General features: G+C 36.2%; 4 protein-coding genes and 1 long non-coding RNA gene across 5 annotated transcripts; 1 reads left to right on the top strand and 4 right to left on the bottom strand.

Annotated features, from left to right (window-relative positions):
- Window positions 1-5,175: 5,175 nt before the first annotated feature.
- On the bottom strand, window positions 5,176-5,721 carry LOC120131691. Its single transcript, XR_005516943.1, has 2 exons — window positions 5,629-5,721; window positions 5,176-5,450 (listed from the first exon to the last, which is right to left on the bottom strand). It is a non-coding gene; the product is annotated as an uncharacterized LOC120131691 (long non-coding RNA).
- A 1,487-nt stretch (window positions 5,722-7,208) lies between these two features.
- On the top strand, window positions 7,209-11,393 carry LOC120131353 (O-fucosyltransferase 2-like). The gene is made up of 10 exons (XM_039148359.1): window positions 7,209-7,782; window positions 8,229-8,318; window positions 8,437-8,536; window positions 8,636-8,697; window positions 8,820-8,908; window positions 9,187-9,307; window positions 9,410-9,553; window positions 9,708-10,042; window positions 10,165-10,405; window positions 10,955-11,393. The coding sequence occupies exons 1-10, from the start codon at window positions 7,345-7,347 to the stop codon at window positions 11,261-11,263; spliced, it is 1,929 nt and encodes a 642-aa protein (XP_039004290.1). The 5' UTR covers window positions 7,209-7,344; the 3' UTR covers window positions 11,264-11,393.
- A 451-nt stretch (window positions 11,394-11,844) lies between these two features.
- On the bottom strand, window positions 11,845-14,030 carry LOC120131302 (chromatin remodeling protein EBS-like). The gene is made up of 5 exons (XM_039148309.1): window positions 13,747-14,030; window positions 13,021-13,363; window positions 12,841-12,909; window positions 12,604-12,739; window positions 11,845-12,143 (listed from the first exon to the last, which is right to left on the bottom strand). The coding sequence occupies exons 1-5, from the start codon at window positions 13,844-13,846 to the stop codon at window positions 12,117-12,119; spliced, it is 675 nt and encodes a 224-aa protein (XP_039004240.1). The 5' UTR covers window positions 13,847-14,030; the 3' UTR covers window positions 11,845-12,116.
- A 3,424-nt stretch (window positions 14,031-17,454) lies between these two features.
- Window positions 17,455-20,016, bottom strand: LOC120131301 (plant UBX domain-containing protein 4-like). Its single transcript, XM_039148308.1, has 4 exons — window positions 19,805-20,016; window positions 18,431-18,716; window positions 18,079-18,174; window positions 17,455-17,998 (listed from the first exon to the last, which is right to left on the bottom strand). Exons 1-4 carry the CDS (start codon window positions 19,951-19,953, stop codon window positions 17,615-17,617), a joined length of 915 nt encoding a protein of 304 aa, XP_039004239.1. The 5' UTR covers window positions 19,954-20,016; the 3' UTR covers window positions 17,455-17,614.
- A 1,251-nt stretch (window positions 20,017-21,267) lies between these two features.
- On the bottom strand, window positions 21,268-22,251 carry LOC120131774. Its single transcript, XM_039148691.1, has one exon. The coding sequence runs from the start codon at window positions 22,249-22,251 to the stop codon at window positions 21,268-21,270; it is 984 nt and encodes a 327-aa protein (XP_039004622.1).
- Between the last annotated feature and the right edge of the window lie 41,962 nt (window positions 22,252-64,213).

Genomic DNA, 64,213 nt, shown 5'->3' with positions numbered 1-64,213 from the left:
TGATATAACTCTTTATATATCATGGGAATAGGATCGAACTGCTCCCTTTCCCTCCTTGGTTCCCTTTGAGTTTGGGTAGAAGTACTAGATGGTACAGTTGTAGTGGTTTTTGAGCTTGAGACCGTAACACCCTTGTTGACGTTATAAGTGTTGACATTGTTGATCTCTCGGTCTTTGTTTTTCATGGGAGGTTTCTTACTGGAGTCTCATTCCTCAATTTTTCCTTGTTTAATGGCCAACTCAATCATTTCACCGGCCATAACTAAATCTGAGAAATTTCCATATGTAATTGCCACTAGGTGTCTGAAGTAAGGTGCCTTCAGGGTTTGTATAAACAACTTTCTAGTCTCTTTTTCATCCAAGGGTGGATGAACATGCACAGACAAATCCCTCCATCGCTGCGCATATTGTCGAAAACTCTCATTGTGCTTCTTTTTCAGGCTTTGCAGCATAACCCGGTCTTGATGTGAGTTTGGTTGAGCTGATTGTACCAACGGATAGCTGAACCAGATAGGCTCTCCTGAAAGCAGTGGACCAGGAGTTGATCATTCGCTCCATATCCTGTCATCTTCCGACAAAACATAGTGATATGGGCTGATGGGAAGATGTTCCCATCGAACTTCTCAAACTCAGGAACTTTAAACTTTGGTGGAAGTACCAAATCTGGAACCAGGCTCAGCTCCCTTACGTCCACTCCATAATAATCATGGTCCCCTTGGACCATCTTCATCGATCTTCTATCATCCTGATCTTCTCTTCCATCTTTTTTGCTTTGTCATCTTCATTGAAATCCGGGATACTGTAATCATCCGGATGATTATCATGATTAGTTTTGGAAGTTTGCACCGTTACAGCAGATGGTGCTTTTCCTTTGACAGCAGAAGAATTTTCTTATGGTCTGGGTAAGATCTCGGGTGACATAACCACCTGTGAGGTTGGTGATAAGGTTACCCCTTCGGAGGGACTTCCCCCTACTACACTAGCTTGCTGTAAACCTGATAACTTGGCCACTATTTGGTCGACCAAGGATTCCTGGTTTTTCTTGATGGACTCTAGAGTGCTCTGACTGTTTTGAGCCATCTTATCTTTCAGTTCTTTTTGTAGTCTTACCATGTTCTCCTCGAGTTTTTCATTCTGGCCTCCATTTGTCTTTTCTTTGCTCGGGTATTGTGCGGGTGATGCGTATTTAATATTTACGGTGGTAAGCTTGGTGTTTGCTCTTTCCCTTTCTAAGATATGTTCTATTAGTTAATATGAATGTAAAAATATGGAAAATATAAAAATAAACATGAAATATAAAATACAAAGTATGCAATGCATGATGTATGCGATTTAGAGGCACTGATCCAGAAAAGTGTTCATTATTATAAATAATCTTTATTTAGACAAAAATATTTTATCTTGTAAGAGACATAAAAACAATCAAAGGTATATTCGGACTAAATCCTCTAAACCCCGAACAACTTCTAGTAGGTTGACAAGTCTTCTGCCTTCATCTGATACTGGTTGAATGCCTTGTTGAACCACTCCGGCTTCCCTTGCCAGGTCGTGAAGATGACGGGCTGCCTTCTGTACTTGATCCAGGAAGTCTCGGATGACTGTGTCTCTAGCCTTCACCCTTCGTTGTGCTTGCTCCCAACAGAAACGCCACTGCAGACCTCCATCAAAGGGCACTATCTGAAGCTCGGCTGCTTGCTTCTTGAATCTATCTATGATAGCTTCTAACTCGACTATTGTTTTTCCATCTCTCTCATCTTGTTTTTCTAAGTCAACCATTCGGATTCTCAAGCATTGGTTTTGATGCTGACTATCTGCTAAGTGTCTCTGGGCGGTCTTCATCTGTTCCTTCCAGGCTCTCTCATCAGGTCCTTCAAACTTTCTTTTCAAGCTGTGAGCCTCATCTTTCCAGTACTCAGAGGACATTTTCAACTTGGAGTTATCCTTGACAGCATCTTGATACCCCTTTCTCAAGTCTTCAAGCTCAAAACAGACTCTTTTCTGTTCTCTTTCTAGTTTGTCTGCTCGATCTTTCTGAGAGTCGACATCTAACTTCCACTGATAGCGCTCAGCTTCAAGTTCTTTTATCTTCTGCTTTAGCTCATTATTCACAGCTTCAAACTCTGCCTTGGCTATCTCAAGTTCAGAAGGAACATGTTTGAGATGTTCTTCCATGGTCCGGGTGTCTTCACAATCTGGCACCGGAATGTTATCATTCTTTCTTAATCTTCACCACTCCATATAATCCGAGTAAGCATGTCTCTGGCAGCTACAACATCCATGCGGAATACCTTCTTCCATGAATCAGTTACATCCTTGATCATCTTCTTATAACTGTCACCATGGTACACAAACTCTGATCTAGCTAGTCTGCATGTTGCTGGGACAAACTGGCGTGCCCCATACTGTCTAAGTGCTAACAACGGAGTATACCCAACTGCACCCCAAAGTCCAAGTAAGGTCATAGTGTCAGAGTCCCCACATCGGAAAATAATTTCACTGAGGAACAACCAGGGGGCTCTCCAGGCAATATCTTGATCCTGAAGATGAATGAACACTTTCATCCACTTCTCTTTTGAAGCGCCTTCATGCCATTTCATGGTGATGAACTCTCCCAAAGGGGAATATGTAATGCTAAATCGGCGGTAGGCAACCCTGTTAGTCTTCCAAAAGTGGCTATGTATCCAGACCTGAAGGAGCTGAGTACACCCAATGAATCTTCCTCCGCCAGTTCTTCTGCAATGACTGAGAGATCGAAAGGTTTCGGCTAAGATTGCAGGTGTTGGGTTTACTCACTTCGGAAGTTGCTCAAATAGTTCTACCACGGCAGCATCAATGTATCCCAAAGTCTTCGGGAATATAATCAGACCATACAGACCCATTGCAAACAAGTCTATTGCCTTCCACTCATCAGGATGGTCCCTTATCAGTTGCTTGATATGAAGCCAAGCAATTCCTTCCCCACTGCCTTTACATCGAGCCCGGTCTGTTACCCATCTTTCATCAACCCCGGCAACCTTGGCTAGTGCAATCTTGAAAGGCTGACTCTTGATGTGTTTAATATAAGCTCGCTCCAGTCTGATATTTTCACAGTGCAACAGTGTAGTGTACTCTTCAATGGTGGGCACCATGTCCTCCTGATTAAAAGTGAAGCAATTGTATCCCAGGTTCCAGAACTGAACCAAGGCTCTGATCAAGGGCTCATCAGTCTTGATATGAAGCAATAATGCAATGTCACCGTACCGTTGGCTGAATTTCTGTTTCTGATCATTCTTCCAACTGCCCCAGATGTTCCGAAGCTCTTACACGTCGCTCTGCTTTAGGCTGATAGAGGCGTAGCTAACCAGTTCTGACACATAACTTCCTTGAAGGCTGTCTCCCTTTTCCTTCTGAGTCTTCTCGGACCATAGTCGTACCTCGGGGTTTTTAATCTCTTGTATTACAACACCTTTATCCATTAATTCAATTATTTTATGTAATAAACACTTTTTAGGGATCAATGACCTCTTGTTATGATGTAAATGCTAAAAAAATAAACACAAAGGAAAAAAGTTAGTAAAATAAGTATAAATAAATGGTAAGAAAAAAAACATAATGACCAAAAACATGGTAAGGAAAGAAATGTCCTAGGTTCTGGAATGTGGTCTTGGGGTAGGCTCTAATTCTTCAAAGTCTCCCGGTTTAGGTGCTAAAAAATGATACCCGAGTTCTCCTTGCTGGTGCCCTCTTGGGCTTGCCAGACCCTTAGTCCTAAACCCATCACAGGCTTGTGTAGATTAAGTTAAACTCGATAGGACACATTCCCTTATGTCTATGCGGAGAATAAATTCACACGAAGACATAAGGTATATGAATCCTGAAGGCTACTTGCTAGGCATATGCGATGAATAAATTCATACGAATGTGTCGCTTTCACCCCCACTTAAAATGGGTTCGGAGCTCGGGTTTAGAGCCTTAGATGAAAAAATACTTTAAGGGCTGAAGTCATTGAGAAAACGGTTAGTACAACTATTTACTCAAAAAAATATAATCAAAAGTAAGCAATAAGGATCGAAATGTTATCTTAAAACTTAAACTTACCCTTTTCGTTAAAAAGACGACAGAAAATTACCTTAGCCTGACTCACTTGAGAGTCCCCAGCGGAGTCGCCAAGTTATCGCAACCGTCTTTCGGTTGGGCCTCAGAATTGGGCTTCGACTTAGGAAAATGTATTGGAGTCGCCACCGATCATTTATTTTATGAAAAAATGGGTTGACCGGATACCTTATTTCTTACCTGATCTGCGTCTTACCAGTGATATGTCGGATTCGGGAGTCGGTTACGGTCAAGGAAGGATTAGCACCCTCGAACCGCCCTTTCGATATTATGTAATTTCCAGTTGTCTTTGATTAAGAAAATTATAAGTTTAAATTTAAAGTTTAAAAAAATAAGATCCCAGTTACTTACTTCTGATTGGTGAAAATTCCCTTAAGAGTTTAACGGTATTAGACTTATATTGAAATACAAGATCGAATTAGGAGAAAAAGACATGTAAATATGAGAGCAACAACAAAACAGAAAAGAGAACAATAATGTAAGTATAAATAAAACAGAATAAACAAAATGATAACATGAGTGAATAAAAAAAACAGAGAAAACAAAATAAATGATAAAAGGAAGAATAAAATAAACGATATGTATATAAATAAAATATGGTATCTTAAAATAGAAAAGGTAATAAGTATATTATGTATACATGGAAACATTATTCCAAAAAAAACAAATAGATACGTATATACACATAAATAAATATTAAAAAAAACAAAACAAATAAACGAAAACAATAAATAAAAAAAGAAACGTATAAATAAATAGTATATATATATATATATGAGTAAAAATGAAGATAATAATAATAGTAATAATTATATTAATATATATAAAAATAATATATATATAATAATTTGTAAACAAAATAAAAAGTAATAATATAAAAATAAAGTAAAATAAGAAATATGTATATATGTAAAGTAACAATATTAAAAATAATAATAACGATTATAATAAACAAATAAAAAGAAAAATAATAGTAACAGGACTAAATTGAAATAAAACCACGATTGAAGGTCGAATTCAAATTAAAATTGGGTTTAAAAATCGGATTTGGGGGTTATGATAACATACACTTAGAACAGGAGGGACTAAAATGGTGGTTTACCCTATAAATTAGTGATCAGAATATAAGTAGATGCTTAACATTTTAGGACCTATGGATAATTAACCCATGACTTGATGACTTAAATGCAAAACACGCTAAAGGTATGAGGATCTTTTGCGTGATTTTGCCCAAAATTAAAATAAGAAAACCCATCTCTTCCCCAATTTCAATCTGCTCGCAGCCTTACACCCATTCACTCTTCTCCTCCTTTGGCTCATCATCCCGCGACAGTTGGCTCCCCACGAACCGAAGCAGCCTTCATCACCTCAGTTGAGAACTCAAACAACGAAGCCACAATAAGGTAATTCCCAATATTTATTTATTTATTATTTCTTAAGCCTATAACTTACGTGAACTTAAGAACAAAATTTCCATTACACCAAGGATTTAACAAATATATAAAGAAAGTGAACGAAAAAAGAAAGCTGGAATACCTTTGGGTTTGGTTGAAACAATTTCAGTTCCTTCTTGTTTGTATTGCTGTTAAATGTGTTTCGATTGAAAGAAATTTCTCTCTTTTTCTTGCTTCCTCCCCCCTTTACATATTGATTTTACACTTATTTATAGCAAAAATAAAAGCCTATTCCGTGCGGTTTTAGAGTTCTAATGAGATTAAAACTCTTTGCTTTGTCTTTTATCTTCATGTAGTTTTCAAACACCGAGAAAAATGGAGGACGTTGCCACCGAAATCGGGACTCTTCCAGAATCGTGCAGGGTTGACTATGTTGAGGGCTTGCGGCGAACTAGGGTTCTGCACCTTTGGGTGGTTCGGGTCTTGAACCGGGTCGGGCCACGTGTAGTCTGGTTCTGGGCGAAATTTGGTATCTTCAGATATATTATGAGTGCAAACATAGATGATGAAGAAAGACTATGAAGGCTGTTGAAGCTTACAATTCCATTGCTTCAAAAAAATTTCTAACTTAACGTTACAATTAAAGTAAACCAGACAAAAAATAAAAGAGACTAATCTCATAGTTTTCCATGATTTATCTCAGAATTTCAGAAATTTTAACCAAACCCCTACACCCTCTGTTTTGAAAATCGGACCGGACCGGTCGGTTTAACCAAGAACCGTTACTTAGTCCGGTTCAATTTAAATCGGTTGAATTGCTATTAGTGAATCGGCCAGAACCGCTGAACCGTTCGAACCGGATCGGCTGAAAATCAGAAAAAAACCGAAAAAAACCGGGAAAAACCGGGATTTTTGTTTTTTTTAAAATTAAACCAAACAACGTCGTTTGTTAAACGAGCCAATTCGAACTCGAGTATTGCTGAGCTCGACTCGAACTTGAAAACTTTAAAAGTAAGCTCAACTCAACTCAAACTCACAAGCTAAAATTTATCAAGTTCAACTCAAACTCGAAAAATAATATTGAAACTTGAACTCAAAAAAAATTAGAAGCTCGATTGAAGCCTAAAATTCGAGCTTGATTGAAGTGAAAGAATAGTTCACTCAATGCTCATCAAAAGGCTCCATGATTTTGAATGCCAAATTACCTCTATTATTTATAGAAGTTAGTTGTGATGCGCTTCTATGTTTCTTAGCAATGTGAGATTGTTTTGTTATCATATTTTTACTCTTTAGACTTTTTGAATGTTATTCTATGTTTCTTAGCCATGTGGGATTGTTTTTTAAAAAATAAACTAAACAATATCATTTTGTTATGATTTTTTAACCCCAAATTTATTTTTTAATTATAGTTATATAATTATATTTATTATTTAATATGTTTTACCTTAAATATTATGTTGTAGTTAATTTGAATCATTTTATTTCACTTGATTTTATGGTTTTTAACTTATATATGTTATGACTTGCTTTGAATATGACTTGTGATATAAAAAATTATTTTTATTAAATATATTTTATATTTTTATTTAATTTTTTAAATAATTATGACATCGTCTGGTTATTCTGACCGATCAAACCGATTCAACCGGTTAAACCAATAAATCAATAATATAACTAATTCGCTAACCGATCCGGTTCTGAAAACAATGTCTACACCACCTCCAGCGTTCGGCAAAATCGCACTCTTAACTTCACACTGGATAAATCGGCGTTTGTATCGCTCGCTGTGATGTTCTGAGCAAAAATCACTCCTCTTAACTCATTTCCATTGGATCTAAGCCTTGAAACCCATCAATTAATGTCTTCAACTATCAACATAAACAATCCCCACGATCTTGTTCCTGAATCTAAACAAGACCAACCCAATTCCAGTCGGATCCCCGACCGGATTGACCTCCGGGCGAGTCCCAGGAGCCGTCAAGGTTCCCCCAGTCAGTCACCCCGACTCGGCCCCAGTCGGTTCTTGAACGGTGAAAAGAGCGGGGCGTCATTTGTTGTAGGTGAATTGTTGGGAAAATTATGGGGCGATCGAAAGAAGCAATCAAAGAAGGTGAGGAGAAGAGGATCTAAACTATGGTACCAAAAGAAAAGGGTGAAAGGATTCGTAGTGTTGGTTGCTTTGGTGGGTTTGTTTTTCTTGATCGATTGGTTTATGCTCTTGCGGTTACAAGCTCACCGGGTCGGACCCCGTGGCGGATCTTCTAGGAGTTCTGTTTCGATTCAGCCTCAGCCTCAGGTATATCAACTTTCATTTGCTTTGAGAGTTATGTCACATTTACGGTAATGGTGAAGAAAATAATGGATTTTTTTATAAAAAGAAAATAATGGATTTTAGTATGTAATTAGCTGCGTTGTTTCCTTATTAATGTAAGTAATTCCAGTGTAATGAAGTGCATGAACCATTTATCCCCAAGCTGCTAAGTGAAAGAGAGCTTGTATAACGTGGGTTTGGCTTCCCTCCATTACTTTGTTTCCTTTAGTATCTAATACAACTTTAATCACCATTCACAAGTGTGACTTCCATAATTCAAGGATTAGTCGCACACATTTGAATAGTGATGGTTAAAGCATTGGAAAGTATTGGACATGATCTCAACGATTACAATTTCTCTAGACAATTGTCATTACTCTCTGTAGGATATGAATTTATTCACCAAAGCATTACCTTTGTGCTTTTTGCAGGTAAAGGTGAAAAAGCCTAGTAAAGGGAAAAGGCATTACAGTGGTATTTATGGAAGATTGTTGGCTTTGGCCGCTCATGCTTTGGCCGAGGTATTTAAATATAAGCAATGATATCTTTTTCGTTCATTCTCTATGATGGTCTTCCTGTTTTGGTACAATTTCTATTCTCCTGTCTTCCATGTTTTCATTGAAAAAATTGTTATGCCAGGGACAAAATAAACGTGAACCAAAAGACTTATGGCAGGAACCTTCAGTTCCTGCCTCTTCTTGGAGACCCTGTGCTGATCAACGTAACTGGGAACCTGATGGTATCTCTCTTTGACTTCTATATGTTTACATCGCAATGTAAGTTACCAAAGTTTAGACTATCACTCAGTTCTCATGTTACGTATTTATTTATTTGGTAGAGGGTAAGAATGGATACATTATGGTCACTGCAAATGGTGGAATAAACCAGCAGCGTGTAGCTGTAAGTGATTCCAGTTACAGAAATTCTAGCATGTGTTCTGAGCTCATCTTTTTTCATCCTTCCTCTCCTTTTGAGTTTAGCAGATATGGTTTTTGATTGATAAATGTTACCGTCGGTGACAGGTCTGCAATGCTATTGTTGTTGCTCGCTTACTTAATGCAACTCTTGTTGTTCCCAAATTTATGTATAGTAGTGTTTGGAAAGATGTAAGGTGAGGCAGCTTTTTGTTCCTTTCTTTTCTTTTGCTGATAATTTTCATTTTTATTACATTTTTGTGTTTCTTCCCCTTGGAAGATGGATGTTTCATTGCATTAAAGCATTTCTTTTTTATTTTTTTTCAAGTGTACTGTTGTTTGAACACTAAATGAAAGGAATTTACTTTCAGATTACATTCATTGTCCTCCAGATTAAATTTATAAAAATATCTACCGAAATGTCTTCTATTTGGTCTTCATAGAAGAATAACTGCATTGTGTTTATATTTTGTAGTCAATTCAGTGATATCTATCAGGAGGAGCATTTTATTAACTACCTGGCTCCAGATATTCAAATAGTGAAACAACTTCCTGAAGAGCTAAAGTCTCTAGATTTGGAGGCAATTGGTAGCGTTGTGAGTTTCATCCTCAAAATCAAGTTCTGAATGGTTTTTGCTTGCAGCTTTTGTCCTGGGCTGTTTTGTCTTACAGTCATTGTTCATTATTTGATTTTCCAGGTGACAGACGTAGATGTTATGAAGGAATCTAAACCAAGCTTTTATCTGAAAAACATTCTCCCTATCCTACTTCAGAAAAGAGTTGTCCATTTCGTTGGATTTGGGAATCGTTTGGCATTTGACCCAATACCATTTCAGTTGCAGGTAAATTTCTAGTCTTGATATATGAGGCCATGTCATGTTCCTTTTAGTTCTAGCTTTTATCCATTGGTTATGTTATAATGAGTTCTTGTTAATAAAATTTATAGCTGTGCCCTTTTCTTTCTTATGTTTTTCCTAATTTGGGAACTTCATCTAGCGACTTCGATGCAGATGTAATTTTCATGCTCTTAAATTTCTTCCGAAGATACAAGAAACTGCTGCTTTACTCCTTGAAAGATTGCACAAGCATTCAGCTCAGCCAGGACTATTAGATCATTATCTTGTTGGTCCACATGCAGTGTCAGCTATAATTGAGAGGAATGATCGTGCCAAAAAACCATCCAGATATCTGGCTTTGCATTTGAGGTTTGAGATCGACATGGTAGCTCATTCATTATGTGAGTTTGGTGGAGGTGAAGAAGAGAGACAAGAATTGGAAGCATTTCGACAAATCCATTTTCCTGCATTAACAGAGCTAGAGAAGACTGAAAAGTACGGATAAATTTCTATATTTTCCCGTCTCTTGTCAAATTTATACCATTGCGTTCCTTCTGAATTTGAGAAGCATGCAAAATATTGTTTTATATCGAGACCAACTGTTTTACTTGTTTCAGGTTACCTTCCCCTGCTATGCTCAGATCTGAAGGGTTATGTCCTTTAACACCAGAAGAATCAGTACTTATGCTTGCTGCTCTAGGTTTCAACCGTAAGACTCAAATATATGTCGCAGGGGCGCAAATATATGGAGGGACATCAAGATTAGCTGCTTTGACAAGTTTGTATCCTAATCTAGTTACCAAAGAGAATTTGCTTTCACCTACGGAACTTGAACCATTCATGAACTTTTCATCTCAGGTAACAGTGTGGCACCTTCACCTCTTGTTTGATGAAAATTGTAGGATTTGCCTATGTTGCTGGACTCTTCGTTTTTCTTGAAGCATCCATGTCCAACAAATGGATATGGGGATATGACCTCCAAGAATCCTTTAAATACATGTAAAACATAAGAAAAGTCTAACTATACTCGCTCGTGTTTAGTACATGTATATGACACCCACACCCGAGTCCGAGTAACATAGGGTTTTGCTATTTTTGCATTGATGAGTTGTCGGCTCCTCTGGCTGCTGGTCTTTTCCGAAATTTGGGCTTTCATATTTGCTTCGGTATTTAGCTCTTTTCAATATGCACAAGCTGCTAATGCTTGTTTCCAGGTTGTTTTCATGAATTCACTGCATTAACGACCACTGATATAAATTACGGAATAACTAAGATTTCTGATAGAACTTTCCATACAGCATTTTAAGACATGTAAGATTAGGACAAATGGTTTTCTATGCTCTTAACAATGTTGTTTACTTTCATTCTTGTTGCTAGTGCAATGACATTATGGCCTTTCACCTGTAGCTTGCAGCACTGGACTTTATTGCCTGCACAGCAGCTGATGCATTTGCCATGACAGACTCTGGTAGCCAATTGTCATCTCTGGTGTCTGGTTATCGAGTATACTACGGTGGAGGGAAGATGCCTACAATACGCCCAAATAAAAGGAGATTAGCCGATATCTTTGTGAAGAACAATACTATAGAGTGGAAAGTGTTTGAGCAGAGAGTAAGGAAGGCAGTTAGGCAAACTAAGCATGTCCAGAGTAGACCCAAAGGTAGAAGCGTATACCGGTATCCACGGTGTAAAGAGTGTATGTGTCATACTGATTGACACATTTCCGTTTTATAACTTTTAAAGATGTTACAATTAAAACATGTAACATTCTTTGTTGTTTAATATTAGTCTCAAATCAAACTCTTATCAATTATACATTGTTTATTGTTGGGCAAACTTGTCCTTGTTGGATCCTCGTTTTGAGTTGAATGTCGAAGAAGACTTTGGGAATTGTATTTTTTGGTAGATGTTGAAATTCAATTATTGTTTAATAAACATCTTAGGGTCAACCCATGTTTGCAAGAAGAGCATAGCCATGAAATTCTGCTGTATGTCCTTACATTAGAATTAAATATATTGATCTCTCTTCTGCAGAAGATAAATTGAAGCTCATAGCCAGAAGAATGATTCCTTTATCTTTATTCGGCACTAATCCCATTTGCCAAGTTTTCACAATGAAAGAAAAGGACTACATAAGTTGTGCCTCTTCGTAAGGCTGGGTGTATTTCTTGAAACAAATATAGTTTCGGCACAACCTAAAGCCAAAGCAATCTTGGGTCATTCAACATTAGTTTTGCAGATGATTGAATTTTAGTGAGACAGCTTATGGTGAGACAAATGCATAAACCAAGAACATGTGCCACGAAAAGAAAGGCAAGATTCTAAATATTTTGTAGTGCAACTATGGGTTCAACATCAGGGAAACTACAAATGAATCCTCCCGTACAGACTTAATCTCCTTAACCTACCGCAGACACGGATGTCTCCATTCCAGCACGTAAGTTACTAACAGCCACAATTTGGACAAAACACAACTTCTACGCTATACAACTCACACAACAGCAGCCAACAAGCTAAATCAGCATAAGGAATCTCGCCCCTATGAAACAAAAATTTCCCCATCATTAACTTATCTCTTTTGCCGTTTAGCTTCCACCTGGAAAAGTTCATAAAAATGAGAAATCGAAGTACAACCTCAAAACACTAATAGTTATTTTTTTAGCAAAAAATCCAGATAAATGTACTTTTCACTATATCTGGTGACAATTTTATATGGCACTTCACAGAAATAAAAGAACTAGCATTGCAGGGTAATGCACGTTCCCTCACTAAATGAACGTTCTATCCATTTATAATCAATTGTAACACAGATAACCAACATTAACTTTAGGGTTTCCAGTGACTGTAGTGCATATATGCGTGCCATTATTATTTTTTGCGGAGAATGAAAATGTCACTTAATTGCCCTTAAATTCATAAAACAAACTACCTTGCAAGATACCAAAAAACAGGTTCCATAAATTGCATATGGGAGGATTAGAAATATAAAAGGTCTTAAAGAATAAAGTGAAACAACTGGTGAAGCATCATGTGGATTTGGTAAAAAGATCTCTTACCTTTACATCAGATACTGGTGATGGATGAAACCCGTTCTGCGCTCTTTTGACATCCTCCTCAGAACATTCAGAACAAACAAAGTGATCCAGCAGTTTTGCTTCCTCAATTGTCATGCTCACACAAGCAGGGTGATACCTATAGGAATTAGGAACCACAATGAAAACATTACAAATATCTAAAAAATTATCAGGCCATTGGCACCAGGAAATCATAAAAGGAAGCATAGAACACCATACCAGTCCTTGCATCCCTCACATTGCACCATGAGATCATCCGGGTTGTATGGCATCTCACATTTGCAGTACCTTCAAAAACATAAAAAAAAAAAAACCCAGGGGCACCAAATATTTGATACCATATTGCCAAAAAGTAAACTAAAAGCCATATTTCACAAACCAACAGATCACAGTACTCACACGGCAACTCGGTCAGGTGTAAAGGCTCCGGTAGCTGCCTTATACTCGAACCTACAATAGTAATCCTCAGCCCCAACATCCTCCAGCTTAGTGTAGTTCTTGAAAGAATGAACAATGCACTTCCCTTCAATGGTATAGGCACTCTGCACATCATAGTGGTCTGACAGAAACAGCTCCTTTGCTCCATGGAACTGCCTCCTTCCTCCAAGTGACTCCTCCGGACGATAATACCACCGTACTCTAACCTTCACATTGTTCCTGCTATCTGCTTCCATTTTCTCAATTCGTGCCACATATGGAGGCTTACCACTGTCGGAAGGACGCATCAGAACACAATCCCCAACTGCAAAAGAAAAAAAAAATCAAATTTCAACTATCAGCCATCACAAACTACAATTTCTTAACATCTATTTTACTCCCGTAAAAAACACCAATATGTATATACATTGGTGTTGATATGATAGATGCATATTCAACCCCTTCTGCAAACAAAATCACATGTTTCAACACGAACGTATACGCATCCATTAGCAAAAAGTAACCCGACTACAAAACAACCAAGGATTCACTTCTTAATCGTCATAACTAAATGCTACATGAAATGTTTGGAAATTTTAAAATCAATAAACACGAAATGTCGAGATCCGAAAATTCCCCCCACCAAAGCCGCATTTTTTTACTGCATACACGTATTCGTAGGCGTATATATCTACATGAACACGGTACCTCTGACAACTTTGTTGGTGCCTCTGATGGTGTAAGAGTCGAGGTCCTTCTTGCCTTGTTTGGCCTTGGTAGCAGAAACCCCTGGTCTTGTTTTTGCCATGGAAGCTAGGGTTTTGAGGTGGAAAGTTCAAATCTTTTTCTTTGAAAGGGAAAATGGAAAGCTTTCGAACAAATAAGGGGAGAATTGAAGAAAGATGGACAAAACCCTAAGATTTCCCAGTGGAAGAGGAAGAGTGGAGACAACTCATTCAAGAAGAAAGTACTATGGTGGTGGAGACAATACAGTCAAGTGCTGGAGTAACAACCATTTTATTTTATTTTATTTTAATTCTACTTATATAAATAATATCAGTATTGCGGGGGGAAATTGTTCAAAGGAGACATGTACGTTTTTTTAAATACATAATATAAGCGTATATATATTTAGTTTCCCAATTACAGTCATACAGATTTACACTGTTATAAATTTCTCAACAGAATGAAAAATAGTTGGAAAATTAAAAAAATGTTATTATTCAAGTCTTTTTTATATAATATCTCAGGTTTAATGAATTATTTATTTTCTATACTATATTTGTTTTATCAAGTTTTTTTTTTAATTTTTAATCGCACATGTTGTGTTTAATTAAATAAAAAATCTTAATCTAATGATAATTTAAAAAATATTTGTTTTATCAGCTTCATAACCGTTACCTACCAATGGGTCTGATTATTGGAAACACGTGTAGACCTTAGTGGTTTGATTTTGCAGTAAAAAGAAACTACAACTAATTTCGAATATATCACATGACTTTTAATGTATCATTATCTAACATACCGTTAAATAATAATCTAAATGCATTTTTAATACCAGCATCATCAAGGTTTTGTAATGATATTCTAAGAATTAAATTATAACGAATGGTCAGGCATGCTTAAGCCAGTGAAAATTTATTACTGCTAAATGGGAATATAGGAGAAGAGAATAACACTCTTGTTCTCTCTCGCCAGATTTGAACAACAAAACTCAAAGCTGAATATGTTTCTACAAACGAGCTTATACCTCCAGCCATCCATTAGGCAACACACTAATCATTTGGGGTTTCTCTTCTTTTTCTCTCAGCTGCTTCGAGTAAAAATAAAGGCTTCCTATTCCGGGAGAAAACTAAAAAACCAATAGCCGCAATTCTAGTTCAACGAGTTGATTGGAGTGTGTGCATTCGCTCAACAATCCTGTTAACAGCATCACGGGACATCACTAATGTGTCATGCTGCAAGATGCTGTAGACATTCAAGCCCTGCAAAAACACACACAACAGTGTCAGCATCAAAGGGGGGGGGAATATCATACTAGCCAACTTCGGCAATTGCGTATTTAAGCAATCCAAGAGCATGATGCATATGTTCATACCACTAGGCATAGCATTCAAATAGTTCTAAATCCAAATCTATCATAATGACAGCGATAACGAAAAGTTATTAATACAGTGTTACCATGTAATAATGACAAAGGCAAGCCAGTAGTTCAACTATGTTTTGCTAATAATTGGAGACACTGGAATATTACAGTTAACACCGACTTACAATTGATGGCAGTACATTGACATAGTGTAGATTTTGTGTAGCTAGCTTCAACTTCTCATTTATGGGGCCTCCATCCACCAGCAGAAGTTTCTTGGCAATCTCCATTTGGTTTACATAGTTCACAATGTTTTTGGTTTTGTGTGTAGGGACCTCCAAATCCTCAAAGACAAAAGGCTGTTCAATTGTGCAGTACTCATCAGCTAGGATTCAAAACTCAATTAGCGCTGAAAAATATTGTTCTGAGTTTAATAGTAAATCCACATTATGAAATGCAAAATAGTATGAAGAATACACATGCCAAATAATATTGACTTACCTTTCCTTCACCCCGAGACTCGAACCTTCTTATTCAATTTAAAAGCACGACTTCTTGGCTTAGGGCCTGCATAGTAGCACCACGTCGAAACTGTTATCAATCCATAAAATCAATTAAAAGGCTTAGAAAAATAGTTTTTTTCAACGAGAAAAATAATATTGACTATTCGAGTTATATATTACAACTCGATTTGAATTTGAAGTTTTTTCAAGTCGAGTATAGTTTATGAAATTACAACTCGAAATCAACTCGAGTTGAGTTTTTTTAAATCAAGTCGAGTAAAAAAAATCGAATTTTCGAGTCAAGTCGAGTTTTGCTCACCCTTACTACTAATTCTTTAAAATACAAAAATGTATGCCATGGTGAGATGAGAATTTAGGATAAATTATGTATAAATTAGAAAGGCTTAAATATGTAGCGCGTCTATTTTAATACAATTAAAAGAAAAAAATAAGAATAAATTTAATTTTTAAGAATGATTTGAGATTTTTAGTACAAACCAAACGATCTCGGTGGTAAAGGAATTGTTGTTATTCCTTGAGGTTTTGGGTTCGAGTATCAGGAATGTCGGGAGTGTAAGCTTTTAATATCAAATAGTTGAGAGTTATCTTTGAATAGATATTGTATTAAATTTACTTCAATTAATAAAAAAGGTGCATAGCGAAGAAAACAAAAAAAAATAGTTAAACCTATAGATACAATTGATGATTTATGAGTATTATTTCTCGATAATCAATCTTGTTTTTAGAATTCCTGTCCTTAAGAGTTTAAATGAAATGTATGAAATAATCTCACTCGATTGAGTTAGATAGATTTAAAATTATTTTGATCTTCTTAAAAGGTTTTATTGTAACCAAAGGCTAATTTTTTTGCCAATTGAACTCCAAGTCCACTGTCTAATGCTCCGCTTATGAGTTAAACTTATACTATAAAACATAGATTTTAATCTGGTGTGGCTGACTTGAATTGGCTTTACATGTACTGGGGGGAACGAGATTCTATCTCAAAATTTATAATTTATAATTTAAAATTCAAGAGCCCAGTACAACGGTTTTAACTAGATAATTTATGTACTTACAGTTTATGAATTAGACTTGTAATTTGAACCATAATATATGGCATTTATTGTTGTATAAAATACACATCTATATTCTACTACCCCTCCATCATTGGATGTTAAAGAAAAAACCTGTTGATGAAGTTCTCCAGCCTCGGCCGACCTTTTCCTTTGTTATTAATGGAACTTTGTGTGGAAATGATGAGCTTAAGAACGAAGTGCTTATGGTGACAACTTCAGCACCTCTATATATTATTTAGAACAAATTACTATATTAATCATTCAACTACAAATTATATCAATATGATCATCGCCTGTTATATTATCTAGAAAGAGAGGAAAGAGAATTTTATTTCTAATAAGTATTGAACCCACAATATAAGGAAAAAGGGAGGTGTGAGAGCTTTTAACACATGCTCTTGAAATTGCTGACGAGACTAACTTTATTAAATTTTCAGAAATAATATATATATATATATATATATATATATAAATATAACTAAATATGTTACTACATCCATTTAGGGGGGGAACAATGGCAACTTGATTTATAATTCAAAGAACAGTAGCCACATATAAATATGATTTTGTAACATTTATGACCAAATTTGCTAGATTTTTAACTAGTGATCAGAATAGAACTAATCCTATAGTTGGATGACTAATAAGGGAATTTACCCTATTATTTATAAGTTATCCTGTAACTTACCGCTTAGAAAAGTGATGATTATTAGATATAAACAATGAGGAGAGAGAGAGAGAGAGAGAGAGAGAGAGTTCAAACAATTCAATCCCATTCATTCGCAAACAACCATAAAAAACGAGTTTCCAGTGCACTGTAGTAGTTCATGATCACAAGCTAATGGAACTTTTCCCACTTGGTACAATAAGCAGTTGTAGAGATTAGATAGACAGTTTCGGAGCAACCAGTTCTAGAGCTTCTGGATTACCACGGAATTGGCAAGGCCTGCCTGCTCTATGGTTTGGGATGGATCAGTAAGAAGTTTAGGAGGGAAACCCATCATCTGCAGTTGATAGTTTGTTGTGCTCCCAGGTCTAGATGCATTGATGAAGGAACGGACGTCTTCAATCGTATGCTGGAGATTGAAGCGGGTTATCATGCGAGTCCCATCACCCAACCTGAGCTGAATAGAGGTTGATGGTAAACTTTCGTCCACAACTAAGCCAGAAGAAGGGCTTGGAGCTGAGTTGAAAGGATTGGAACTGAGAGTTGGCTCAGGAGATGCCGAACTACTGCTGCTACCAAGAGTTCTTCCAACACCCTGAAACGCTACTTGGCGTTTCTTCTCTGGTTCCTGCAAGGATAAAAATAGGAGTTATAGATGGGCTTCAACCTTTTGGGCTAAGGTAATGTCGACAAGAGCGAGAGACCCACGGGGAATTTCTCCTCCCTCTTTATCAGATTGACATGAACAGAAGACCTTCTATCAGCAGGCTCAAGCTCTTTAGGACACTCGGACTTTCTGATGCTCTGCATTGGCATGCAACCAAGAAGTGAATAAACAAGAAACAGCATTCCGAGACATATAAATTAATTCACTTACAAAAGAATTGAAAACATATAGAATGGAACGCCTGTTTGCAAGGTACACAAAATGGAAAAGAAAAGAATATGGAAGTCCAAACTCAGTAACTATGAAATCATCCCCTTCAGTAGCATCTGTCACTTTATTTATCTTTTTTAACTCTTACTTAGAAAAGAGGTGTTCAATCATACGTGTCATTACCTCTAAAAACAGTGCATTTTCAGGATCATCCAACCTTCTAAGAGGGCCATCATCTACAGTGAAACCATTGGACCAGAAAACTATGTTGTGAATAACAGAATCGGGTTGCTGAGGTGCAGAAGGCACACTTTCTCCTGAGAGTAATCTACCGGTTCCAGTAAAACTTGTTGAGCTTGATGAAGGATGAGGATGCTCGAGAGGACCTTCCACAGCTCCAAGTTGCCTAGCTTGATTGAAAATCTCATCTACATCATTTTTCTTAGAAGGATCTTGAACAAGCATGCCACTGCAAAAAGCAGAGTTGTTGGTCACCTTTAGCATGTCATCATAATAAACTGAATTGCAGGGTTGGATGAATTCTCTTAGAAAAATTGGCATAAAAAATGAAAACGGCTTCATCAATGTTAAAAAGAATGATGGTTTTGTGTTGATTAATAAAGTTGCTCCTGGACCGCACGCCAGACTCTCAGGTCAAAACCTAGCAGCTTGTAACTAAACAGAAACTACATCCAAAAATACTATAGAATAAGGCTTTCGAATTCTATCAAATGAGAAAATAATTATACATCACCTAATGTGAAGCAAGCAAGAAGGTTAAAATTTGCTAGCAGTAAGTTCTCATCACATGAGAAAGGAATACACATAGTATGCTTCTATGCGCCATTAGACAAGAAACAAGATAGCATGTTTTTGTTTGAACAGAACAAGAATTATACTGAAAACACTAAAATATCTAAAAACAAAACATATATGAATGCCTGTCCCAGAAATGATTCAACTTGCACTACATGCAAGTGAGATCAAAACTAACATCATCAAAGAGAGGACATTTCCTGGTTAGTAAGATCCCTTGAAATTCAAAATGCTTATATCCCCCAGCTGACACTAAAGCAAATCTGTCAACCTTAAATGATAAATTCAACATGATCTGCTATTTTGAGAAATGGCAGTTTTAGTTTACCATACCATCAAACCGAGAAAGGCTTACCAAGAACATAACTCAATTTCAATGTGAACAACAGTGTCAATACTTTGCAAGAATAGCTTTCAAATCCCAAGCAAATCTTAAAGTCTACTAACAAAATTTGCCCAAAGTACCAGGCGAAAACAAAATCCACTCTAGCAAATCCCCCCAGTAAGTTCTTAGTCATGTTTTCATCCTATATTAAGTTCTATTCATAAATTTTTTTTGTCACACTTCAAGCGCCATAGAAATCAACCAAGTTTGAAACATTAGCAACTCATCAACAAATCATACCTCAACCTTTAAATTTCCTCAACAATCAAGCAAAGGATCGGATGATTCTCGATAACAATAAATAAGGCGTCAATTAAATAAAAGAAAAAATTGAAATAATAAGAGCGAGAGAGAACCTTTTCTCGCCACCGGTGTAGTACTCCTGCGGATTATCGGAATCGCTGTCGGAATCGTGTCCAGATGGGCGGTTAAGATCCGAGAGCGTGCGTATACCACCGGCGCGGCTGCTCGACGGCTTAGCTGGTTTCTTGTCACGGGAGGCCATTGATTCGTCCGAACGAGAATAAAGTTCGTAGAGAGAGATAGAGAATAGGAAATTCTATTTTTCTGGAGCTCCCTGGGCTATATAGCTTGGCTTGGCTAGACTTTGGGGAGTGAACATACATAGGCTTTGATTTCTTGTTGGCTACACCATGTGCCCTTGAGCCGAAAATTATATGATTGTCGGCGGCTGGATTCTATTTTCCATCATCGAATTAAAGCCCAAGGTAGCTGACTCGGTCCATATCCCCTGGGGCCAGCTTTAGTTTCTGAAAATTTCGGACTGTAAGCGTGTTTGGCCCAAATCATTGTCTAGGGATGGGGACCTTATCACCTCATAATCGACATTTGGGTCGAAAAGCAGACCTGGATGTCCTTCAGTGCGCTTACAATTTGTCATACAACTGGTAATTCTTGATGAAACTGGCCCTTGCTTGATTCGGTCATATATATTATTGATTGAAAGCCACATTTTTATTTCAGCTCCAACCAAGTTTTTTTCAATGCGATCATGACAGGATGGTGCCTTTCATTAAGAACGAATGCCTTTATTTTCTTTTGAAACGACGTTGTGCTGGGGCTTTGCCCTTGTACGGTTTCCACAAGAATGAATGCACAAAAATCTTCTGTTTTCTATGGCTTTCATAACCCAGAAACTAGCAACAAGTAGTAAACATAATCAACCAAACTGCAAAGCTATTGGTTGATGTCTTAACACAATTATGATTCGAAGCCATTGATTTATTTTACTTGTCTAGCATCATATACGGTAGGAATACCAAATCCCTGTATACATCCATTCATTTTCATTTATAATTATTTAACCCATCTAATCTAATTAATTAGTTAACAATCTCTTTAACTTATAATAATTAAGTATTAAAACACTAAATACTAAAAGGTTAAGTGTTGAATATTAAAAAATTATGTCCTAAAATGGTGAATATTGAATATAAATTACAAATCCATTTGGTATTTTGCTTAGAAGAAATATTAGATATAATTAAATTATTTTATAAACATAAATGTTAAAAATATTCCCAATCAAATAATACACAAACCATTATTTTCTTAATATTTTTATTTAATAACTTTAATTGTAGATTTTCAAATAAATTTGTGCATTCAAAATAGCGCTCGTAATTTACAAACGGGAAAAAGATGTGCAGTAGCGTTTAGCGAATGTCAAGACTGAAAAAACGGATCTATGTTTACACAATATTGAAGGAAGAATAACAAAAGGATAAACAAGAAAATTTATATATTTATAAAAATTAGAATCCAATTAACAGCAAAAATAAATAAATAAAAAAGAGGGTTAATAAACCTTTTTAGTAAAGAGATTACGCAAATTAAAAAAGTTATTACCACTTCTAAGGTTAGATCCGCTGCTTCTACCATTAACATCGCTGCCGCCAACTGCGGCACTATTATCGTCGATTCTACAATTCAAATGACGCTTATACCCGATGCACATTGGCACGTTCACATTGGCACAATTATTGATGCTACCGTTACCGGTTTTATAGCGACGAGCTTCAGTTACTTCCTTTTTACCGCTACCCTTGTCAGCGGTCCGGGCCAAGGCATTGAAACTCTTAACATCGGAACCACTACGACGAACCTGCCAAACCGGGCTGCTTCTCCCCAAGTGAACCCCTGCCCTACTGGGACTGCTCGGCCATTTTCTCGACTTCGATTCACCGGCTGAGTTGCTACGGGTACATGGAGCGCTACTCACTTTACGGGCACCCGCCGTCGAGGCGGTCATTCTGGGTCGGGACGCGCTGGTACCTGCGGATCTACTCCTTGAAAAAGGCCAGATATTTATGTTCAACTCAGCTTGACTCTCTCCGCTTTGACTCTGACTCTTCTTTTCTTTGAATTCTTTCTTCTTATCTTTCTCCTTATCCTTGTCTTGTTGATTTTTGGCACCGCTCTTTCCTTTTTCTTTCTTGAAAATATCCCTCCACCGTTTCGAAGCTGATAAGGCAGGAGTCGGGTAGGATGTTACAAGAGGGCTAGGCTCAGGCTCTGACTCTGTGTCGGGTACCGAAGGTTCTGATGCGGGTGGGTTCTGCTCGGTTTGTGGGCTCTTTTCAGGTTGTTTGTTGTTTAGGAGATGGAGAGGACGGAGAACGCCATTTACGAAGAGTTCATCTGCGGAGATGAGATAAGGTTGAGGAATAGACGGATTTCGAACCATCCAGAACTCGAATTCGGGTGAACTTGCACTGCTTCTTCCACTGCTGCACGGTGATAGAATTTTGGATTCTTTGTTTTCATTTGTTTGGCTCTCCATTTTCCTTTGGTAGAAGAAAAACAAAGCTTTAGAGGAAAAAATAATTTATTATGGTTTTCTTTACAAGGAACGGTAAGCGTTTTGTGTTTTTAGTGAATGAACCCAGAAAAGAACAGAAAACAAATTATAAAGAAAACATAAGAATTTTTAGTTTTTGTTTCAGCTTTTTGTGGCTTTTCTGTGAAAAACGATAAAGTTATGGGACTCTTAGGAACGATGAAATTTGAGCCCATTTATGGGATGCATCAAAAGAGAGTAAAGAGCATGGGACTTGTTCTAATTACGAAACAAAATGCAGATTAGATTATCCAGCTTTAATAAGCAGAGTACCAATAAAATCTCGATAATTATAAATGGGTAAACTATACCAACCGCCACCCAACTATAGCTCTTTTATATTTTGGTCATTTTTTTTAATTCTTATCAATCAGACCACCCAACTATTTTAATGCATTCAACCATGCCACTAACAGTTAACGGAAGTATTGAATTGATCGTTAATAAAATTTTTATAATTACACATTTAATCCTTATTACTTACACATTCTATGAAATTAGTCATAATTTAAAATTCATAAAATAAATTTAATTCTCTAATTATATGTGAAGACACCAAATTTTGTCCCATGGATTAGCATTATTTTACGTTGCATAACATACATTTTTTCCTTTGTGCATGACATATATATGTTAATGTGATATTATTTATAGTATACATGATGTTGATATTATTTATATACAATGTATATGTATTATATTATAAATACATGATATGTTACATACTATAATTAAATAATACATATTACATGGAGCACACGTACTAATTCATGTTCTGTTTTTACAGGATTAGGACCGTTACACGTGGCCCAACAAGGCACAACCCAGCATCTAAGAACCCAAGCAGGTTAGGGTTTCTGAAACCCTAACCCTCATCACTCATACGCCGCCGCATACTCTTGACAAATCCAAGCCTCGCACGGCTATTGGAGAGCCCTTGTTTCGATGGCAACGTGCTCCGATTTTCTCGGCGTGTGGATTTCGTGGAGATAACAAACAAACAAAAAACAAGCATTATTCTTTTACTAGGATTTAACTCATAGAAATAGGTTTATTTCACATTATAAATAAGGGTAATCCACACTTGTAACTGATACGAATACACACACAAATACACGCAAGACATAGAGAGAGATTACGAGAGCACACACAAATATTGCGAGATTACTAACGAATAGAGAAGCAATCAAAAGCCATTGTATTTTTTTCGAGAAGCAGAGAAATAAAGGTAGTTCGTTTTACCTTCGTTGTGTTATTTCTGGCCTTGCATGTGTTGATTTTGCTCTTTGTTCTTTTTTTTATTCGAAACGTACGGCCGAGGATCAGAGGGAGGCCCCTTATTATTTTTTTCCCGAAACTTCTTCTCCATATCTACGCGACCTTAAGGCGTTTTTGAAAAAAACAAGTTGATTTTTTTAAAGATGAGATGAAGGGTTTTCGAAAAACAAAAAAAAAATCAAATTTTGTCGTCGATGAACGGCGGCCGGTGAGGCGGCTTGGGGCGGCGTATGGCTGTTTTCTGGAATTTAGGGTGGCCGTGTTCTTCAAATGAAGAACACGGTTGAACAGAAGTGAACATTTTGAGAGAAAGGGGAAGGGGTGCTTCAACGAGAATGGAAAAATGAAATCTAAAAATGGAAAAGTTGGCTTTATACTTGGCTCGATAACCCGTTAAGGGTCCGCGTGTTGACCCGTCTTTGCACCCGGATCCACGTGTTTCATAATTAAAAGGGGTTAATCCCCAATTCGATCCCTATTTATTTTAAATCCATCATTTTACCCCTTGGTTCAGTTTTTTTAAATTAAATTATCCTCTAATTTGGTCATCCAATTTTATTTTATTTCATTTTAACCCTTGTTATCATATATATATTTTATTATTTTTTCTTTTTTTATTTATTATTTATAGTATTTTAATATATGTATGTATATATTTTATACCATTATTATATCTTATCATTATATATATATATATATATATATATATATATATATAGGTACACGCATAGTATTTTATTTATATGCTTATCACTATATATTTTAATTATTTTTATTTGATTGTTTATCACATTACATTGTACATATGTATCTATTCTACCTTTTAATTATTTTTATTAGTATCATTTTTATGTTTTTACTTTATTCTTTTTATTTTCTTTTTTATTTATGTTTCTGTTTAGTTCCCTTTTTATGTTTGGTTTCATAATTTATTTTTTCATCTTTTATTATTTTGTGTTGTTTTCTGATCATTTTTTTTATTTACCTTATCTTTTTGTGCTTTGTTTATTATTTCTGTTTTACATTGATTGCATATTTCACTACAAGTCTAACCTATTTAATCTTTTAAGGGTACATTTTCAAACAATCAGATGTAAGTAATTTGGATCGATGTTTTACCTTTTAAGTTAAACTTACAATTTTCTTACTTAATGACAACTGGAAATTATATAATACCGAAAGGGCAGTTCAAGGGTGCTAACCCTTCCTTGATTGTAACCGACTCCCGAATCCGATACATCACTAGTAAGACACAGATCAGGTAAGAAATAAGGTATCCGATCAACCCATTTTTAATAAATAAATGATCGATGGCGACTCCTAATCCATTTTCCTAAGTCGAAGCCTAACTCCGGGGCCCACCCGAAAGACGATTCCAACAGCTTGGCGACTCCGCTGGGGACACAGGTAAGTGAGTCAGGCTAAGGTAATTTCCAGTTATCTTTCTAACGAAAAGGGTAAGTTTAAATTTTAAGGTAACATTTCAATCCTTATTGCTTACTTTTGATTATATTTTTTCGAGTAAATAGTTGTACTAACCGTTTTCTAATAATTTCAGCCCCTAAATATTTTTCATCTAAGGCTCTAAACTCGAGCTCCGAACCCGTTTTAAGTGGGGGTGAAAGCGACGCCTTCGTGTGAATTTATTCACCGCATGAGCCTAGAAAGTAGCCTTCGGGATTCATATACCTTATGCCTTCGTGTGAATTTATTCTCCGTATGGGCATAAGGGAATGTGTCATCTCGAGTTTAACCTGGTCCACACAAGCCTGTGATGGGTTTAGGACTAAGGGTCGGGCAAGCCCAAGGGGACACCGGCAAGGAGAACTCGGGTACCATTTTTTAGAACCTAAACCGGGAGACTATGGAGAAATAGAGCCTACCCCGAAACCACATGCCAAAATATTGGATATTTTTTTTACCCTAACCATGTTTTTTTTATTTTGTTTTTCCCCTTCCTTTTGTCACTCTTTTTATGTATTTTTATTTTACTAACTTTTTACCTTTGTGTTTGTTTTCTTAGCATTTGCATCATAACAAGAGGCCATTAATCCCTAAAAAGGTATTTATTATGCACAAAATAATCTGAACAAATGGACAAAGGTGTTGTAATGCAAGAGATTAAAAACCCCAAGGTACGACAATGGTCCGAGAAGACTAAGAAGGAAAAGGGAGACAGTCTTCAAGGAAGTTATGTGTCAGAGCTGGTTAGCTATGCCTCTATCAGCCTAAACAGAACAATGTTCAAGACTTCGAGACATCTGAGACAGTTGGAAGAATGATCGAAAACGAAAGTTCAGCCAACGGTACGGTGACATTGCACTTTTACTCCATGTTAGGACTGATGAGCCCTTAATCAGAGCCTTGGTTCAATTCTGGAACCCGGGATATAGTTGCTTCACTTTTAACCGGGAGGACATGGTGCCCACTATCGAGGAGTACACTACACTACTGCACTGTGAAAACATCAAACTGGAGCGAGCCTACATTAAACACATTAAAAGTCAACCTTTCAAGAATACACTGGCTAAAGTTGCAGGAGTAGACGAGAAATTGATAATTGACCGGGCTCAGCGCAGAGGCAACGGGGAAGGAATTGAATGGATCCACATAAAGCAACTAATGAAGGACCACCCTGATGAGTGGAAGACTATAGACCTGTTTGTACTAGGTATGTACAGCTTGATTATCTTTCCGAAAGCTTTGGGGTGCATTGACACAGCCGTGGTGGAACTTTTTGAACAACTTCTAAAAACGAGTCAACCCAACACCGACCATCTTGGCCGAGACCTTTTGATCTCTCAACCATTTTCGAAGAACTGGCAGAGGAAGGTTCATTGGATGCGCTCAGCTTCTTCAAGTCTGGATTCACAACCATTTCTGGAAGACTAACGGGGTTGCCCAAGGCCGATTCAACACTACATATTCACCTTTGGGAGAGTTCATCACTATGAAATGACATGAAGGTGCTTCAAGGGAAAAGTGGATGAGAGTCTTTACACATCTTCAGGATCAGGATATTACCTGGAGAGCCCCCTGGTTGTTCCTCGGTGACGTTCTTTTCCGGTGTGGGGATTCTAACACTATGACCTTACTTGGAATTTGGGGTGCAGTTGGGTATGCTCCGTTGTTAGCACTCAGACAGTATGGGTCACGTCAGTTCATCCCGGCTACATATGGATTATCTGCATCAGAGTTTGTGTACCATGGTGATAATTATAAGAAGATGATCAAAGAGGTAGATGACTCTTGGAAGAAAGTGTTCCAGATGGATATTGTGGCTGTTAGAGACATGCTTACTCCGGATTATGTGAAGTGGAGAAGATTGAGAAAGAATGATAACATCCCGGTGCCAGACTGTGAAGACACTCGGACCATGGATGAATATCTCAGGCATGTCCCTTCTGAATTTGAGATAGCCAAGGCAGAGTTTGAAGCTGTGAATAACGAGCTGAAGCAGAGGGTTAAGGAACTTGAAGCTGAACGTTATCAATGGAAGCTCGATGCCGACTCTCAGAAAGATAAAGTAGACAAACTGGAAAGGGAACAGAAAAGAGTCCTCAAAAATACTGGAAAAACGAAGCTCACAGTCTGAAAAGGAAGTTCGAAGGGATTGATGAAAGAGCTTGGAAGGAACAACTGAAGACTGCTCAAAGGAGCTTGGCAGACAGTATCAGAACCAACGCTTGAGAATCTGGGTGGCTGATAAAGAGAAACAACAAGAGAGAATTGACAAGATAATAGTTGAGTTAGAAGCTATTGTAGATGGGTTCAAGAAGCAAGCGAACAAGCTTCAGATAGTTCCCTTCGACGGAGGATTACAATGGTGTTTTCGTTGTGAGCAAGCACAGTGAAGGGTGAGGGCCAGAGACGTAACCATCCGAGATTTCCTAGATAAAGTACAGAAGGCAGTCCGTCATCTTCATGGCCTAGCAAGGGGAAGCTGGAATGGTTCGACAAGGCATTAAACCAGTGACAGACGAAGGCAGAAGACTTGTCAACCTACTAGAAGCTGTTCGGGGTATAGATGATATAGTCCGAATGTACCTTTGATTTGTTTTTATGTCTTTTAAAAGATAAAACATTTTTGTCTGAATAAGGATTATTTATAATAATGGACACTTTCTCTGGATCAATGCCTCCAAATTGCATACATCATGCATTGCATTTCTTTCATTTTATATTTCATGTTATTTTTATATTTTACATGTTTTTACATTCATATTAACCAACAGAATATGTCTTAGAAAGAAAAAGAGCAAACACCAAGTATACCGCCGTGAGCTCAAGACACACATCACCCTCACAATACTCGTGCAAAAAAGAAACAAATAGAAGCCAGAATGGAGAAGATCCAAGAAAACATGGCAAGGCTGCAGAAAGAATTGGAGGAAAAAATGGCTCAGAACAGTCAAAGTACCATGGAGTCCATCAAAAAAAGCCAGGAATCCTTAGTCGACCAAATCGTGGCTAAGTTGTCTGGCTTACTGCAACCAGCAAGTGCACCCGGAGCAGGTGTGTTTGAGGGGGTAACCATATCACCGACCCCACAGGTGGTTATTTCACCCTGGATCTTGCCCGGACTGCAAGAGAACTCGTCTGCGACGAAAGGAAAAGCATAATCTACTACGAAGGTGAAAATGTCCACAACCTGTCCTGACAACCATCCGGATGATTACAATATCCCAGATTTCGATAAAGAGGACAAAGAAAAAAAGATAAAAGAAAAGATCAGAATGCTTGAAAATCAGATGAAGATGGTCCAAGGAGACCATGATTATTATGGAGTGAATGCAATGGAGCTAACCCTAGTTCCAGATTTGGTATTTCCACCAAAGTTTAAAATTCCTGAGTTTATAAAGTTCGACGGGAATAGCTGCCCTTCAGCCCATATCACTATGTTCTGTCGGAAGATGATAGGATATGGGGGAAATGACCAACTCCTGAATTACTGCTTTCAGGAGAGCCTATCGGATTCAGCTATCCGGTGGTACAATCAGCTCAGCCGAACTCATACCAAGACGTAGAAAGACTTAGCTAAGTCTTTTTTAGAGCAGTACAAACATATCAATGATATGAGACCAGACCGAGTTATACTACAGAGCTTGGAAAAGAAACATAACGAAAGTTTCCGACAGTAAGCATAGAGATAGAGGGATTTATCTGTGCAAGTTCATCCACCATTTGATGAAAAAGAAACTAGAAAGCTGTTTGTGCAGACCCTGAAGAAACCTTACTTCGGGCACCTGGTGGCAATCATATCGGGAAGTTTCTTAGATCTGGTCATGGCCGGTGAAATGGTCGAGCTGGCCATAAAACAAGGAAAAATCGAAGGAGGGGACTCTAGTAAGAAGCCTCCCACGAAGAGCAAGGACCGCGATATCAACAATGTCAACACCTACAATGCTAACAAAGGTATTACGGTCTCAAGTTCAAAAACAACTGCAGCTGTACCATCCGGTACTTCTAACCAACCTCAGAGAGAACCAAGGAGAGAAAGGAAAAAGGAGCAGGTTGATCCTATTCCCATGACATATAAAGAGTTATATCAATAATTCTTCGACACACACGCATTATCACCCTACCCAATGGATCCGATAAAACCCCCATATCCGAAATAGTTTGACGAAAACGCTCACTGTGAATATCATGGCAGTGTGCATGGGTATTCAATCGAAAATTGTCTCGCATTCAAGAGGCTTGTACAACGAATGCGGAACAAGAACTGGATCCATTTTAACTCTGGAACACCGAACGTAGCCCAGAATCCCTTACCTAATCATCAGGAGACAGGAATCAACGCAATCACCACCGAGAATGGCAAGAGAATCAAAGCTTGTGTTTCGGAAGTTAAAGCTCCTTTGGCTTGGGTATGGAGCCAAATGGTAAAGGCGGGGCTTCTTACACCCCATTCACGTGCAACAAGGATTGAGGATGGTAACCATTGTTGTTACCACAACGAAGAGGGGGATAATGTGCAAGAGTATCCAAAATTCAGATTGATAGTCCAGCTCATGATGGACCAGAAAGAGCTGGAGTTTTATGAAGAAATTCAGGATTCCCCGAAAGCAGATGTTTGCACTACCAAAGAATCATCTGACAAGAAGTATAGCATGGATAGTCCTCTGATAATTACCCCTAAAGTGAAGACGACAACAACAACACCAACCAAGGTGGTGATCACAGCACCTCGGCCTTTTCAATACAAGGACAATCAACAAGTGTCATGGAAGTACGAATGCCAGGTGAGTACTTCCAAAGGATGTGATGGCAAAGTGGGGCAAAAACCATTGGAGCTATTCAAAGAAGATGTGTTAGCTGTCAAAGAACCTATAAAGGAAGAAGAAGCTAAAGAGTTCCTCAAGATCTTGAAGCACAACGAGTACAACATTGTAGAACAGCTCCACAGCTTACCTACACGTACTTCAATGCTAGCACTTTTTTAAACTCTGAGGCATACCGAAAAGCACTGTTGAAAGTCCTTAATCAAGCATTTGTGCCACAAGACATACCAGTCAGCAAGATGGATCGACTGGTGAACAATATTCAAGCTGATAATCTCATCTCGTTTTCAGATGATGAGATTCCATCCGGAGGAAGAGGTCGAACAAATGTACTTCATATCACTACGTATTGCAAAGGGCACGCTTTACCGAGTGTATTGATTGAGAATGGCTCGGCCCTGAACGTGATATCTTTGGTGTCATTGAAGAGGCTGTCAATAGATACCTCTTATATGAGAGCCTATCAGAACGTGGTCTGAGCATTTGACGGGACCAAAATAGAAGTAGTCGGTAAGATCGAAGTACCGTTGACCATCAGACCAGCCACTTATGATGTTGAGTTCCTTGTGATGGATATCATGCCATCCTATAGCTGTCTTTTGGGAAGGCCATGGATTCATCAAGCAGGTACAGTACCCTCCACGCTGCACCAAAAAGTTAAATTTGTTATTGAAGGGGCCTTAGTAATTATCAATACTGAGGAAGATATCATGACAAGTGTGACCACAGAGGCCCCATACATCGAAGTAGACGAGAAAGTGGTAGAATATTTATTCCGCTCCTTGGATTTTGTGAATGCCACATTCGTGACAGAAGAAAAGAAGATTCTTAGACCTCGACTCTCCAAGTGTACAAAGATGGAGATCAAGCAAACCCTGGGTCGAGGTACCAAGATCGGAAAGGGGTTTGGAAAGCAGTTGCAAGGAAGGATAAATCCAGTTCTTCCCATTTGAAAGCTAGATCAGTTTGGGCTCAGTTTTTAGCCCAGTTACTATGAAAAGAGGAAGGAAGTCTAGAAGAACCGAGAAAGAAGACTAGCTAGGTTGACTGGAAATGAACTCCAATGGAAGTCTATGACGTTCCCGCCTCTTTACAAAACATTCAAGTCAGGTGGTTACGTGTTTGAGACCACCTCATTCGATCTAGAAGTGTCTCTGGAGGATCTGAACATTAATGTCGTGACCACAGAAGATGTTGATGTCGAAGGTAGATATGGGATAAGCCCTCTGCCACATGGGTTCGTGCCTAGCAGTTGGTCGGTGGAAGAACTACCAGTAGTTTACAAGAGTCTTTCAGAGTAATATTCGAACTATCCCTATTTGCCTATACTCGGGGCAATAGGTGATCTTTTGTAAGAGTGAATAAACATTTTGTTTAAATTCAATAAAAGATGCATTTTTTCCTTTTATGGCAAACAAGTTTTCTTATTTTCATTTCTTTTTGAATTCATTGTTTATTTTCTTCATTCCAGTACTTCATTTTATTCTCTTTCAAATTTAATTCTTTGACTGTTTCGTGTGGGATATTTCCTCACACACACACATATCTTCTTTGTTCCTTCAGGGCCCCAGATAACGATAATGTAGGCACTGATGATCTTGATCCGAAAGTGGATTTTGAATCGGTCATTTGTCTTGGGGAATTTGATGAATGCGACACTGAAGAGGAGTGTAACTTGCATACCGAATTATTGAGAATGGTAGAAAGAGAGGAAAAACAAATACTACCGCATGAGAAGGCGATCAAAATCTTGAATCTGGGCACTGAAGATGACAGAAAGGAGGTTAAAATTGGTACACTCTCTCAACTGAAGCAAGACAAAACCTGATAGTCTTACTTCAGGAGTATAGAAATGTGTTCGTCTGGTCATATCAATACATGTCGGGACTAGACACAGATATGGTAGTTCATAAACTGCCAATTAAGCCAAAGTGTAAACCCGTGCAACAAAAACTTAGAAGGATGTAACCTGAGATGTTCCTTAAAATTAAAGAAGAAGTCAAGAAGCAATTTGATGTCGGTTTCCTTCAAGTGGTCAAGTATCTAGAGTGGGTGGCCAACATAGTGCCAGTTCCGATGAAAGATGGGAAGGTTCGCATGTGCGTCGATTACCGGGATCTTAACAATGTGAGCCCTAAAGACAACTTTCCTCTACCTCACATTGACACGTTGGTAGACAATACAGTCGGGAACATTTTCTTTTCATTCATGGATAGATTCTCGGGATATAACCAGATCAAGATGCATCCTGAAGACATGGAGAAGACCACGTTCGTTACGATGTGGGGAACTTTTTGTTATAAAGTGATGCCCTTCGGTCTGAAGAATGCTGGGGTAACATATCAAAGAGCTATGGTGACCATATTTCACGACATGATGCACAAAGAGATAGAAGTTTATATCGATGACATGATTGTCAAGAATTTGAGGAATCTCTTCCAGAGATTGAGAAAGTTCCAACTGAGATTGAACCCTAGAAAGTGCACCTTTGGGGTAATATCCGGAAAACTATTATGCTTCGTGGTCAGTAGAAAAGGCATCGAGAACTACATAGCACGGTTCATATCTCAGTTAACCGACAAATGTGACCCAATCTTCCGCCTTCTCCGAAAGAATAATACAAGAGCATGGGATGAAAACTGCCAGATTGCATTCGAGAAAGTAAAGAAGTATTTGTCTCACACTCCTATCTTGATGTCCCCTATCTCGGACAAATATCTGTTCTTATATCTTTCCATATTCGAGAACTCTATGGGGTGTATCCTAGGTCAACATGATGATTCCAGGAAGAATGAAAGAGCCATATACTATTTAAGCAAGAAGTTCACCGATTGCGAGGTCAGATATCCTCCTATCGAAAAGGTTTATTGTACTTTAGTCTGGGTTACAAAAAGACTCCGACAATACATGTTGTACCACACTACTTGGTTGATTTCCAAGTTAGATCCCTTAAGTACATGATGGGTGTACCTGCTCTATCTGGAAGGTTAGCCTGATGGCAGATGCTCTTGTCTGAATTTGACATCGAGTACGTGAGCCAGAAAGCAATCAAAGGAAGTGTCATACTGGAGTTGTTGGCTAGTAGAACCGATGAGAATTACGAGCCATTGGATTTTTATTTTCCAGATGAAGACTTGATGGCCATATCCTTAGAAGAAGCAAGTACTTCAACGGATAGTTCCTGGAGAATGCATTTCGATAGTGCATCAAATGTATTAGGACATGGCATCGGGGAAATCCTGATCTCTCCAGAAGGGAATCACTACCCATTTACCAGCAGACTGAACTTCGATTGCACCAATAACATGGCAGAGTATGAAGCCTGTGTATTGGGAATCCGAGCTGCACTGGGGCAAAGCATAAAGACCTTGCGGATATAAGGATATTCAACATTAGTAATCTATCAGCTCCGCGGAGAATGGAAAACCAAGGATACAAATCTGATGGAATACCGGAAGCTAATACTGGATCTCCTTGAAGAATTCGATGAAGTCGCCTTCCACTACGTGCCTAGAGAAGAAAATCAAATGGCTGACGCTTTAGCTACCTTGGAAGCTACATTCAAGGCTGGTGGGGAGTCTGAAATGATTCTAATTAATATGCAGTTGTATGAGTACCCAGCTCATTGTTACCAAATTAAAGAAGTGAAAGACACTAAGTCTTTGTAATACGACATTCTGGAGTATATCAAGCATTGGAGTTATCCAGAAGAAGCCACCGAAACCGATAAGAGAACCCTTAGAAGGATGGTAGCTAGATACGTCCTTGACGGAGAGGTTTTATACAAGAAAAGCCATAATCAAGCTATGTTAAGGTGCGTCGATGCTGAAGAGGCAAAAATGACAGTGGAAGAAGTACATGATGGAGCTTGTGGAGCACATGCAAATTGACATATAATGTCAAGACAAATAATGAAGTGCAGATAATTTTGGTCCACACTGGAAAGTGATTGCATCAACTATGCTAGAAGATGTCATAAATGTCAGATCTACGGAGATAAAATAAATGTTTCACCTCATCCACTTCATGTAATGACGTCACCCTGGCCTTTCTCTGTGTTGGGCATGGACGTTATCGGGCAAATCCATCCAAAGGCTTCGAATGGTCACCGTTTCATTCTCGTGGCAATTGATTACTTCACGAAATGGGTAAAGGTTGCGTCGTATGCCAGCGTTACTCAGTCCACTATTTGCAAGTTTTTGAAAAAAGAAATCATATGTCGGTATGGTCTACCTGAAAGGATCATTACCGATAATGCTACAAACTTGAACAACAAGATGATGAATGCTGCTTGTGAACAGTTCAACATAAAACATCACAATTCCACTGCTTACAGACCAAAGATGAATGGAGCAGTAGAAGCAGCAAACAAAAACATTAAGAAGATAGTGGAGAAAACGACTGAAACTTACAAAGACTGGTATGAGAAGTTGCATTTTGCTTTGTTCGCTTATCGAACCTCGGTATGAACCTCGACTTGGGCAAATCCATTTTCACTAGCTTATGGAATGGAAGCAGTGCTACCCATTGAAGTAGAGATTCCATCACTCCAGGTCTTAACAGAAGTCAAACTGGATCATGCAGAATGGGTACAATCCAGATATGATCAGCTTAATCTGATAGATGAAAAAAGACTGAAAGCCATTCATCATGGTCAAATCTATCAGAAACGAATGATCCGAGCATATGACAAAAAAGTGCGCCCGAGAATATTCCATGAAGGAGATCTGGTGCTAAAAAGAATTTGGCCAGTCCAGAAAGATTTCCGAGGAAAATAGACACCAAATTGGGAATAACCTTATGTCGTGAAAAAGACCTTCTCCGGAAGAGCCCTTATCCTGACTGAAATGGACAAACCTGAACTACCACATCCCATCAACTCAGATGCAGTTAAGAAATACTTCGCTTAGGATGAAAACCCGAGAGGGCATCCTAAGTTGGAAAAAACGTTTAGGGTGAAAACCTGAAAGGACGCCCTAAATTGAAAAAAAGAAAAAGAAAAAAGAGAAAAAGAGAAAAAAATAATAAAACAAAAAAGAAAAAAGAAAAATAAGGTGGGTTCAAGATGAAAACCCGCAAAGGGCATCTTGCAACCAAGGATGGGTCCAAGTTGAAAACTTGAAAGGGTAATTTGGACATCGATCAAGAAAATCCAGACAGTGGAAACATCCCGACATCTGAATCTTCTACAGACTCAATGAGTCGGAGAAAGGTTGCACTCTCCAGAATGTTGTCGTATTTTCAAAGATCCATTGGCAAAGGCTGCGCTCAAAGTCACCTAATGGCTTTTCAGCTCAGAAGTGCCCGCATTATCGAGATCTCATACTTCATCATGTATTCATTGTTCAAAAATGCTTGTCATGTATTATATTTTTATGAATAAAAATAATCTTTTTCTCTAAATCAATTCCTTTTGTGCATCTTGAATTGAATTTAAGCCTAATGATTTATTTATTTTTGCAAGAGATAATCGCATATTACTGTACAAAGATTCATTGAAAAGTAAAGGTACCCGGAAGTTGATCAAGGCTCATGCACATACTTAAGATGGTCAGGAAGCATTTCCCAAATCAGGAAGCAAATAGAATGTGCACATCATATTTAAACATTTGAAAAATTCAAGATCAGGGATCAAAACTTCAAGATTTCAAAATCAAGAGTCAACAACGACAGGCCACCGGAGATCGAGATTTCTCTCCAGAGCCTAGAATAACATATGTTGCATATGCATTTTAGGCATACCTAAGAGCATTGCATCTATAACATCGCATATATGCATGCATTTTCAGGTTTTATCTAGAGCCAATTTCAACTTCGCAACGAATGAGATTGGACTCGAAACGACACAATTTTCTCGAGAGTATATTTCAACTTCACGATGAAGGATATCTAGCTCGAAGCCAAACTTCACAATAAAGGGGTCATCCACGGTTTTAACTTCACGGCGAAGGGAATCATGTTCACCCATAATATACAATACTTGGATTTCAACTTCACGATGAAGGATATTCAAGTCAAGGCTCAACTTCATGACGAAGGGGCCATCCGCGATTTCAACTCCACGATGGAGGATATCGTGCCATTCGGGGCTCAACTTCATGACGAAGGGGCCATCCGCGATTTCAACTCCACGATGGAGGATATCGTGCCATTCGGAGCTCAACTTCATGACGAAGGGGCTTCCCAATTTCAGAGCCAATTTCAACTTCACAGCGAAGGATATTGGACCCAAGACAACAATAGCTCAACTTCACGACGAATGGGCAACTAATTGTCAACAAACAACTTTTCAATTTCATTCAGAGTCAATTTCAACTTCACAACGAAGGATATTGGACTCAAGACAACACAAGCTCAACTTCACAACGAATGGGCAGCTGACTGTCAACAAACAATTTCTCAGTTCCAGAGCTAATTTCAACTTCACGGCGGAGGATATTAGACTCGGAACAACGCAACTTTCTTGGATTTAAACTTCACAACGAAGGATATCCAATTACCAGACTCAACTTCACGACGAAGGGACTACCCACGGTTTCAACTTCACAACGAAGGGAATCGTGCACGCAAGCAGCATCCATCTCTAGATTGGATTTCAACTTCACGACGAAGGATATCCAACTTAAAGAATGAGTGTCTGCCAATAAACTTTCCAGTTTTAGAGTCAATTTCAACTTCACAGCGAAGGATATTGGCCTCGAAACAGCGCAATTTACATTGGATTTCAACTTCACGGCGAAGGATATTCAATTCCCAAGCTCAACTTCACAACAAAGGGTATTGTACCTTATTAGATAGACCCAACTTCACGACGAAGGAGTCGTCTGTAACACAGCAATACCAAAGTATTCAGATCATGTTTCACCTTTACGACGAAGTATCTTGAACCAGAAGACGATTCAGAGGCCACTCGCCAAGAGCTTTGAGTTCGATTTCAAACTTTACGGCGAAAGATATCGTGCTCAGAAGCTTCCAACTCAACTCAACCTCACGATGAGGGAGTTATTTCGTGGTTCAATCCAAATGAACAGATTTATCTTCACAAACGAAATTTGTGTCTTTTATCTTTGCTCTATTTTCGTTACACGATAATGAGCAAAGAGGGGCAGCTGAAGACACCAAATTTTGTTCCATGGATTAGCATTATTTTACGTTGCATAACATACATTTTTTCCTTTGTGCATGACATATATATGTTAATGTGATATTATTTATAGTATACAATATATATGTATTATATTATAAATACATTATATGTTACATACTATAATTAAATAATACATATTACATGGTGCACATGTACTAATTCATGTTCTGTTTTTACATGATTACGACCGTTACACGTGGTCCAGCAAGGCCCAACCCAGCTTTCAAGAACCCAAGTAGGTTAGGGTTTCTGAAACCCTAAACCTCATCACTCATACGATGTCACATACCCTTGACAAATCTGAGCCTCGCACGGCTGTTGGAGAGCCCTTGTTCCGGTGGCAACGTGCTCCGGTTTTCTCGGTGTGTGGATTTCGTGGAGATAACAAACAAGTATTAGTCTTTTACTAGGATTTAACTCCTAAAAATAGGGTTTTTTTCACATTATAAATAAGGGTAATCCACACTTGTAACTGATACGAATACACACACAAATACACGCAATACATAGAGAGAGATTACGAGAGCACACATGAATATTGCGAGATTACTAGCGAATAGAGAAGCAATCAAAAGCCATTTTATTTTTTTTAGAGAAGCTGAGAAATAAAGGTAGTTCGTTTTACCTTCGTTGTGTTATTTCTGGCCTTGTATGTGTTGATTTTGCTTTTTGTTCTTTTTTTTATTCGAAAAGTACGGTCGAGGATCAGAGAGATGCCCTTTATTATATTTTTCCCGAAACTTCTTCTCCAGATCTACGCGACCCTAAGGCGTTTTTGAAAAAAAACAAGTTGATTTTTTAAATAGGAGATCAACGGCGGCTGCGAGGCAGCTTGGGGCGACGTATGGCCGTTTTTTGGAATTTAGGGTGGTTGTGTTCTTCAAATGAAGAACACGGTTGAACACAAGGGAGCATTTTGAGAGAAAGGGGAAGGGGTGCTTCAGCGAGAATGGAAAAATGAAATCTAAAAATGGAAAAGTTGGCTTTATACTTGGCCCGATAACCCGTTAAGAGTCCGCGTGTTGACCCGTCTTTGCACCCAGATCCGCGTGTTTCATAATTAAAAGGGGTTAATCCCTAATTCGGTCCCTATTTGATTTAAATCCATCATTTTACCCCCATGATTCGTTTTTTTAAATTAAATTCTCCTCTAATTTGGCCATCCAGTTTTATTTTATTTCATTTTAACCCTTGTTATCATATATATTTATTATTTTATTATTTTTTATTTATAGTATTTTAATCTATGTATGTATATATTTTATACCATTATTATATCTTATCATTATATATATATATATATAGAGAAAATAACCTCAGTGACCAAAAATGCCTTATAATAAACGATTTTAACCAACTTTTTTTGGATTTACCAAAATGACCAACAAAATCACAATGCGAAATAAAAATCGCAACGCGATCTCCAAAATCGCAAATCAGTTCCTAGAATCGCAACGCGATTATGAAGAATCGCAACGCGATTATGAAGAATCGCAATGCGATAGTACAAATTCGCATTGCGATTTTCCATAATCGCAACGCGAATATGAAAATCGCAACGCGAACATATAAATCGCAATGCGATTCTGACTATCGCAACGAGTATCCGTAAAATCGCAACGCGTATCCGTAAATCGCAACGAGTATCCGTAAAATCGCAACGCGTATCCGTAAAATCGCAACGCGTATCCGTAAATCGCAACGAGTATCCGTAAAATCGCAACGTGTATCCGTAAATCGTAACGAGAATACGTAAATCGCAACGTGTATCCGTAAATCGCAACGAGAATACGTAAATCGCAATGCGTATCCGTAAATCGCAACGACAATACGTAAAATCGTAACGTGTATCCGTAAATCGCAACGCTATTTTTAAAGCGCCATTATAATCACTACGCATATTTTATTTTCAAATTCCAAACACGAATATTAATTATCGGAACACTGAACCGTCCACAGTATATCCCGTAATCGCAACTCATAACCTAAAACCTAAAAAAAATCACAACTCAGTCCCATCTCCATCTCTCACTCTCTACGGCGAAATCCGTCCCCATCTCCGAAGATTTCCGTCCCCATCTCCGACGAAATCCCTCACAACCATTCACGGTCATAAATCCCACACAATCATTCAGAAATGGAAAATCAACCTCCGAGGGTTAGTTTTTTTAATTATTTTTATTTTGAAATTTTTGCATTATTTTAGGTTTTTCATATTGAAATTGATGATAAGTTTACTGGTAATTTCAATAATAGATTAAGCATTTCACTTAGATTTCTTATTAAATTCATTCGATTGCTGCCAATACTGCTAAACTGTTTAGTCTTTAACCCTGTGAAGTTAGTATTTGTCTTTGTTTTGTCTTTTGGTTGAAGTAATGCAATCCATTAAAGTTTCAATTTGCAGAAGAATAATAGTTTCTAAACTTAAAATTGCAACATGAAAATGAAAATCGCAACACGAAAATGACTATCGCAACGAGAGAAATGAAAATCGCAACGAGAGAATCGCAACACGAAATGAAAATCGCAACGAGAAACCAAAATCGCATTGCGATTCTCTCGTTGCGATTTTAATTTTGCGTTGCGATTCTCTCGTTGCGATTTTCATTTCGCGTTGCGATAGTCATTTCCGTGTTGCGATTTTCATTCTCTCGTTGCGATTTTCATTTCAACCAAAAGACAAAACAGTGTTGCAAATTTTAGTTTCAAGAATAAACTACTACTCTTTATGTTTATTGTTTTTGGTATATCTTCACAGTGTAGTTTTTGGTATATCTAACTTGGTATGTTTATTGCTTTTGTAGAATTTTTTTTCGGCTTCATTGACATTAAGGAATAAAGTTAGTCTAGCCACTACAATTGCTTCGAAGCTTTCACCTGCACAAAGAAAATTGTTTGAGGAAACCTGCTTCGGGCCATGGCTGAGAGTACAGCATCCGGGTGGAGATGCTAATTTGACCCATTTGTGGCTTCAGACCATGACTAGCGATCTACCCGACAGTATACAACGTGGTGAGGAAGAGATATGGTTTCATTTTCTACCGGCGTATACTTGTTTTGGGCGGAAAGAGTTCTGCTTAATCACTGATCTACAATTCGGACACGATGATATAGGCCGGTATACTCATCATATCACCCGCCCATCATGGTTATCCTGGGTTTTTCCTGATGAGTCAATAGAGAAGCCGAACTTACACGTCGAAGACCTGAAGAAATTGTTTAATAAGAAAGATGGTTTTACTCGGATGAATGACGTCAATGTTGTCCGAGTATGCCTTCTAGTACTTTTGTATGCCGGCTTTTTAGGCAGAGAGGCCAGACAACCTATTCCTCAGGAGCTAATATTATTGGTAGAGGACCTAAATGCATGGAATCTGTTTCCGTGGGGTTCGTATATATGGAAAGCTACCTGGACTAAGTTGTCGTCTGCCTTTGATGACCGCAAAAGTTTGCGTGGCGATGGGTCGAAATACACTTTGTCAGGCTTTGTTTGGGCCTTTAAGGTAAGATTTTCTATATAATGTTTTCAAAATTATAATTAATTATTTAACAATTACTAATGTTTGTTATTATATTGTTTGTAGATTTGGATATTCGAGGCTTTCCCCAGCATGCGGACATATGCATTAAAAACTTCAAATGATATTCCTAGGGCTATTTCCTGGAAGAGGAAACGTCTGTTAGATTGGGAAGACTTAATACCATATGCGACAATAAATAATGTAAGTTAACACAATACTATCATATATAAAAAGTTATTAATAGTAGACGTTTAACTTTGTTTGAGTTTTTATATTTTTAGGAGGCCAACACTCCATTACAGAGACTGACACCCACGGAGGCTGAGCTTGCCACTGATTGGTGGCAAGCTAGTCAGCTTTTTTTGATGGCACGAATGATGAGCAACCTCCACTTCCTCCACTTCGAGAGCCATCACCTCACCCAGAGCCATCACCTGATCGACCCGACTATACACCTCTACAACGAGATCCATCACCTATCCCGTCACATCATCGAGCCTCTTCTCCACCATCACCTCATGATAGGCGACCGAAAAAGATACCACGACTTCTATCTCCATGTTCTCCACCTCCACCTCCACGGGATGAGTCAAGGGAGTTACGTGATGAGGTCAATGCCTTGCGTGAGGAGATCGGTACTCTACGCGATAACGATGGTGCATGGCGTGTGGAGGTGTCTACTTTACGTGGTGAGGTTGTTGCTCTACGTGAGATGGTAGTATCGTTGCAGAATGAGGTTCATACTCTACGCAACGAGGTAAGTTTAAGGTTTTCCATATTTAACTTGATGATAAATTTACTCGTAATTTCACTTAGATTAAACCATTTCACTTAGATTGCTTAGTAAATTTATTCAGTTGCTGCCAATACTGCTAAACTATTTATTCTTTAACACTGTGGAGTTAGTATTTGTCTTTGTTTTCACTGTTTTAATATCATGTCTGTTTATTTACTGATTTTTGTATTTAATTATTTAGCGGCCCGATAAGGTGGATGCTTTACGTCGGGTTTTTCTTGCACGACAGAGTTCACGCATCAGACGGCGTGCACGTACTATTAAGTCTCCGTACACCCCAATAGTGCAAAGACACCGCAAGAAGAAGGCCGACTCGCCTGTCATCCCTCAAGAGTCCACTCCTATCGTTGAAGAGGCCCCTATCATTCCTCGAGAGTCCCCTCCCACCGTTCAAGAGGCCACTGTCATCATTGAAGAGGTCCCTCCCACCATTCAAGAGCCCGATTCACATGGCATCATATGTAAGATTCTTGAGAAACCCTCTGACGTGCCGGACATGATGGATAAGAGTTTGCTCTCGTATGAGTTACCGGCCAGTACCATTCCGGTATCTGAAGTGGAGAGGAGACAACTACTGGACACAATTCTGGATAACACCCTTTGGGCTAAGACCGCAGTTGATTTTTATCTACATGAGCGGAGCCAGGGGTGTTTCACTGACATATGCAAGCTCAACGATGATATCTATTTGTTACTTGATCGGTCTTGGTGGGGTGTATTATTAGGGGTCGAAGACAATGGCTATTTCGATGGAGGGGTAAGTCTTATATTTTTCTTATATTTCAATTTGATTATTTTTTTAAATTTATGTAAGTCACTGATATATGTCTTTTTTTTATAAAACAGCATATCGATGCGTGGGTGTCATGTCTTCTAATAATTAGGAAACTTAAGAAAAATAAAAGAAATACACGATATACAATTATGCCGACGTCTTTTAACGTCATTCACTTGAAGAATCAACGAGATGAATCATTTGCGTTGGACAATGGACAAGCTAAACTTTATCATGCATGGTGGGAGGTCGATAAGGTTAGTATTTATTTTAGATTGAGTTTAAAGCTATTCATAAATAAGTGCGCAAATGAATGAATTATTACTTATGATTGCAGGTGTTTATCCCTGTTTTGGAAAGTAAACATTGGCTTCTCGTCGAGCTTCAGCTCCCATCCCTTAATGCAATAGTATATGACAGCATGATAAATTACATATCATTGGTTGATTTAAGAGATATTATTAAGGGATGGAGCTCTCATTTGGCTAAATTCTTGGATGCGATAAATTATTGGACTCGTTTTGGAAACAAGAAGCCAAAGAAGCTCAATATTACAGTTAGCATAGACGAGACCGCACCACAACGAAGGAAGCCAGAGGGGATTGTGGTCCTCGTATGCATGTGCTTGGAGCGTTTGACGACAGGAAGTACACATTTTTTACCTCCCACCGATAGAGATAGAGGTACAGTAGGCTTGTGGTTTCGGTATTTTATGGCTAGAGCGATATATGCGAGACGATGCCTACTTGCATCGCGTTATGAAAGTGTCCATAAACAATTGGTAAGTTTATAGGCTTTTGGTTTGAAAATGTTTGGTTAAGTACCTATAATTCAATAATTTGTTGTTTGTAGGTTTTAGATGTGTAGAAAGTGTTGTTTGAGCAAATGTTTGGTTTCTGCAGGTTAATCTCAGAAGTGAGCTGCGTGAAAATGATGTATGGCTGCAAAAGTTGATTCAATAGTAGATGAGGAAATAAGAATTATTGCTTATTTTTTGATTGTTTAATTGATTTGTAAAAGTTGATTTGTTTAATTGATGTGAACATAATTCTTATTTGTTCTTGTTTAATTGATTGAAATGTAATGGTTGATTTTGTTGATTTCAATCTGCATTATGTTGAAGGCAAAAATGACTATCGCAATGCGAAATGAAAATCGCAACGAGAGAATCGCAATGCGAAATTAAAATCGCAACGACAAAATCGCAACGCGAAACTAAAATCGCAACGCGAAACTAAATTCGCGTTGCGATTTTCATTTCGCATTGTGATTCCCTCATTGCGATTTTCATTTCGAATTGCGATTCTCTCGTTGCGATTTTCATTTCGCATTGCGATAGTCATTTTCGCGTTGCGATCTTCACGTTAAGATTTTCATTTCGCATTACGATTCTCTCGTTGCGATAGTAATTTCCGCGTTGCGATAGACATTAAGATGATTGCGAACGTCATTTCCTTGTTGCGATAGTTAAATGAATGCCTAATAAGTGATAACAACTGAACAGATCATAGCAATTTTCAAACTCAAGTTACTATACATGCCTAACTGAAAATGTTAAAAGTTCACACATAAAATCCACATAATACAACGTTTGCATTGAAAAATCACCTAAGTTAACAGTCCCAAAAGGTGAAGCCGGTTGTGATTGGGATTTTAAAGATGATTGCGATTTTGATTGCCTTTTGCTTGACACCATATGAGCTTTGGATTTTGATGACGATCCATATTTTGGTAGAGGAAAAGATGATTGTGATGGCACTGGTGATCCACATGTCAACCTTGTATGACCACTTTCCTTGCACCGACTACATGTCGATCTCTTCTTCTCTTCACCCTTAGACGGTATACGATCGTGACTTTTTGGTCGGCCAGGTAGGCTTCTATCCATGGTTGGTGGTAAAACTGTTTGTAAGTCATCTGGTATGTCCCACTCAGGAGGATGTGGAATAGGGTAGACAATCTCGCCATAAGTCTGTCAATATACTTCTGTAGTGTAGCAATCCATAGCGTATGCGCTTGAATCATCTTGGTTTAGATGAAGAGAAACTTTTATAACATGGCCACACGAATAACCAGATGTTTTCCATTTCATACAACTACACGTCTTTGCATTTAGATCGACAAACCCATTTAAGTTATTATCCAGTACTTCAAACAAAGTGTTTGAACATGGTTCAACTCTCCATGACGTTGACTTCACAACACGTTTCGTTATCTTTTTTTCTGTCCATGGTGTAACACGATGTTCCAATATTCCTGTAAATTTAAAAAAAATAATACTTAGTAAAATATATGATAAGTTACGAATTTAAAGAAATAATATCTGCATGGTTTCTTTTCTTGTAGTACCACTGTTGAATATAGGCTCGAAAAAACTCCATTAACATAGTAATGGGTAATTTCCGGGAATGATGACTTAGAGCGTTGATTGATTCTGCACTATTAGACATCATGAAACCATATATTGCTCCAAGTTGATGTACTCTTGACCATCTTTCAAATCCGACATCTTCTAGTGTTTGAGAACACTGAGGCAAAACACGTCTTAAATAGTTTATATGCTTATTAAAATCCACTTCCCGATAAGCTTTTACAGCCTTCCAGTATGTCCATTTGTGATTTTTTATACCAGCAGACCTTGATTTTAGATTTCTATACAAATGAACACCACAAAGTCCATGAAAAGCATCTGGGAAACACCTTCTAACAGCGTTGTCAATTGAGTTTGCCCTATCGGATATGATTTTCAGATTGCTAATAGGACCTATGCAATCCCTAAGATGCCCCATAAACTATATCCATGAATCAGAGGTTTCAGATTTGCCAACCCCGTAAGCTATTAGCAGTATCCCATTATTAGCATCCATGGCTACTGCTAATAAGTTTACTCCAAGGTATCGACCTTTTAAATGTGCTCCGTCAACTATAATAAATGGGCGCATGCAATTAATAAACGAACGAATCTACAAAATCATATACACAAGAAATATAATCATTTAAATGTGAAATGCATGTAACTAAAAAAAATGAGTCAAGAAAATTATATTGATTTACTAACCGCAGCACCAATGGCGATAAGCAGCAACTCAAAGCGTCCATCTCTATCTGTTTTGATATGAGTTACCGACCCAGGATTTTTCAGCTTTAAATTATGACAATAAGTCGGCAGTTGGGCAAACGATGCTTCTGGCGACCCCCTCAACAATTCCAAGGCATAACATTTGGCTCTCCAAGCTTGAGAATATGAGATACTAATCTTGAACCGAGCATTCATGTCAGTCATAATTTCATGTCCCCGATATACCCTACCATTCAAAAACATTAACTCAGCCAGAAAACCACCCAACACCTTTTTGTTTGCCTGTCTATGGTGAGGAAAAACTTGGGTTCTTGAACATGTATGTTTATCAATAAAAGTCCTAACTTGAAACATTTCGCAATATTTTATCCTCTTTGCAATCATACGCCACATACAGTTTTTATCAATCATACACCTTGTTTCGAAACGATCTTTGCTTGATTTGTTAACTTTTAGTTGATAGCCATCTTCCACACATTTCGTATACAAAGCTATCTTCAAGTCTTCCTTTGTATCAAAACAATCATCTTTCTTGATACGAATAATTTTTGTGTAACAATCAACTGCTATCTTTACCAACTCTTCTTCCGGTATCTGAAGTATTCTGGCATATTCTAGTTATACTCCCGTGGCATTTTCTTCGAGGACTTTTCTTTGGGGATTTCTTCTTCTTCTTCTTTTTCTTCTTCAGTGTTATATGAATTACAGAATGGATGTTCAACATGTTCATTTACAGTCGCAACTTCCTCCTCATTATCATCAACAACATCTTCCTCGACAACGGTTGTTTCATCATCAAAATTCGGGTATTGACCAATATCAAAATCATTACACGCAGGGTCTATTTCTTCTTCTGAAAAATCATCAAAATCCGAGTATTGACCAAGATCAAAGTCCGGGTATTGACCAAGATCAAATTTCGAATACTGACTAGTACTCACAATTTTTTCTGTTGGCTCATCATCGTCTAACTGGTCAATACAAAAACCGGAATTTGGTGCTGAAAGTTGATTGGGATTTGGATTAGGGAAAGGTTGTAGTTTTTGAGATTGTGTTTGGTATTGGAAATGTGGTGAAACAATATTTGCTTGGTGATGAAATTGTGGTGGAACCATTAAATTTTGAGCACCATAAACTGGGGTTGAAAAACTTAGTTGATTATTACCCGCTACTGACCCAACTTCACTACTTCTAGGTTCAACAACATACAATGTAACATCATCACTTGAAACACTAATGTAAGCAATGAATCGTTCAACATCTTCATTGTCGGTTAACAAATAAATTTTTTACCATTTCTCTGATAAGATAGCCTAAATCCACTTAGGGGATCTAAATTCAATTTATTTGCAACACGTAACATTAGAGTTTCATAAGTTAACTTTTTTAATGACAGTTTTAGTTGAAGATTCATGGGTAAAAGCATATATTGTAAAACACCATGAACATTCTCCCATGACCCTCCAAAACACAAATCTATCCAAACATGATCAACATTAGATGATTTCATTATTGTAAATTAATTTACTAAACAAACGAGCTGCGAAACTAAAACCTGTTGCCGGATGGGGAAAGATGTCGTTGGATATAGGAACGGATATCGTCGGAGAGAGTGATAGATGGAGATGAAATGAGTTGCGATTTAGGGATTTAGGTTATGAGTTGCTGCTGCTGCGTAGTTATATACCCAAAACATTTGTGTTGCGAAATTAAAACCTGTTGTGAATTCAGAAATCGAGTTGCGAATTTGAAATTCAGTATTGCGATAGTCAGAATCTCGTTGCGATTTACAGATTCGCATTGCGATTTACGTATTCGCATTGCGATTTATGGATACGCATTGCGATTTACGTATTCTCGTTGCGATTTTCGCGTTGCAATTTACGTATTCTCGTTGCGATTTACGGATACGCGTTGCGATTTTACGTATTGTCGTTGCGATTTTTACGGATACGCGTTGCGATTTTACGGATACTCGTTGCGATAGTCAGAATCGCGTTGCGATTTATATGTTCGCGTTGCGATTTTCATATTCGCGTTGCGATTCTGGAAAATCGCAATGCAAATTTGTACTATCGCATTGCGATTCTTCATAATCGCATTGCGATTCTGGGAACTGATTTGCGATTCTGGAGATCGCGTTGCGATTTTTATTTCGCATTGCGATTTTGTTGGTCATTTTGGCAAATTCAAAAAATGTTGGTTAAAATCGTATATTATAAGGCATTTTTTGTCACTGAGGTTATTTTCTCATATATATATATATATATGTACACGCATAGTATTTTATTTATATGCTTATCTCTATATATATTTTGATTATTTTTATTTGATTGTTTATCACATTACATTGTACATATGTATCTATTCTACCTTTTAATTATTTTTATTAGTATCATTTTTATGTTTTTACTTTATTCTTTTTATTTTCTTTTTTATATATGTTTCTGTTTAGTTCCCTTTTTTATGTTTGGTTTCATATTTTATTTTTTTCATCTTTTATTATTTTGTGTTGTTTTCTGATCATTTTGTTTATTTTTTTTTATTTACCTTATCTTTTTGTGCTTTGTTTATTATTTCTGTTTTTACATTGATTGCATATTTCACTACAAATCTAACCTATTTAATCTTTTAAGGGTATATTTTCAATCAATCAGAGGTAAGTAACTTGGATCGATGTTTTACCTTTTAAGTTAAACTTACAATTTTCTTACTTAATGACAACTGGAAATTACATAGTACTGAAAGGGTAGTTCAAGGGTGCTAACCCTTCCTTGATTGTAACCAACTCCCGAATCCGACACATCACTGGTAGGACGCAGATCAGATAAGAAATAAGGTATTCGATCAATCCATTTTTAATAAATAAATGATCGGTGACGACTCCTAAACCATTTTCGTAAATTGAAGCCCAACTCCGGGATCACCCGAAAGACGGTTCCGACAATATGAAGACACATATTAATTCAATTTAGTTTTCTTTCATCAGATGGTGCAATATGTCACCATCTAATTAAAGAAATGAAATCTTTAAATTAAATATTTCACAATAAGGCAAAAAAAAAAGGAAATCGAAAGTAGCTGTAAAAAAAATCAAACCTTAGCCTATTACGAAATATGAAAAAACTTACTCGTATAATTCAATATAAATATTATTAACTAATTAAAAATATTAAATTTAATTTAAAATATTAATAAATTAGTTTTTTTATTTTAAATCTTATTTTAACTACGTTTTTAAATATATATAAAATGTATTTAATTATTAACTAATAATTACACCTGTTTTGTTGGCTATTTTTTTATATTTCGTAATATGCCAAGTTTTGAGTTGATAAACACTAGTTTATACAAGATTAAAAAATAAATTTAAGATTTGTATAAGATTAAAATCAATTTCTAAATACACACTTTAACTGTATAATCCAATAAAAATTAATTAAAATATAAATGATTTGTATACTTTATTTTTTTAATGTAAAGTTAATAATTAATAATTAAATACATGTTAATAATTAAATACATATTAAATACATAGAGGGTGTTTGACAAACAACTTTTTGAAGAGTTTTTAACTTATTTGAGCATAAATAGTTGATTAGTAGTCAAATTCTCTGTTTATAGTGTTTGATAAACACCTTTTTGAAAGAGTTTATTATGCAAAATAAGCTGAAAATGAAAACGCAAGAAAATCCAGCGATTTGAAATAGTTGATTGCAAAATAAGATGTTAAACAACATAATTGACCCTATTTTTTTTCATAATTACATCTTACCATAAAACCTAATATAATGAAATATCCTTCATCCTAATATATTTAAGTTGAATTTTATTTTATTATTCTATTTTTTAGTTGTAGATTCTCAAATATATTTTAGTTAAGAAAATATAGCAAAACATGAAAGTAAAAAATATGGTGTTGATATTTTAAACAAAATTAATAGTATGTATCAATCTCATAAGGTTAATATTTGTAAATATTAAATTTAAAAAATATGTTCAAAATTTTTAAAAATATTAACTACTTTTCTTAAGGAATTTTTAATTCCTTATCAAAAGCATTTTATCTGAATAATTTCACCCAATAAAGACTAAAATATTATAAAAATATATGTATTTAATAACTAAATGTATCATACCATTATTTGTCATTTTACCCATATCAACTATCAGCTAAATTTTACCAAACACTTCTATATAAACAATTAATCAAATCAACTATCAATTATTTGTCAAGCATCCCATAGTTAAATAACTAATGTGGTGGAAAACTTATCATGTAAGTTAAATACATAGTTAAATAATTAATAAGTAAAATATAAATGATCTGAATGCTTTTGTTTTTCGTTATTTTTTTTTGGCATTCCTAAGATTTTAAGTTAAATAATAATATGGTGGAAAATTTATCAAGCATAGTTGTTGGCGTAGTGGATGAGCGGGATTTTTAACTCCTCGGAGAGCTTGGATCGATTACCCTCAGGTGCGTTTGGTTCTCGGAATGTAAGATTATTAGTGGGAATAAAAGATTACCAGGGAATAGGATTACTAGAATGTTGTATTTTGTGTTTGGTTGGTTTAGAAGGAATGTAAGTGTAACATCCTCAATACCAGATTTAGTGACCAAATTGTAAAATTTTTAGAATTTAGTGATTAAAATGGAATAGTTGAATAGTTCAATGATTTATTTGGAAATATTTCCTGAAAGTTGTTAGTAATTATCAAAGGAATTAAAGGGCAAAATGGTCATTTGATCAGAAATATATTTTTCCCCTTTATATGAATGAATCACGTGGGAGAATAGAGTTATCTTCTTCCTCTTGCTTTCTTCTTCTTCTCGTGTGCCAAGCTAGAGCAAATGTGAGTTTTCTATTTTGTTGATTTAAAGTTTGAGTTTTGATCATTATATGATAACTAAGCTTAAGGAAAGCTTAAGCTATCTTAAAATCAAAAGATAAAGGAGTTAGGGAAGATTAAAGATTTGGAGTTCTTGAGTGAAATCTTGAAATAGAGTTGATAAGTTGAATTTGAAGTTAAATTTGACTTGTTATCAACTTAATTAAGAAGTATTAAGTGTTAGAATTGGATTTGAAACATGTTGAAAATTGGGTATGATTCTTGAAGTTCATAAAGAGGAGAAGATTTTGAGGTTTAAGATGAGATAAATGAATATAAATTGGTTTAAGTATGTGTATTTGAGTTAATAATATGAAAGGGAATGAAACATGAAGTATGGAAGTTGAAAATAGTGAATTTTCGTTTTTAAATAATGATTTCTGGGCAAAAAATTACATATTTCAATAGGGGTACCGATACCCTAGGGGAAGGTACCGATACCCCCTAAAGGAAAAATGGAATTTTGGTTCAATAAACTAGCTTAAGTTATTAACATCAAGTTATAAGGTTTATGCTTCTGGTAATCGTCTCGGATATTATGTTTATGTAGATATTAAGCCTAAACAAGTTCCAGAACAATCAAAGAATTAGGATCGAATCAAAGCAAAGCTAAGGTGAGTGCAATTTTAAGTCTACTTATGATATTGAACAAACATTGGCTTGCGATAAGCCAGTAACGGAGTTACTATGGTAAGAAGTGACTCCTAAAATGTTAATTGATTTGTGATTCTTATGTGACATGACCTACATGATTACATTTTATATGCATCATTATATATGAGCTATGTTGGACATGAGATAAGTGATATGAGATTAAGTGAATGAACATAGATGATATATATATGATGATATAAGAATAAAATATGAATCAAATGATATGAGTTATATGGGAAATATATGTGAACAATATATGATATATATGTTTATATTAAACTATGTAAAGTGATACGAGCTATGTGACATACGAATATGAAATCATATGAAAAGTGACATGAATTACATGAAAATAAACTACGTGAATACATGCACTTGTGATACATGTGATATGATATGAGATATACGGTTAAACATACATGTGGTATGTGACAGAATAGAAAGAACAAGTGCTATGAAATGTATAAATGATAATGCCCGTGTTATATGATATGAGAGCTACTGGTATAGTTGGCATGCCAAGAGTCGAGGGTTTACCTATGTCTTTTGGGACATATGGACAGTTATAGTTTACCTATGTTCTTCAGAACATATGGAGAGTTACATAGGTCCTTCGGGACAAATTTCATATTCCGCTCAGTGGGACTTATATGAGCTGCGGTGACAGTAATAGTGCACAACCTCAATGTACTCGAGTACCTTGAGTTCTCAATAATGTACATGGCCTATAAAAGATACCAAAAGTATTTATAAGATTTATATGTGATGTTGTGTGTATTCCTAAGTGAAATGTATTTGTTTTATGAGATTGGAAATCGTTTATGTATTAGTGTGATTTAGAGTTTATATTATATGTTGATATGGTATAAAAAGAAATTAATGATGATAAAATGAGAAATGATAAACATGTTAATGATGTTATGTTACATGATATGTGAATATATGTATATGTTACAGAGAATAATATATGTTTTGGTATGATAAGGTAGTATCAAATGTTCATGCATTGTAGAAGTTACTGTTAGCATATAATTATGTTTTATATGCCTCGCTAAGTCATAGACTTAGCGTGTGATTGTTTCACACGTAGGTTTAGAAAGCGAAAAATATAAGTAAAGAGGAACAAGACAGGTCAGTTCTCCTTACCGAAGATCAGATCAGAAATGTAGTTGAATTACATGTATTTTGTTACATAGAATTTAGTTGGCATGTAATATAAAATATTTAAATCCGATATTCTTTGATCGAGCTTTGTAATGTTTTAAATGTATTTATGTAAATGATAAATGTATAGTTATGGAAGTTTAAGTATTTTTTTTAGCTTTATATGTTTTGCCGGAAGTTACTGTAGCAGTACTGTATCAGGGTATTGGTACCTGTAGCAGGGGTATCGATACCCTGAAGCAATTTGGAAAATTTTTAATCTTAGGTACTGTTCATACCATATAGTATTGTTCATAAATACATTTTTGACTTGAATTTTTATAATGAAATATAATTCAACAATATATGATCGTATTTTCTTAAAATAAGTTCAAATGTTTTGATATTTTGTAAGAATATCATTTTTAAAAGTTAATGTGACATCTCGAACTCTTATCGGGGTCGGGTACGGGATAGGGTGTTATAGTAAGATTACTGTGTTTGGTTAAAGGAATAAAAGATTATTGAAATGTATATTTGACCAAATTATCGTTATTATATATTTGTTTTTTTAACAAGTTAGAAAATATTTATATATTTTCTTTAAAAAATTTAAATTCATAAAATTTATATATTTTTTTACAAAATTGAAAATATAAAAAAGGTTTAATGAAAGAGTAAAATTTTATTTTAACCCTTGAACTTCTTATAAAATTTTAATTATAGATTTTTTTTGTAAATCGAAAATAGTTTAAGGACCAAACGTGGGAATATAGATTTCATTCTCATAGGAATCTCACATTCCCCGAACCAAACAACCCCTCGGTGACATTTTAATTCAATTGATTTTCCACCAATCAAATGGTGAAACGTGTCTAATAATATAAATTAAATATAAGAAAAAGCTCTCTAATAATGTTGTGACATGTGTCTTCATATAATTGGAGGATTAGATTTATTTATTTAATTTAAAATTATGATTAATTTGATATAATTTATAAGTAATGAGGACTAAATATGTAATTATACCAATTTTTCTAATCAGCACTTTCTTTAATAGCTAGTGGTCTGATCGAATGCATTTAAATAGTTGGTGGTTTAATTAACAATAATTCAAAAATAGTGATCAAAATGAAAAGATATTATAGTTGGGTGGTCAACCATTATTAATTAATTGTTTATTATTATTGTCATCGTAACGATAACAATAAAATATCGAGAAATAAATGCTTTTAGATATTTTAGTTTAATCGAGATTTTCTATAATAATAGAAAAATAACAAGTATTTTCTTATTCATCTAACCATAGATTTGTCTTGGTTTTTTTATTTAAGAAGTAATTGGTAAAAGGTGAAACATCACACACAGCTAGCGGCAACCAAAATTGAAATGCATATGAATATTTGTGTTCATTTTAGAATATCCTGGCCGCTTGATTCTTGAACCTAGGAAGTTGATGTGCTAGATTCTTGATGATTTTATATGTCCTTATAGATAGAAAAACGATGTTAACATGAGTATATGGAAGAAAAATAATACAGGTGGTGTTTGGTTCGTTGGAATCCTTTGGAATTAGGGGGAATTGGAATCCAATTCCATCATTTTCCCATGTTTAGTTCAAGTTTTCAAAAGGGGAATTGGAATTTAATTCCATCAAGGAAGGAAAAGTAAATTTCATCCATAACATGATGGAATTGAAATCCTTTGGAGGAGGAATGTGAAATTTAACCATACTACCCTCATTCGGGTAGATTTTTTAAAAAAATCAGGATTGGGTCGGATTTTTTTTTAATTTTGGGTTTGGGTTGGGTAGGGTTGGATTTTTTAAGTGTGGTATTCGGGTTGTGAAGGATTTTTTTTAAAAAAAATTCGGGATTGGGTCGGGTTTTTTTATTAAAAAAATGGGTTCGGGTCGGAGTCGGGTTTAGGGTGAAAAATACTCGACCCGACCTGAAAAAATATATAATTTTACCTTATATATTTAGGAATAATTACAAAAATACCCCTCTATATATAATTTTTTTTTCAATTAAGTCACTGTTTTTATTAAATAAAAATAATTTTTTTATTATTTCGGATCAGGTTTCTAATTCATATATTCGGGTCAGGTCGGGTGAAACTTTATTTTGGTCGGGTCGAGTCGGGTCTCGGGTGGAGGTTCCCTTGTTTTCGGGTCAGGTTGGGTGGACCAAAAACCCGACCCATGGCCATCCCTAATTGGGATGATTTTAACTTATGATGTTTATTAGTATGATTTTTACAATTTATTGAAATGAATAATCAATCAATAAAATAAAAATTTAATATTTTTTAAATTTTTATAATATATTGCTACATGTAAGTTATAAAACAAATTAAAATTAAGCAAAAAAGAAGAAGGACAATTCTATCATTTTACATTACTGAAATCAAATTCATCTTACATGTCTGCGAACCAAACAGAATATGGAATTGGATTCCAATTCAATTTCCTGCCAACCAAACAAGTTTCAGATTCAGATTTCAATTCCTTCAGATTCCAATTCCTTCACAGATTCCAATTCACTCAGAAACATTCCAGCGAACCAAACGCCACCTAGTATTTTCTTCTTCTTTTTCTATCTCTACTTTTATTTTATTAATTTTTTACAATTTGTGTTAATTTTATTAATCAATCCAATTTTTTTCTTTAATTTTGTTTAACCGGCGACGACACCATTTTGATACTAGTTTCCGCCCGTCGATTTTTTTAAATTTTTTAATAAGAATAATTATGTTTTTATGACTTGTTATCTACCTTTATATCACATTTCTCTCTGTCTTTGTGGCACGTTTTCTCTGCCTTTTAGTAGTTTACGATTTTTTTCCTTTTTCCGTTTATCTTTTTTCACAAGTTGGATTTGACATTGCCACGAATTATCAAGATGATTGCTTATTTGTTATCACGCTGATTTTCCCTGCTTTGAACCCTCTGATTGATTTGGATACACGTTATGCGCTCGTGGATAATTTTCTCACGTCGTATGACTCTGATTTACAATTTGTTGGTGTTCTTTCAATACTTTCATCCCTTTTTGTGGTTCGTTTGCCTATACAGTCAGATTTGTTCGTATCTTTATTTTATTTGAGCATTGGTTAGGTTTTTTAACCTTTTCCTTTTATGGTTATTATGCGATCTATGTGGCTAATTTTTGTGTTAATGGTTATATGTTGAACCATGTTTTATAATATTTTGATATAACAAATTAAAGCAAAATATTTTTTGACTTGAATTGAATTTATTCAAAGTTTCAAAAAAAAATCAAAGTCCATTAAAAGTGAATTTGAGTACAAAACAATTTTTCACGTACAAGAAGTAACGATACTGTTCTTACAGTATTGATACTATATGAACAGTATCGATATTGTTCATGTGGTACTGATACCAAAGGTAAAAGAAGTATCAATACTCTCTAGATAGTATCGATACTACCAACTTGCTTAAATTTCATAATGCAAAATAGATATCGATACCCAAAGGGATACCAATACTACTTTACATAGTAGTATCAATACCATAAGCTTAGTATCGATACCGTCAGCCCCAACGACTAGTAACAACTAGTTTTATTTAAAAATAACAAAGGTAGTATTGATACTCACTATAGAAGTACCGATACCTTCTGTCATAGGCAGTTTTATTTTGCAGAGAAAACATCCCCAACGACTCTAAATCATCCCCAACGGCTAGAAACGACCACAAACACATTTCAACATATAAATACAAGTCCAAGACACTTGAATAAATGTTAAAACACCTATCAAACAATCAAACACAAGAGAAAAGCTTTTCACTCTTTATTTCCATTCTCTTGTAAATATTTGTGTTTTTGTGAGCTTTAATTTGTAAACACCCTACCTTGTAGAGGTATCTTAGTTTACTTTATATTTTCCTTTGTAAAGGGGTTTTGGTTCTAGTTGAGCATTTGAAAAGCTAGTGAGTTTGTAAAAGTTACTCTTGATCCTTGAAAAAGAAAGAACAAATTAGTGGATTTGTTGGAAAATCCTAAGTGAGGAGCTTAGGTAGTGGATGTAAACTTCATTGAGGGAGTTGAACCACTATGAATCCTTGTGTCAAATTGTCTATGATTTCTTTCTCCTTACTCCCTAAATATAATTTGCTAATTCACCCCTCTTGCCACTTTTTCTTTTTTGGATAAGTAAAAGATTTATTCATCCAAAAAGAAGCAGTAAGCTGCTACAAAGAACAATACAAACAACTATAACAAATCCCAATATAGACATAGCCTCCTATTTAAATCGTCCAACAAGTTCAAATTACATCTATACAATTTAATTCTTATAGACTCCCTAATTTTATTTACAATTGCATCGACCGAACGAATCACGCCTCTAAAATGCCTATGTTTACGTTCCTCCCAAAGAAAATAGACATAACCAGTCCATGCAAGCTTGAGAATACGAACTAGAAGGGATTTACCCTTTAAATTCACGGTCAACCAGTGCAGGGCATCATCCCAGCAGTATAGCGTCTGATGACGATGACCACGAGTCTGCAAAATAGCATCCCATACCCCCTTGCAAAGGAACATTCCAAAAACAGATGATTCCGAGATTCCAGCTCAGCTCCACATAAACCACATATATTATCAACCTAAATTCCAAATCTGGTTAATCTGTCCTTGGTTGCTAACTTATTTAGAATCACCATCCATGCCACTATAGAAAATTCTGGGACATGAGCTGGGAACCAAATCAACATGTGCCAATCAACCTTGTCCCGTCTCTCACAGATATTGTCCCAGACCCATGCACCCTTAATCTGAGACAATTTAACAACATAACAAAACAATCTCCTAGCCTCATCCCTCAATTTAATCAGCTTACTAAGGATCCAGCTGAAGTGGGGCTTACAGTCAACTGTCCAATATTCCATAGACTCGAAACAGTAAGCTTTAAGCCAAGCAATCCATAAATAGTCATCATCAGCTAGAATGTTTTTTATGAGCATAATACAGCAGGCCTTACTCCAATCAGCTAGCTTCCTCAATCCCATACCACCCTCAGATTTTAAAGAACAAACCTGACTCCAGCTCACTCTAGCCCCCCTTCCTGGAGTGTCACATCTTTTCCAAAAAAACCTTATACATAATTTTTCAACATCTCTGATAACACCCTTGGGAAAGATAAGCTGCCTGCTCCAATAGCCAAAAATACTAAACAGAACAGACTTTACCAATTGTAATCTCCCCCCCCCAAAGCTTAAGTGTTTACCAGACCATTTATCAATCCTATCCTTGATTTTCACAAGTAAAGCTAAGCAATCCTTACTTGAAAGTTTTCGAGTAACCAAAGGCACACCCAAGTATCGAACTGGTAGCTGGCCAATTTTAAAATCAGTAGCTTTGCAAATCAGATCCAAGCTATACCCAGGCACCCCACATGCAAACCTCTTGGCACTTTTTCGGTTGTCAATTGAGCTTCAAAAATTCTAACATTATAGGAAAACATCCTAATTATAATTTAGTTTATGAGTATGTTCGTAAATCTTTATTATAACTCAAGATATTTTCTATTTTTAATAAAACCAGCGACTTTCTATAAGTATTCGTTGTTCATGAAATTTTTTTCTCATAAGTATAAATGAATCAAGTTTAAATGGGTTTATTTAAAATTTGAATATCATGTTCATGTTCATTTTATTATTTTTAAGAAGTATCATGTTTGTTTATTTATTGTTCACAAACATATTCGTTTAACGTTCGTAAACATATTTCACTTATATATTTACAGACATATGCGTTTAACAGTTCACTTATATATTCGTAAAAATATTATAACCAAACATTCGACTAACATATTAATGGATAAGATATGTTATCGATTGTTTCAATAGGTCTTATGATGTTTCAATACGTACAAGCATAATGTTGTATTGTTGTATACATTTACTATGTAAAAAGTGATATATATGCGAAAATATTATAATTATCATGTTTAAAAAGTTAAAATGATCATATTCAATTATATATTTACAGACATGTTCGTTTATATGTTCAGTTTTTTTCATTCATTTGCAAACAAAAATTTGGTAAAGCTATGTCACTATGCTTAAATTCCTTAATATCACAACTTAATATTCAAATTTTATCATATGTTCAATTTAGTCACTATATTCACTTATATTTAAAATATAAATATAAAAAGAAAAAAATAATCAAATAAACGAGCTTGTCCATGAACAAAAAATGAACAAGTCATTAAACATGCTTATAAACAGCTCCTAAGCGAGCTAGCTCGAGCTAGCTCGTAAACATAAACGAACTAAACACATCTTTATTTGTGTTCGTTCATTTATTAAATATACATAAGAATTGTTCATATTTATTTTTTTAACTTAACGAAAAAACATAAATGAACGTTATATGAATGGTTCACTAACAATTCATCAAATCATTTGTTCATTTACACTCCTACTTTTTCACATAAGATAATTTATTATTATGCTTTTACACATAACACAAGATATAAGGTTTTTTTTATATAAAGTTTGAGATTATAAGTAGGGATCAATAAAAATCTATTATAAATTTGTTTTTTATTTAACTCAATGTTAAAAAATCTTCCTCGATTAATATAAACTTGACTCAAAAAAATTAAATAAGGTTTGAGTTATAAAATAAAACTTTGATATCTCAACATTTTTAATAATTAGTGGATTGATTTTTACGTTCGAATCGAGTCCCTCAACTCTTATATGTATATCACATATGAAGATATATATGTAATATCATGCATGATTATAGAAAGAAATTTAAATTACAATTATTAGTATCATAATATTATAAATATTTACAAATAAATTAAAATTAAAATTCGAATAATTTGACTCAACTTAACTTGAAAGAATTTAAAAAAAAATAGTTATAGAGTATAACTCATCATTTCTAAAATTCAAAATTTTTTAATTCGACTTGACTCGATCGAATATTTATCCTGATTAAAAAACAAACTAGTATATGTGTTGACTCTCTCTGTCACCGTTAAGCTATTAACTGTTTTCTTTTTCTTATCATTAATGAGAGAAATTAGTTCCTTTTTCATCGTCAAGATTCAAACACTCAATCATCTCATAAAATTTCGTATAAAAATGATTCATCATGTCAATATTTACATTGACAATTAGAATAACTATGCTTTTGTATAATCTCTTAACAAAATATAAAACTTATTGGGATTAAAATTCAACTAACACATTTAAATAAAAATACGTGTGGTGGGACTGAAGTGTATGATAAATAAAAGGTAATCTTTAACAAAAGGGTTAAAAAAAGATTGAATAAACGAGCTAAATTAAGGGGAAATTGTGGGAAAATAATTAGGGAAACATGATTTTCCCAACACTATTAAGAGTAAAATTAATTTTACTAAATTAATTGGGAAAATTACAGAAAAAAATATAATCATTAGTTGTTATCAAAGATTATATCTTATTGTACAAATCATCCTATTTTTCAAATTTTCTGATCAATATTTAAAAAAACATTTTTTTACTAATTAAATATACTATCATTTTGAACAAGCACATTTGATCGGTTAGTTAATATGATATCTTTGTTTCTTAGTATTTTTTTGTATTATAGTTTCTAGATCCACTAGAAGAAATTTCATTCCTTCCCCTAAAATTCTTCTTTTCCATCCCCTCCAAATAAGATAAGGATTAAATTTAAAAAGCGTAAAAGAACAAAAATTGTCACCAATTATCTCTATTTTAGTGGAATAACCATAATATAAAATGGCACGGATGAGGGTGTTTTTCCCGATATATCACCTTTTCCATTTAATTTTCCTTTTCAGGCACCATTCAGACTATTTTTCCCGATCTAACACCCTTTGCAGTAAGGTGCGTCCCCTACAGCGCGCTTTACGCTGATCTGGCGCCACGTGTGTAAAGCGTGGCCCCTGGGGCGCGCCTTACGCCACGTAGGGTAATAGAGCGGGGCAGGGGCCGCGTCTGACCTTTAATTCAATTATATATAATGTGGGGAAGGGGTCGCGCCTTAGCTTTAACAGATACAATTATATAAGGCTCGGTGTAGGTACCGTGCCTTGTATAATTATAACAACTTTTCTCGGCTATAAATACCCTTCTCCCCCTATAAACTCTTCACATCTCCCCTCTCAACTTATAAATTAAAACAATTCCCTCAACGAGTCAATAATTCCGGCAATATTCTCATATTTGATTTAGAAGTTCGTGCGATTTTTCGTTATAAGGTAATTTTGTTATAATTTTTTATTATACTTATTATTCATTATGATTATTTGAAAAACTATTATACTAATTGTTATATTTTCATTAATATATTATTCATTTAATCATGTTTGTTTCAGTTGTTTTTTCTGATATAATATTGTCGCACTTTTAAACTCAAAGAATGACGCGACTTTCAGCTATTGTTTATTCAGATGGTGAAATTCGAGAAGATTAAACCGGCGTTGTTTTCGTATCAAATTAGCATGTTAAAATATCATTTAAGAGAAACATAACTCTTGAGGAGCTGATAACGAAGATTTTGAGGAAGGTTCATGTTGGAAGTAATAGAAGAATGTCGTCGTTGCAGTACAAACTTCCAGGTTGGTTTAGGCTGGTGCGGACGTTGAATCATGGGATAATTGTGGACTTTGAAACCTCGTATGCATACCATAATGATCGAGTTCTATGCAATCGATGCCAATTCTACTGGGTTTTTTGGACTTACCCACAGTGAGTTAATGTTGTCAAATACTGCAAGCCTGTAGTCCAGATCGACGGGACTTTCTTGTATGGAAAATACAAGCAAGTTTTATTATTGGCAGTTGTCCAAGATGGCAATCGCAACATTCTTCTAGTTGCTTTTTCTCTTGTCGAAGGAGAAGATACAGATTCTTGGGCTTTTTTCCTCCGAAACTTATGTGCACATGTTATCACGAGGGGAAAAATCTGTGTCATTTCAGATCGCGGAGCTGGGATCAAAGCAGCCATGGAGTCTTTGGATCCAATGTGGCAACCACCTTTTATCCAACATAGGTATTGTCTCCGACACATTGCTGCGAACTACCATGGAAGGTACAAGAAGAATAATGAACATCAATTAATTGTGCGCATGGGTAAGTGAAACTGATGTAGTTTGTTTTCTTTCAATTATTTTATTTTTGCAAAGAAAACAAGTTAGTAAGTTATACATTTTTTTGATCAGGTTACGAACTACTTCCTCGAACGTTTGAATCAATGCTTCAGGATTTGTGGGCGAAGAAAGAGGAAGGATACAATTACATCAGCCTCATCGAAAAAGAAATGTGGATGAACGCATATAATAGTGGATATCGATATGGACACATGACGACCAACTTGGCTGAGGAAATCAATTCAACCTTAAAGGGTGCACGTCACTTACATGTAGCGGCTTTGGTAAAAACTATATATTTTTGTTTGGGAGTGCTTTTTGCGAAGCTCGGGGGACAAGCTCAAACCTAGATGCAAGGCGTCATGTCTATCACCCTAGATTAGTTGCAGATCTACAAAAAAAAATTGTTGCATCAAATGGAATGTCTGTATCTGACTTCTCTAGAATGCATGAAATGTTTCGTGTCACAGAGTTGTCGCGACCTCTTCAAGGGATTGAAGTTGTGTCGTTAAGAGTAAATCTATGTGACAGAACGTGCGACTGTGGGTTTTTTCAAGCTCTAAAGCATTCATGCTCTCATGTGATAGCATCTTTCTCGCATACACGTCAAGACTATAACCGTTTTGTGGATCTCTTATACCTACTATCTGAAGTTTATAAGGTATACGAATTTGAGTTCTCCCCCATAGGTAATGACAAAGACCCTGATGAGGTTCAGGATTGGCTTTCGATTGTACAAAATCCGAGTTTATAGAGGGAGCGTGGTTGTCCAAAATCCAATCGAATTTATTGCGATATGGATATTCGAGAAAGATCTAGACAAGACAGAAGATGTAGGCATTGTAGAAACCCAGGACACACTAGAAAAACATGTCCACTTCTGTTGTCATCAAGTAGCAATTGATGAGGACATGATGTAGTTGTTTATCAAATAATAATTTTTGTACTTTAATTTGCATTTGCTTAAAGTTAATGTCATTTGATAACTGTTGATGAACAGTAAAAAATGATACTAGAAAACGAGATTGAACATTGGCGTTATATGTGATTATAATAAAAGATATAATAAGTGATAAATTGAAGAAAGTTTTAGAACAGAATTATTAAATTTTATAAAACTAATAACAATTTGGTATTTGAACATAATTTTAAATACAACAAACTTACAAAAAGTATTAAATGGTAAATGATAATCAAATAACAATAACTGATATTAAATGGTAATAAACAAAATTAACCAAAATACATTAACAAAACTGTATAACAAATTTAACAAAATAAATTAAAATAAATCCAACCACATTAACAAAAAAAGTAAGTATTAAATGATAAATAATTAAAAAATTACAATAAAAAAGTCCAATAAACAACTAAATACAAATATATAAAAACAAAATCTATCGATGCCTGCTACGCAAATGTGTTCCGCAGGACGGTGGCTTTCGATCTCGAGGAGGATTTCTTCGTATCAGTGGTTGTGACTCCTCGATGTCATCATCATCACCATCGTCATCGTTGTCGTTGTCGTAGTCGTCGTCGTCGTCGTCGTGAGCAGCTACATTAGGTTGATGAGGAGCTGATGACGATGAAGCACCTCTATAGAATAAGGACCCTGGAGGTGTATGACTGACTATACCACCGGCCTGCGAAAACTGGGAAAACTCATAAAACCCAGACATCGCTGAGTGTGAAAACTGTATAGGAGGTGTTTGTGCTATGACCATTGGTAATGAGGTTGAACCCGCCAAAATGTGAGCATATGAACCCCAAGTTAGATCTACAAACATAAACCCATAATATCCTCCAAGAAGGGTCATAAAACTCTGTGACGGTGGTGGCAGTGGGGTCATAAAACCAGGTGACAGTGGCGGCGACGACATTGGGTAAGGGAACGGTAATGGCGGCATCACATATGGCTGCGGAATGTAAGTCGCTGTAGACAGTGGCTGCTGTTAAGGTCCTACTAGTGCAGCTGAGGATAAACCAAAAGTACCTTCTCTCCGTCCACGAGTCGGGGGATGATGGTACTGTGTCAGTGAATGTCTCTGTAGGCGTCGCTGAAAGGTCCGCCCTCGTGCATCCTTAGATAACAGAGACGGTTTCCCGTTACTGTTTAACCACTCGTAATAACCGTCAGCAACCATCAAGAAGTCAGTAAAAATGAGCTCTCTACAGGGAAGGTGTCGATGTCGATCCTCCCACAGCACAACCCACTCGTGATGCCTCACTAGCCAATCTGTATCGGTCTTGTTGCGTCTATCTATGCTATACAACTCATCCATATTGCGAGGTGCTTCCGGAATTGGTTGAAAATAACCAAATTACAGGAGCACGCGATCAGTGGAGTGCCACTCGACGATCGCATAACAGATCAAAGGGACCATCGCCATCCAAACATCTAATGGACCCTTCAACTCAGGTGGGATCACCATCCTCACATCATCATTAGAATATGGAACCCATTCAAACTAAAACAAATATATATAATTTTTATCAAAATAATAATCTAATTATATAACTATAATCTAAAATCGATTTTTAAACATTAAAAGGCATACTTGTGTGACAGACTTCTGATCGATTAGCACCCTTATTTTTTCTAAATCATCAGGTAGCTCCTGATGATTTTTTCTATCAGTAGACCACCTATTCAATGAAAATTTTTATTATACACTGTATAAAATGATTAATATACGAAATCAGTTTTATAATTACCTCAATAGTAGTGGAAATACAAATGGGTTCTTGACAACGGGACATAAAAAGAGCAATCGATACCACGCCCAAGACTGCAGCAGCAGGAGACATCTGCCGATAGCATTTTTCTGTAGTCAATCGTGCGATACATCTCCCTATACAGGAAAGCCAAAACTGTCGAGCCCCAACTGAGTGATCCGGCCAGATGAAAGTCGCCAAGATGTCGCAATCACATACATTGAATTGGATGCGCGATTTGTCCGGCATCAGCAACCCTCCTATCAGCTACAGTATGCATACTCGTGCATACATTTTAACTTCATCATCAGAGGCGTCCTCGCTCAACTCCCGAAAATTGGCATCTAACCAATTTAACAGTATCCGACCACCGTTAAAACTTTCCGGGACACGTCCTAGATAGTCCCAGCACAAAGCAGTCTATGAACCGTGCGCCATCCCCGATATCACATCTCCATCCACCGAAAGCCC

Source organism: Hibiscus syriacus, unplaced genomic scaffold, assembly GCF_006381635.1.
Source record: "Hibiscus syriacus cultivar Baekdansim isolate YM2019G1 unplaced genomic scaffold, ASM638163v2 tig00110556_pilon, whole genome shotgun sequence".
Classification (NCBI taxonomy): domain Eukaryota; kingdom Viridiplantae; phylum Streptophyta; class Magnoliopsida; order Malvales; family Malvaceae; genus Hibiscus; species Hibiscus syriacus.
Note: the sequence above shows the minus strand (reverse complement) of the source record. Positions and strands in the feature narration are given on the sequence as shown.

Bases quoted from the DNA above. Each gene is read 5' to 3' on its own strand.
- LOC120131353 (XM_039148359.1), top strand. From the start codon at position 7,345: ATGTCTTCAACTATCAACATAAACAATCCCCACGATCTTGTTCCTGAA. The intron at 8,698-8,819 runs GTAAGTGATTCC...CGTCGGTGACAG, and splicing joins TAAACCAGCAGCGTGTAGCT to GTCTGCAATGCTATTGTTGT. The intron at 8,909-9,186 runs GTGAGGCAGCTT...TATATTTTGTAG, and splicing joins AGTGTTTGGAAAGATGTAAG to TCAATTCAGTGATATCTATC.
- LOC120131302 (XM_039148309.1), bottom strand. From the start codon at position 13,846: ATGGCAAAAACAAGACCAGGGGTTTCTGCTACCAAGGCCAAACAAGGC. The intron at 13,364-13,746 runs GTACCGTGTTCA...TTTCTTTTGCAG, and splicing joins CACCAACAAAGTTGTCAGAG to TTGGGGATTGTGTTCTGATG. The intron at 12,144-12,603 runs GTAAGAGATCTT...GAACTTTTCCAG, and splicing joins CACCAGTATCTGATGTAAAG to GTGGAAGCTAAACGGCAAAA.
- LOC120131301 (XM_039148308.1), bottom strand. From the start codon at position 19,953: ATGGCCTCCCGTGACAAGAAACCAGCTAAGCCGTCGAGCAGCCGCGCC. The intron at 18,717-19,804 runs GTTCTCTCTCGC...TGCTTTTTGCAG, and splicing joins TACACCGGTGGCGAGAAAAG to TGGCATGCTTGTTCAAGATC. The intron at 17,999-18,078 runs GTGGGTCTCTCG...TTATCCTTGCAG, and splicing joins AGAGGGAGGAGAAATTCCCC to GAACCAGAGAAGAAACGCCA.
- LOC120131774 (XM_039148691.1), bottom strand. From the start codon at position 22,251: ATGGAGAGCCAAACAAATGAAAACAAAGAATCCAAAATTCTATCACCG.